The sequence below is a fragment of the Ascaphus truei genome, chromosome 2 (genome assembly GCF_040206685.1).
Source record: "Ascaphus truei isolate aAscTru1 chromosome 2, aAscTru1.hap1, whole genome shotgun sequence".
NCBI classification, from domain to species: domain Eukaryota; kingdom Metazoa; phylum Chordata; class Amphibia; order Anura; family Ascaphidae; genus Ascaphus; species Ascaphus truei.
The window spans coordinates 443224459-443296547 of record NC_134484.1 but is presented as its reverse complement, the minus strand read 5'-3'; the positions used below and the strand labels follow the sequence as shown (position 1 = coordinate 443296547).

The 72089-nt window shown below is 44.1% G+C and overlaps 1 protein-coding gene across 3 annotated transcripts; it reads right to left on the bottom strand.

Annotated features, from left to right (window-relative positions):
* Positions 1–16290: 16290 nt before the first annotated feature.
* PAXIP1 (PAX interacting protein 1) lies at positions 16291–62478 on the bottom strand. 3 transcript variants are annotated; one of them, XM_075587869.1, is made up of 21 exons: positions 62081–62475; positions 58991–59125; positions 56735–56778; positions 56427–56490; positions 54951–55064; positions 52073–52714; positions 49770–51360; positions 45375–45469; positions 42419–42514; positions 39946–40083; positions 39264–39385; positions 37857–38041; positions 37334–37377; positions 36017–36078; positions 25060–25162; positions 24064–24232; positions 23192–23292; positions 20177–20311; positions 19630–19705; positions 19473–19532; positions 16291–16741 (listed from the first exon to the last, which is right to left on the bottom strand). In XM_075587869.1, exons 1-21 carry the CDS (start codon positions 62162–62164, stop codon positions 16725–16727), a joined length of 4077 nt encoding a protein of 1358 aa, XP_075443984.1. In that variant the 5' UTR covers positions 62165–62475; the 3' UTR covers positions 16291–16724. The 3 variants fall into 3 exon arrangements, 2 of the variants coding, with proteins under 2 accessions (XP_075443984.1, XP_075443985.1); XM_075587870.1 differs by lacking the exon at positions 62081–62475 and adding an exon at positions 61656–61736; XR_012799337.1 differs by lacking the exons at positions 16291–16741; positions 19473–19532; positions 19630–19705 and adding an exon at positions 22280–22396 and having other exon boundaries at positions 20184–20311; positions 62081–62478.
* Positions 62479–72089: the final 9611 nt, after the last annotated feature.

The following is a 72089-nucleotide window of genomic DNA, read 5'->3' as shown; positions in this document are numbered from 1 at the left end:
ATTGTTTTTTTAAGCAAACCTTGTTTAGTAAACCTAACTGAGTTAAAAAAACAAACCATTTAGTTTCTCTTAATCTTTCAATAAATACTTGTATTTCATATACCTTGGCCTGCGACGTTTAGAATTTAAAAACGCGTTATTTTGTAACAAAACGGTGACATCTTATCATATCTATCACATGGCACAGAATAATCAATTACCAACGGCGTCACATTTTGACTAAGAAATGGGTGCTCATTTGCATGTCATTACCCAGAATCCATCTCTGCAGCTTAACTGCTATATAACTATGGGGTTAATAAAGCAGGTTTGTGTACCTGTGAAAGACCAACACATTCATGTGTATTTTTTTTTTTTAAATCTTTGCTGTACCTTGTACAGGAGAGTTTGTCACCATAGCCTAATTGTGTCTGGTGTACAACCACTACAATTTTTGGAAATGCAGAATCAGTGACAAGCTCAAAGTGACAGCTATCTGTAAGTGGGTGCACTGATTTCTCATCTTCCTTGATACAGGCTTCACTGTTTAAGCTGATAAGTGCAGCAGGCAAAAGCTCTATGGAATTCCCATAATGAAATTGATAGGAAACTAAAAATGGGATGCCCATAGGATGCTTATTTGAATCTCACCAGGATCCTTATCTGTAATTTACAGAATGACAGGACAATGGGATGAATAAAGCAAGCTTGTGGGCCTGTGAAAGTCAAAAAAAAAAAAAAAAAACACAGACGTGGGTATTTTATCTTTTTAAATCTTCAAAGAATCGCTTGAATATAACACAATGAAACAACAGCCATCAAAAGTACAGGTTTAAATGTCCAACCCAAAAACATTTAGATGTTAAATATACGAGTTGCATTTCTTGGGGTCAAATAGACCGGATTGATTTTTTTTTTTATACATTTACAAAAGCCTGATCTATTGTATGCCATTGTAAAACTTGTATGACCAAGCAGTAGATCTGTTATAGCCTTATAGCTTAATATCTGCTTTGTATATCTTAAGATCTATATGGATTTTTGACCATATAGTATTTGATGTACATTGATATTGCATGTTAACTTTTTGCATTAACCTCTGGTGTTAAACGCATTATTCATGTGTTTATCAGCCAATTATATCACTACATTGCAGCAACATCATACTAATGTTTGATTGATGGTATAACTGCTGCTGGTTTGACAGGTGGTGTAATAGTCTCTGATTCTATCATCATTATATTAGGTGGGATTCAGTAACTTCATGGGTGGTGCTTGTCACCCCCTAACGAGGTTTTTTGATTGTACCTATTCTATATGAATTTTATATAATATATATTTCAGGTCAGTGCCACTACTCACCCTATCCACAAGTCATAAACATTATTGTATTATTAATATTATGAACTATGTTACCCCACCATGTACAATTAAGTCTTTGGTACTATTTAAACTTCTCCTCCAATAATTCTAATCAGTGTCAAAACACCAGTAAAACCCTCCTTTGTTACCATACTCCTTGTGAAAGAGCAGTTGTTGCTTGAAACGTGTGCGAGGTCGTCTTTTTTGTTGGTGGATCAGTATCCGTTTTATGTAGTATAATAAAAGTTTTTTTTCTCACTTTTTTGCTGGTAAGTTTAAGTTATTGTCAGGGGCGGCTGGTCTTCTGATCATTCTATTTTTGTTACGCTCTACCGATCGGAGAGACACCATGGAGGGACGCTGAACAGCTAGTCAGGTGCACCGCGAAGCCAGGAGGCAAGGGGAACGGTAACTAATCGTGAGTATATGGTATACTCCATACACTGTGGGAACAGGGTATTCATTGCAGCCGCAGCAGATTTGCCGTGGATGATTGTCTCTCCACTGGCTTGACTGTCGGACCGCGCGGGTCTGCACCCGATCCCACCCCTATACTTACCTCCATATTAGGCATATTAAACCTCCGTTTATGCTCCTCTTATATTTCACATTATCATGGATTAGGCATTTTTGGCTGAAAGTATGTCCTTTAGAACATAGACGGACTTTCTGTTTTTTGCAACAAAATGCAGGTATTTCTACAGTCTTAGATTTAAAAAGTTGACTACAATCTAATGTATGTATAATTAGGATGTATAAAATATATATACATCTCAGAAGCCCACATTAGAATAATAAGGAAAGCAAGACCCTGTTTTACCAGAAAATATCTCAGACGTTCATATATATGTCTCACCACCAGGTTCTCTAAGCTTGATCCAGTTTTATTATCATCAGGTGAATCATCATACAACGTTTAAATAGTGCATATCACGATTCTGGACATGGGTATACAAATGAGCATGTTAACACCCCCACTGAATAGGGGGAGACGCTACTGATGCATGGTTAATGTTGCGTTGATGTTATTCACTTGAATAAAAGTTAACACATCGTCATTAACTATCTAGTAATGACTTCTTAACATATAGATGTGGCCTAATTGTGTTACTTTTTAGCTTCAATACATTTTTTTACATTGATTTTACAAAAGCTTCTGATGGCCTCTTAAAAAGGTGCCCTCTTAGGACTATTGTAAAACAATGGCACTTGACAATTCTTACTGGCAAGTACTGTATTTGAAAGGTGCACCCACACAATTTATCAATGTGATTGACTTGCTCATAAAGATTCCGTATCCCATAAAGTGAAAGTTTTACTTATTTGTTTCCTGTGAAAATGAACACATCTACTTTATACTGTTAAAGAAAATATTCTTACAGAAGAGACACAAACACTGGAGCAATTCTTCAGCTGGTTTTACTACATAGCAAGATGCATGCTATACCCAGAGGTATAGTCACACAACAAAAGAAAGGATATAGCAAGAGATATATTCAACAGCCTGCAACATACATCACACATCATGTTAGAATCGTGCTATCACCGTGAAGACATCGGATTGGATAGAGCAGTGCATGTACAGTATGATGCGTGCTGGTGTCTGATTGGACAGGGCGGAGTCTGTATCTTGTAATAGAGATAACATGGTGTGCAGAGATGTGTGTGTGTGTGTTTGCACCAGATTGGCTGTTGTATTGTATGTCTTTATTTATATAGCGCTTCACAGTAGAAATACACGTGGTAATCAAATAAATAACAGATAATATAAATAACAGATCATGGGAATAAGTGCTTCAGACATAAAAGTAACATTAAGGAAGAGGAGTCCCTGCTCCGAGGAGCTTACAGTCTAATTGGTGGGTAGGGAGAACGTACAGAGACAGTGGGAGGGAGTTCTGGTAAGTGCGTCTGCAGGGGGCCAAGCTTTATGTATCATGTGTTCAGTATTATCCACAGTGCTATTCATATGCTTGTTTAAGCAAGTGTGTCTTAAGGTGGGTCTTAAAGGTGGATAGAGTGGGTGCTAGTCGGGTATTGAAGGGAAGGGCATTCCAGAGGTGCGGGGCAGTCAGTGAAAAAGGTTTAAGGCGGGAGAGGGCTTTAGATACAAAGGGGGTAGAAAGAAGACATCCTTGAGCAGAACGCAAGAGTCGGGATGGTGTATAACGAGAAATTAGGGCTGAGATGTAAGGCGGGGCAGAAGAGTGTAAAGCTTTAAAAGTGAGGAGGAGAATCGAGTGTGAGATGCGGGATTTGATCGGAAGCCAGGAGAGGGATTTCAGGAGGCGAGACGCAGTGGCAGATCTAGGAAAGAGTAGAGTGATTCTGGCAGCAGCATTTAGGATAGATTGTAGGGGAGACAGGTGAGAGGCAGGAAGGCCGGACAGCAGGAGGTTACAGTAATAAAGACGGGAGAGAATGAGGGCCTGAGTCAGAGTTTTAGCAGTCGAGCAACAGGAACTGGCGTATCTTAGTGATATTGCGGAGGAAAAAGTGACAGGTTTTAGAAACGTTTTGAATGTGAGAGGAGAATGTGAGAGAGGAGTCCAGTGTGACCCCTAAGCAGCGTGCTTGGGCTACTGGGTGAATGATCGTACTTCCAACAGTTATGTGGAAGGAGGTAGTAGGGCCAGATTTGGGAGGAAGTATGAGGAGTTCTGTTTTTGCCATATTGAGTTTAAGGTGACGGAGGGACATCCAGGATGATATAGCAGAGAGACATTCAGAAACTTTGGTTTGTACAGAAGGTGTAAGGTCGGGGGTTGAAAAGTAAATTTGTGTGTCGTCAGCGTAGAGGTGATATTTAAACCCAAGAGATGTTATTAGGTCACCTAGAGAGAGTGTGTACAGAGAAAAGAGAAGAGGTCCCAGGACAGAGCTTTGGGGTACCCCCACAGAGAGATCAATAGAGGAGGAGGTGGTGTTAGCAGAAGAGACACTGAAAGAACGATGGGAGAGATAAGAGGAGATCCAGGATAGAGCTTTGTTCCGAATACCAAGAGTATGGAGAATGTGAAGGAGAAGAGGGTGGTCCACGGTGTCAAATGCTGCGGAGAGGTTGAGTAATATGAGCAGAGTGTAATGACCTCTGTCTTTGGCAGCATGGAGGTCATCAGTTATTTTAGTGAGGGCTGTTTCCGTGGAGTGAGCAGTGCGAAGCCAGATTGTAGAGGGTCTAGGAGAGAATAGGTGTTGAGAAAATGAAGCAAGCGAGAGAATACAAGACGTTCAAGGAGTTTAGAGGCAAAAGGCAGGAGGGAGACAGGTCGATAGTGTGACGGACAGGTAGGGTCAAACTTGCTGGTTTTGAGTAATGGTATAACTGTTGCATGTTTGAAGGAGGAAAAAGTACCAGAGTAGAGGGAGGAGTTAAAAATGTGTGTGAGCGTAGGGATTATAGTAGGACCAAGAGGTTTTAGGAGATGGGTGGGTATGGGGTCAAGAGGGCAAGTGGTAGAGGAAGAAGAGGAGATCAACAGTGATATATCCTCCTCTGAGACCGTGGAAAAAGAGTCAAGGAAGGCAGGAGGAGAGTTAGGAAGAGGTGTAGGATGGGAGGTTAAAACAGACGGGATGTTCTGACGTATGGATTCCACCTTTTCCTTAAAATAGTCAGCAAAGTCCTGAGCGGAGATGGAGGAAGAGGCAGCTGAGGGTAGTTTGAGTAGAGCATCAAAGACAGAGAACAGTCGGCGTGGGTTAGACTTGTGCGTGTTGATTAGTTAACAAAAGTAGGCTTGTTTAGCTTGCGAGAGGGCAGAGTTGAGACAGGATAGCATACATTTGTAGTGAAGAAAGTCTGCGAGAGTATGAGATATCCTCCAGAGGCGTTCAGAGGAACGAGTGGAGGAACACAGCATGCGCGTGTGGGAATTTAGCCAGGGTCTGGGGTTAGAAGGGTGAGGACGGCAAAGAGAAAGCGGGGCATGTAGATCAAGAGAGGATAAGGCAGAGTTGTAGTTCCTGACCAGGTTGTCAGGGTCTGTAGCAGAGCTGGGAGAGGAGAGGGAGGAGCGTAAAGTGGACTCAAAGTCAGGTAGGTGAATAGAGCGCGGGTTTCTGCAGAACCAGGGGGTAGATGGAGTTGGAGAAGGGGAGAAGCGAGAGAATGAGATGAGGTGGTGGTCAGAGAGAGGAAAGGGGGAAATGGAGAAATCAGAGAGAGAGAAGTTTTTGGTGAAAAAAACAAAGGTAGTGGCCGTCCTTGTGGGTGCTGGCTGCAGTCCACTGTTGAAGGCCAAAAGAAGAGGTTAGAGAAAGCTGGAAGCCCAAGGGAGAGAGGGATCATCAATGTGGCAATTGAAGTCCCCAAGGAGAAGAACAGGGGAGTCTGAGGAGAGAAAGAAAGAGAGCCAGGATTCAAAGTGAGAGAGAAAGGCAGAAGGGGAAGGAGTAGAGGAAGGTGGGCGATAGATGACTGCCACATGGACAAGGAGTGGAGAGAAGATCTGGACAGTGTGAGCCTCAAAGGAGGGAAAAGCAAGAGAGGGAGGAATAGGAAGGGCTCGGTAACAGCAGAGAGAGGAGAGCAGGAGCCCCACACCTCCACCCCTGCCATCAGGGCACGGAGTGTGGGAGAAAGATAGGCCACCATAAGAGAGGGCAGATTCCAGAGCAGAGTCAGACTGAGTGAGCCAGGTCTCAGTTATAGCAAATAGGAGCAGAGAGAGAGAGAGAAAGAAGTCATGCACAGAGAGGAACTTGTTAGAAAGGGAGCGTGCATTCCAAAGAGCACAGGAGAAAGGGAGAGAAGAGGGAGGGTGGCAGGGGATGGGTATGAAGTTGGAGGAGTTGAAACCAGTAGAGGTTGCATTTGGCAGCGAGGACGAGCGCATGTAGGAATAAGGCAGGGACCAGGATTGGGAGAGATATCCCCAGAAGCAAGGAGGCGAAGCATGGATAGAAAGAGAATGTGTGAGGATGATTTGTAGAGGTGTTATTTAGTGCAGGCAATATAGCTATGCAGTGTCAGGGGGCGCAGGTAAGAAAGGAGTTCATGTGAACTCAGAAGTGATGAAGAAAGGAGAGATGGAGATATATGAATAGAGTTAAAGACAATGAGCTATGTGAGTGTTGAGTGCAAAGATGGGTGGGCAACACATGTGGTGCTGTGTGAAAAGTACTGGGTGCAAAAAGAAAAAGTAACATCCAAAAAGAAAAAATTAAAAAGAAACAGCAAAACATATTTTGTACTTATCCTTAAAGGGACATTCACACAAAACCTTTCAGTTGCCCATTTTCTAATCCCTTATACCTAGGGATTAGAAAGTATTTGTCCTTGGTCTGTTAATACATCATCATATTTTCTGGATGTCTTGGTCGAGTGGAGATTCGTTGAAATCATGGTAGAAGGAATTGTCAGTGGACTCATGACATGGATGTAGGGTGGGGAGGTTCGCCGGGTTGAGGGTTTTTGTGGACATCATTACACAACATTTCATACAGCATTTGTTCAGTACTAGTATAGCCAAACAAAGAACAAACAGTCCAATCAGGATAGTCGCACCATAAGCAAGAGCGCTGGACGTTGAAGAAAAAAGTAGGAGTATACCTGTAATGTATATGCATAAACATTGAATACACATTCGTTAGTAGTTCTGTACATTCTGAATAGCAGAATGACCCCAAACATTTACAAAGACAATAGCTTACAATAATGCACATGTACAAGTAGGGATGTACAAGAAAAGATTCACAATAAGGGAAATACAGTGGTGGCTAGTGAAATTAGGTATTTAGGTGACACTATTAGGTACTGTACTGCATTAGGTACTGTATCATGCTCTAGGGCAAACAACGGTTTGTAAGATGGTGCACAGAATCAGAATCAAGTACACTACTGTATACACATTTTCCTGTAATGTTTTTCTTCATAGAGCATGTACTGTATGGATGAACAACATAGCGTAAACTAGTGCAAGGTAAGGCCAGGTCCCCGTTGGCTACTGCATCGCCCCCTGTGGCGGACGCTGCAGGGACAAGAGCCGCCCCACAATGGGGATGGGCCCGCCTCGCACGGGCGGGGGGGGATGGAACGCCGCACCGACAGAAACTCCTGCTCTCAAGAAAATTGAGATTAGGAGTTGCGATGGAGCGCTAGGCCACGCCCCATGGTGGTTCAGCCAAGGAGGGCGAACCTGCCGGGTGACGTCATGGCCGAGCCCCCGGCACTCCCCAGTTACGCCCCCCCCCGTCTTTCCCCCTGCAGCTCTCTGCAGACCAGGGAATTTGGCTGCACGCACCGCCTGCCTTGCAGGCACGTGTGCAGCAGCCTGATGATGTTGCTGCGAAATAGAACCAATGTACTTCGTGCAATATACAGTAAAAATATAAAACCGTGAATATGATCAAAAATAATTATAATATAAGTGCTCAAAAAAATGGATAGCACTCACATAAATTCCCTCTGATGTTGTTCATGAAAGAGGTCAGTGTGTAAACTTATGCGCTCTTCATAATGCACCACTCATCAAGAACACAAATAACATATACATAGTGTAAAATCATTTACTAAAGTGCAAAACAGATTGTCGGGGTGTGGTGGGAAAAACGAGTGCAGAGGTATAACCAGGGAGGCATAGATTTGGGGGAAATAAACATTGGCTTTTATTTAGTCCATATATTCCAAAACCATCGCAGATTTAAGGCAGCATACAGCATAAACAAAACAGCCTCTCTCTTTGTAAGGGCTTACTCATACTTACCAGTCCCTATCTGCAGTGTGGGATGATAGGCTTCTTATCAGCCTCTGACCCCAAAGTCCAAAGAGGTACCTGTAAGCAGGGGGCTCTTTACATCAGTCTCCGGGTCTGGGTTGGTGTCCGTGGGGTACATCCTCTGGTGGGTTCCAGTGACCCCTGTGTCCTGAAATAGAGGGTCTGGTTCCTTGGGATCTTGCTGGCAGCACAGTCCTTCTGTGCTCAAGACAACCCTGTGCCGTACATCTTTAAACCTGCTTGATGAGCCAGGTGGAGACTGGTTAATTGACTAGCTGCCATTAACCAACTCCTTGCTGGACTCATCAGCTACAGACAGGCTTTTGGTGTGCTGCCCTTTTAAACTGGGGAAAGGCTTGACAAGTCTAAGGCTGCGGCGATGCGCGCTCATGCTTGAGAGCAGTGACGTCACAAACTCTCTAAGCATGAGGGCTTTGCTGTAATTCTGCAATTTACGAGCGGGGGGGGGGGGAGGGGCATGTCATTGGCTGGATCGGGTGTGTGTGGCAATAAGTATATATCTTTAGAACTGGTCTGGGAATTAAAAATCTGTTTTTATCTTCTCTAGTAGGGAGTGCATTGATTGGTGCTGATTCGTTGCAGAAGGGTCATGTGACCCTTCTGAGTGCTTGGAAATCACTTTTCCATGTCTCCCCAACTCTAGCAGTGTGAGCTAAACCAGCTGATGGCTAGCACCACCTTCACAACCAGGGCTGGACTTTGACCATCTAATGTCCTATGCTATGTCAAATGTAATAAAATTAGAAATAGATTTTTCTGACTGAAGGGACCATTGAAAATATAAACATGACACTAAAATGAACTAAAGCATTATACTAGTGTAACAGGGTATGTCCAGCTGTACCGGTTTCTCTCCACGATGTGTATATGCTATGTAAGCCCTATGTATATAACAAGTGTCTCTTGTTATATACAATTGCCACGCTCAGTAGCTCTCTGGTTGACATAAATATATATTCACTTTGTGGTGGTTGTGGGAGTTTGAGCTTGCTGGGTATCTGTGTTAACCTATGTATATACACAATGTGTATATACTATGTAAGATCCAGGCATTAGCAGGTTAATCTATGGGCCATTGACCCCCCTTCTGCTTCCCCAGAAAGTGAAGGTCTGTGGTGACTCATGGCCTGTGAACAGACCCTTGTACATGGGTACAGTCCATGAGCCCACCCCTTCCAGAAGTTTCTAGGGGAGTAGCCAAAGTTAGTGGGAGTCTGCCTCTGCAACTCAGGGTGTGAGGAGGTGGATCGAAGGAGTTCCTCAGAGATCCTCAGGGAGTGAGAGAGGGAGTCTTCCTCTCCACCTTGGAGAGAGGATGTGTGCTTGCCCCCTGCTCCTCATGGAGTAAGGAGGGTGAGAGTGTCCCTCTCTGAGCCCTGGCTAGGGTGAAGGAGGATGAGCGAGGTGGGGCTGTGTCTTCCCCATGGCGGGGTAAGCTTGCTCATATTGGGCTGGCTAGCCTAATGACCACCTGGAGCAGAGCAATAGAGAAGAAAATGCCTAGAAGAAAAGCCTGGGCCGAGTGGAGTGTGATATGTTGCTAACAGAGCTCATGAAGAATGCCTGTAATAAAGTCCCTTTCAAGATACTTCTGCCTAAGGTGTCAGTTCCTGGGCTGGAGGGAAGTAGCTGTGTAGTGATGGGGGCTGACACCTACACTTCGTGGGATCCATCACTGCTGGAGGCGCTGACACCATTGTGAAGAACCCAGAGACCTGTTCGAGTCAGTCCTGTCATGTCTCATACCATCAAGCAGACTACTCAGACATCCTACAAAACAACAGGTAGAGCACCATACCAGCGAGGTAATGCACCCACTCCCATACACTGGTCCGTGAAGATTGGGGGGTGGGGAAGGGGGAACACGTGTTACACTAGCATTGTTATATACAAAGATGATAGTGTAAAGCTAAAATGAAGTGCTCATCACTCTTTAATATTAGAACATTTTCTTTCGTGGATTTGAGAGCAAAATCATTGATGATGTCTTCAAATGATAGGCCACAAAGTTGATCACTTTCTATGCACATAAAGCTTGGGCCATATTTGAATAAAAACATCCATATTTATAGAGAATCTTCTTTTTTTCCATTTCTTCTTTATCATCCAATTTTAATGCTTGAAATGCATTGTTTCAATTTTTGGCCCCCCGTCCCCCATATTGTAAGAGCCTAAACTGTAGCTTAGTTAGCTTATGCATAAATCCGGCACTGGTCTCGGCCTACTTAGCTCAGCTTCTCATAGAGTGCTCATAACTGATACAAGAATTTTACCCTCTTCTGGAATCGAGAACCATATCTAATAAGCAGCTATCTATCATGTGACATTCTGGCACGTGAAGAAACCTAACAGTCCATTTATTTCAATAGGCTGTAATGTATTCCAGCACCAAAGGTACCTTATGGCAGAACACTGCTTAGTAAATATTCTCTCCATTAATCCGGGTGCGTATTTTTAACAATCCGGCAACAGATTTCTGATTGCTCAGTCTTTGAAGAAAAAAAATCTGAAATGGCAGATTGGTCTTTTTGAGACCAATCCGCGGAGATCGTGGACCAAAGGAATTGGCTGATCTGAGGCGAATCTAAATCTGCAAAAAATGTTTTGCCCATCTCTACTATTGCATTTCCAATGACTTGCGGCTCTATGCAGATCCCTTTCATTCTGTGCTGGGGTCCAGCTGGCCAGTTGTGCTGGAAGTTGAACATGGCCAGAGGTCGGGCTCAACAACTGCATCTGGATGCTGGGCCCAAGCTCTCCCCTGCTGCAGTCTTTGCTGAAGCCCCAACCCTGCACAGTGGAAGTGAGGCCCAAGGTAACAGAACGGTAGGCATGCGTGCGCTGTGGGGGCCTGTGTCTGGAAGTGAGTGAGGTATTATGGCATATAAGGGGGGGTTATTCAGTGTGGTAGGAGGGGGGGGGTTAATGAGTGTAAGGCGGACAGGAGGGGGTTAATGAGTGTAAGGAGGGGTGGGGGGTTCATCAGTGATCAGGGTGATTAAGGAGTGTGGGGAGATAAATGAGGGGGGTAATTGAGTGTGAGAAGGGGGGAATTGGGAAAGTGGGATTGAGTGAGGAGGACGAGAAGTGAGGGTGTAAGAGAGGTGGGGGGAGAGAAATGCATGTGGGGGGGAGATGAATGCATGGGAGGGAGAGGATGAGCAAGCGAAGAGGTGTGTGAGAAAGGGGGAGTGTAAGAGAAAGAGGGGGGGGGGTCTCGCAAGGCTGCCAACGCATTGGGCAGCATGTCTTTCTCCATTAAAAAAAATCTGGAATTTTTGTAGAAAACAATGCAAATTTATGACAAAAATATCAAGACCACTAATTTTGCATCAACATTTCTCATACCAACTCAGTAATCTTGGAAATAAATAAACAATCTTTAAGTCCCCTAAGTACATTGATACTAATTATGTATAGGATTATATACGGTTTTTGCAAATACAGCACTTCATGTTAGTAAAACTGGGTAAGGCTCTTAATGCCTGAATTTTTAAGGGCTGAAAGCAAAAGGTGTTTGGCGTCGTTGGCAAGACAAACCTGCCCTCTAGCATAAAAATACCACCATTAAACTATATATATTTCTGAAAACACAAGGAATTGGGTACCCAACATATGAGTAACGCATTTCCACAAACAAGATTCTGGCCGTGAATTAATGTTGAAAACAGTGGTCTTCATATATTTTTTTTTATAAATTGACATTAATTTCAGATTTTGACATCCCTGACAAGACAAAATACCCCCAACAGCATAAGAAATAAGCCCGCAAAAGAATACATTTTCTGAACGTACTAACCCAGTGATCTGAATTATTTTACTTTATGAGCACTTGGAAGTGCTAATGAGAGAATACAACCGTCAAAGACGAATTTGTACCTGCACCAGCACTTTTGGGGACCTCCCGTCTGCAAAGTGAGGCTTATTCTGGTTCCCCATGAATTAATGAGGAACTTTATTTTATATCCAGCATGTATGCAAATCCGATCTGTAATGCTTAATTCATTTTGACTGTTGCTGCCTAACACATTTCTCTTCTGCATTATGAAACCTTTTCCCTGAACATTAAATTAAAATTAACTAGCTTAATCAATCTTTAAATTACTTCAATAAATGTAGTGCACAAACACAGTGAAAGAAATCACATCAGAATAGCAACAACAAAAAAAAAGTGCTGGCGAATAGTTAAAAATACAAATACATAACTTATGAGGAACTGGAGCTGCGCCTTCAAAAGGGATTCCCCAAAACTCCCACATAGAGTCCAATAGACGTCAGAGCGCAAACAGAATCCTAAAAATGTGATATGAAAAATAGTGCAATGCAGCAAAAGACAATGTGAAAGAAAGAGGAATGGGTGGATGTATCACACTCACAATCTTGCAGATACAATCAAGTATGTAGAATGATTGACAGGTGCAGGGAAGCGTTCTTCCCAACCAGATATACCTCCGTGATCCAGAATGGAATACCATTAAAAAGAACAAAAAACAAAAAACAAAATCGTGATACAATAAAAAAAAAACAAACAAACAAAAAAAAAACCAATGGGTAAAATAAAAGATATACACTCATGAAGCTGCGTTTGACAAGCGCACTTAGACAATAAACTGGGTTTGAAGTAAAAGACACTGTAGCTGCAGCGTTCTCCTCCCAGTCTCCTTGTTTCCAACTCACTCAGTGTAGCCGTAACGTCACTCCCGAGTTGCTACGGAACACCACGAATAGCGCAGAGGTACACAGCGATTCCCTCAGGTGCTAGAATAGGTGGAACGGGCCCAAAACAAGTCTGCAAGAATGAACACAAGTAGCCCTACGCATTTCACTCAGGCAAGCTTCAACAGGGGCAGTGGCTTGAACCAGTCCTCTTTAAATATTGTCCCCACATAATGACTTGACGACGCAGTCAGGAAAATCAGTTAATCTACACCAGGTGACAAAAGAGGGTAATCATGGACAAATGGAGTAGCACTGAGTACTTAACTTCAAAACAAAAACCACAACAGAAAGAGAACAGGCATTAGACAGAATATGGATACCCACAGATACAACATATGATCATTCAAATTGGTCTTCTTAAAAATCGAATCAACAAAGATAGTGTCATATGAAACATAAAAACCACATCAATATAACAAAAATAAATATTTCTTAAAATGCTAAGGTACACCATGTGTTTTTCTGCCAATTGTGATATTCCTAATGTATTCCAATATCCTAACCCTCAGTGGGCAGAATGTACCGCCCATATATTGAAGTCCACATGGGCAAAGTAGGTGCTTTTGCAGTTTATAAAACAGGTAATTTTATAACGTTTCTTTGGAACATGATGGAAACCGCTCAGTTTTTTAATGACCACATTTGCATGCTTTGCACCTTTCACATTTAAAGGACCCCTAGATTTCAAACTTAGCCAACTGGTTGCAATCTCCCTTTACTAGATTTTTTTAAAAAGACTTATCGCTAACTTAATATTAAAATTATTAGCTTTGGTAAAGACTACTTGTATTTTTTCTGGCAAGTAGTCACCCAGCGTTTTATCCAGTTTAAGGATATGCCAATGTTTGCAGATATTTTATATTTTCTGTGAATCCCTATTATATTTAATAATAAAATACAATTATCAGTCTATTTTCTCCACTCTGTTTTAATGTGGATGTTGTATCTGTGTTTGGAACATTTAGTCTGCCTCACTGATTTATACGGTCAGGCTAAAAAAATATTTTCAAGGACCATTGACTGTTCTTTGTAGTTTAATTTTATACGTAGAAACTGGCCATACGGAATGTTTGAGGTCCAATTTGGGTGATGGGAGCAAATAAAATTGTTGCTATCCACCTCTTTGAAAAATGTTTGGATATGCACCAAATTGTACTCCTCATATAAAACCAGATCTATATTAAAAAAAAAAAAAAAAATCAATTTCACACAAAAGTAAAATGAAAGTTCCAATCATTATTATTAAGGCAAGTGATAAAATCCAGTAGGCAGGTTTCTGCCCCTTCCAAATGAAATATATATATCGTTGCCAGAGGATCAGGTTCACATCAAAGGGGTGGTTGTTATACACATGATTCTCCCACATCCCCAGGAAGATGTAAATGTAACTGTAAGGGATCGGGGGGACACGCGCCTTACAGCGGGTCCCCGTCACCCTGGCTCCCACTCACTACGCTGCTCTCTCCTGCCCTTGACCTATGGTTTTCGGATCTTTACCTTCGGACCTCTGGCGCCCCGGACGCGGCAAGTATCTGGCTAACCCTTTCTCACCAGACCCGACAATGCATCTTACCACACTCCGGGTGCGCCCTCACTGCTGTGGGTGCATGTTATACCCTTACCCACCTCAGTACTGGGGACTGGTCAGGTCTGGGGGCAGTCAAGCGTTACAGTAACTAGGTGTGAACCTGGTCCCAATGGTTAATTTTAATGGTTGGCGGGGCGGGGTGGACCTGTTGTGGTTCTTCTTTGCACTTTCACATGTCTAAGAATCTATTTATCACGTCTGTGGAGTTGTTATATTGGACTTCTGGTTGAATTGGCTGCTACATTTACTGATACACACTGGTTTCAGTAGATTTTTTTTTAATACCCAGTCTGATATTTTGGATTACTTATTTGTTTATTTTCTGTCAATCATTCAACACGTGCAATTGTAGCTTCAAGATTTTGAGTGTGATACATCCACCCATTCCTCTTTCACATTTACAATGATTTACTTAATTGTAGTTATTAGAGACTCGGGGTCCCTTAGGTTTTCCGTGCACCATATTGCATAATTTTTTTTCATTCAGGTGTTGCTCATTTCCCATTTGTTTTACTATGCATTGTAGGGCTTGTTCAGCTTTGGGTTCCACCGAAACACCTAGAGCCCTAAACATCCTCCACATAGGAACAGAAGTAAACTGCGGTAACAGGATCAAGCCGGGGGGGCTCAAGAATTCAAAGCAGCTCAGATCTCCCAATGGCTTCGGAAAGCACACACACGCAACCAAAAGAAGTGATGAAACCAAAGGATGCCAAGGAAAAGAAACCGACCAACTTCAAAATAAGAACAGAGAGAGAAAGTATTGCTTCAATAATCTTAATGGGTTTAAAGAAAAAAAACAAAAACAGCCTAGGCCATAGATCATATTCCGTGGATAGCGCACTATGCACAATTCCTGGCTACTTAAGGGAACCTTTGGTATGACAGTCCATGTCCGACCCTAATAGAAGCCAAAAGAATTGCTCCAAAACCCTTTTACTCAGCTTGAGTGGCCATCATTTATACCAGTCAGAATTACTGTCGTACCCCCAGCTAGGATGAGTTATCCCGCATGCCTTTAGATGGTGACACGTGTTGAGGAGCGGTTGCAGAAGCGATCATTGGCAGACAGGCGGCGGCAAAGGTGAGAGAGGAGGAAGGGGGTGAGAGAGGAGGAGACAGGAGGGGGGGGGGGGGGTTGAGAGAAGAAAGGGGAGGTATGGAGGGGGGTGAGAGGAGGAGGGGGGATGAGAGGTGAGAAAAGAGGCAGGGTGCGTAAAAGAGGGGCTACTGTGTACCCTTGCACCGGCCCTGCACGGAGTATGTTAACTGGTGTTTAATACTTTCATTGTATATGATGGGACTAAATTAATACATTAACTTGACTTAACTAGTATATGGATTTTATAGCAATACTAAATACAGAACTATAGAAATAATGTGTACAATGCAAACTGTGTTGTTGCTCCAATTTATGATTGATCGAGATGAGGAGCAGTGGCACAACATCAGATCTCTTTAAGACACGGGATAGTAATCTAAATGTAAAATAGACCACGTGTATGTATTTGATATGTGGCATGGCAACAACTGAGTAAATCTGATGAAAATGTATTTAACTAAATGAACGAGCAAACGAGCGCTATAGATAGTGTGTTAAAAATTACTGTGCAATTTAGATGAAAGGTGATTTTAGTAAATAAACTTATTGGGCAGGAAATGAATGCAAGTTGTAGAAGAGTCATCCATTTACCATTGTAGTGAATGGTGAGGATGCCTTTGAACAAACAAGTATATAAATGAGGATTATTTAAAGCATATAGGTTCTAAATTAAAGATGGGTATCAAATCCTTCCATTTTTTTTAGCACCATCCTATACATTAATTTGCCCAAAAACAAATGTACTCATTTTTTTAAAGCAAAAAAATAAAAAATAAAGATGAAGATAAAACCAAAACACATGCATCCAAAGTACGTTTATTTTAAACGTTGGAATATATCAATATAAAAAAAGAACTTTGAAATTGGAAATACAAAATAATTAATGCAAAATGTTTATTTTACTACTTTCATAATTTAACAAACAGCCCTTTTTTACACAAAAAAATATTTTGTTAAAGTATTTTCATTATTTTACATAAAAAAAAAAAAACAGAAAACAAAATCATTCAACCTCATGAGGGCTCTTAAAACCATACCATACTATAATACAGAACATAATTTATGTTTCCTTTTAACAAAGCACACATCCAAAGATGCACATATTTTCTACTTCCCCGCTTACTGCTGCGGATCCAAGATTAGCAAGAACAGTATTTTGTATTTATCTTGACGTTGATTGACCACGCAATGTGCTCCAAAAGGTTGGAAAGCATGTAGTGTCTTTTATAACCCATCAGGTAAATTTATATGTGGGCTTGTTAAGGAAGCTAGAAACGTAGATTATGACGTGCAGAATAGCCCAAGCACATTGAAACCTTCCTAAAACACATGGCAGATATTGTATAATTACAACACTTTTGTATTAAAATATTATGGGTTGAAGTGAAGACCAAAACCCTTGCCATTATCTCTGTACAATTTCTCTCTGGGTTCTACAAATGCAGTTCGGGCCGTCGACGTGTGAAGAGAGAGCTGGGACAAGTGTCATGGGTCAGCCAGCACTGGAAGTTGGGCCCGGACAGCGGTCGGGCCCAACTTCTGTGTCCAGCTGCAGGGCCTCTGACTGCTGCCAGGCCCGAGCTCTCCCTAGCTGCTGCAGATTGTGTATTAAGAGGGTGTGTGGATATGTCCGTGTGGGAGGAGGAAGGGGGAGAGAGAAATTGTGCGTGTGTGGGGGAGGGGTGGGAAATTGTGCGTGTGGGACTGGGGGGGAAATTGTGCTTGAAGGGTGGAAAAATTGTGCTTGGGGGGGAGGGGGGCAAATTGTGCATGGTGGGGGAAGTGTACATGGTGGGGGAATTGTGCATGGTGGGGGAATTGTGCATGGTGGTGTAGAAGTGTAGAATTGTGTGTGGGGGGAGAAATTGCGTGGGAGGGGGGGAGAAATTGCGTGGGAGGGGGGGAGAAATTGCGTGGGAGGGGTGGAAGTGCGTGGGAGGGAAAAAAATTGCGCGTATTGGTGGGGGTAAATCGCGCGTGGTGGTGGGGGTAAATCGCGCGTGGTGGTGGGGGTAAATTGCGCGTGGTGGGGGGGGGGTAAATTGCGCGTGGTGGGGGGGGTAAATTGCGCGTGGTGGCGGTAAATTGCGCGTGGTGGTGGGGGTAAATTGCGCGTGGTGGTGGGGGTAAATTGCGCGTGGTGGTGGGGGTAAATTGCGCGTGGTGGTGGGGGTAAATTGCGCGTGGTGGTGGGGGTAAATTGCGCGTGGTGGTGGTGGTGGGGGGAAATTGCTCGTGGTGGTGGTGGGGGGAAATTGCTCGTGGTGGTGGTGGGGGGAAATTGCTCGTGGTGGTGGTGGGGGGAAATTGCTCGTGGTGGTGGTGGGGGGAAATTGCTCGTGGTGGTGGTGGGGGGAAATTGCTCGTGGTGGTGGTGGGGGGAAATTGCGCGTGGTGGTGGGGGGAAATTGCTCGTGGTGGTGGTGGGGGGAAATTGCTCGTGGTGGTGGTGGGGGGAAATTGCTCGTGGTGGTGGTGGTGGTGGGGGGGGGGGAAATTGCTTGTGGTGGTGGTGGTGGTGGTGGTGGGGGGAAATTGCTTGTGGTGGTGGTGGTGGGGGGGAAATTGCTCGTGGTGGTGGGGGGAAATTGCTTGTGGTGGTGGTGGTGGGGGGGGAAATTGCTCGTGGTGGTGGTGGTGGGGGGGAAATTGCTTGTGGTGGTGGTGGAGGTAAATTGCTCGTGGTGGTGGTGGGGGTAAATTGCTCGTGGTGGGGGGAAATTGCTTGTGGTGGTGGTGGGGGGGGGGGGAAATTGCTCGTGGTGGTGGTGGTGGGGGGAAATTGCTTGTGGTGGTGGTGGAGGTAAATTGCTCGTGGTGGTGGTGGGGGTAAATTGCTCGAGGTGGGGGGAAATTGCTTGTGGTGGTGGTGGGGGGGGGGGAAATTGATCGTGGTGGTGGTGGTGGGGGGAAATTGCTTGTGGTGGTGGTGGTGGGGGTAAATTGCTCGTGGTGGTGGTGGGGGTAAATTGCTCGTGGTGGTGGTGGGGGGGAAATTGCTCGTGGTGGTGGTGGTGGTAAATTGCTCGTGGTGGTGGTGGGGGGAAATTGCTTGTGGTGGTGGTGGGGGGGGGGGAAATTGATCGTGGTGGTGGTGGTGGGGGGAAATTGCTTGTGGTGGTGGTGGTGGGGGTAAATTGCTCGTGGTGGTGGTGGGGGTAAATTGCTCGTGGTGGTGGTGGGGGGGAAATTGCTCGTGGTGGTGGTGGTGGTAAATTGCTCGTGGTGGTGGTGGGGGGAAATTGCTTGTGGTGGTGGTGGGGGGAAATTGCGCATGGGAGGGGGAAATTGCGCGTGGGGGCGGGGGAATTGCGTGTGGCGGAGGGAAATTGCGTGTGTGTGAGTGAAGAGGGGGGCGTGAGAAAGTTGGGAGGGGGAAGAGTGAGTGAGGGGGGGGGGAAGTGAGCGAGAGACATGGGGGAGAGAGAAATATAGGGGGAGGGTTTGTGAAAGGGAGGGGGCGGGGGGATAGAGGGGGATGAAAACTAGTCCTGGGCCAAGGAAAAGCTGTCGGCGGCTCTGAATGCAGTTACCCCTCTTCAGCTTCCTGTGCAAGGATGGAATTCTACTACACCTGCTCGTTTTCTCACTTCACCACTTGCACAGTGGTAAAAATATTTATCCTTCTGAAGACTTAATAGTGAATTACGATACCAGTAGTTAATTCTCCAAAGATCTAAAAACAATTTATAGCATCAATTACACTTGGATTTAGCCAAATAGTCACAGAATAAATAACATATTGCTTATAGTATTTTACTTTAGGCCCAAGTAAAAAAAATATATATCGAATAGTTGGTATTTCCCCTATCCAACCCCAAGTCAATGTAGCAGTAAATGTACCACTGACAACATTTAGTCCATACTGAACTGGCATTATTTTATTCACAATACGTTTCAGATCAGGATTTTGAATGGATCTGAATTCAGTTGCTTTGTATATACACAAATAATTTTCAACTATTTTTACACAAAGGATATGATTCATAATCCAATGTTTGGGTAAGAACTCCGGTCAGAACAAATTCTGCATTATGGACATCTATAAAAAAAAGAAGAAAAAAAAAAAAAGAAAATAGATATTTATACAGTGAAGCTAATACAAATTGGACAACTCAACCACAAAAGCATATCCTTACCTATGCTACCGGCAAACAATTCTCGGCACAAATGAAGATCATTTTCACAGGATATCAAGATAATCTCTGCTAAACTCTATAAAAAAAACAAACACAAAAACAAAGAATTTTATTCTTCCGGATTGCAATATTTGCACCCCCCCCCTTTTTTTTTGACAATAAACAATCTTGTTAACAATAATGAATACTGTTCTTTAAATTGTCCTCAAAAATCATAAAATAAGAAGGGAATAGTCTGAGAAATTTGGGTAAAAAAGAAAGAAAAAGATTGTGACATGTTACATTAAAAAACAATTCTTACATTTGAAACCATGTGGGTGATAGATGTTTAAATGAAATTTCCGGTAGATGTACTTGCACGCTTTTAAAACAGCAGTCACTCACGATTAATATCCATCCATTGTTACTGGTTACAGCATAGGATTCCAGCAAGGTTTTTAATATGAAAAACAAGGCTGGCCCTGGAATTGTCGTACGAGGCTACATGAAAGCCGAACGTACACAAAACAAAATCACAGTTCAGGTCAACTATGATTTGTATACATACTTTGTTTTGCTTATGTTCCATGATTTTGCGAAAAGAAGGCTGCTTAGTTAATATTTTTCCGCCTGCACATTCCACAATAGATTTCATTGTTGAGAGACTGGGGCAGATTCCAGGAGTGACGTAGAAATATTTCCCCTAAAGAAGAGAATAAATATCATCTACACATTTTATTTATTTATTTAATAGGTAAAATCTCAATTTAAAGCTGCAATCTTTCTTGCTTGCTATAGAAAAGTCAAATGTTTGGCTTTTAATGTTGTTCTTTAACACTAGTCTTTAGTAAGGCAAACCACTTAAAATTCTGTGGCTGGCGATGATTTTAATAAAAACCTATACACTATAACCATACACTAGGTATAGTTCGCCATGTTAACCCCTAATGCCAGTGAAATAATAAAAAATAAAATATCTGGTGACATAAAAGCAAAAAAATTCAAGTTACAAAGAACGGAGACAGATTATCACAGCATAAACCATCACAATATGTTAAAATATGAATCAGTTATTTTAATCGCATTGTTGCTTTCATAATCTAAAACAAACCTTTTCACTAGTGCAAGGGTCGCCAACTTTAGTCCTCAAGGTCCACCAACAGGCCAGGTATTAGGGATATCCCTGCTTCAGCACAGGTGGCTCAATCAGTGGCTCTGTCAGCAGGGATATCCTTAAAACCCGACGGTGGCCCTTGATATCTGGAGTTGGCCACTCCTGCACTAATCAATCTCCTTCAACATATAACTTATACATACTTTCACTTGGGACGCTACGCTGACCCCAAGGATAACGGAATTCCCTCTTCACCCATATTCAGGGAATCTCAGAGGAAGTGGGTGCAGGGTGGGCCTTAATTCTATATGTTTACCAATGCTCGCTGTGGTGTTATTCTCCTTCAATTGTATTTTATATTTATAGATACAGAAACCCGTAGGCACACCAATAGACTATACAGCATATGTGGGCAAGTGCGCGCTTCATAATAAGAAAATCTAGTACATTACCCAATTTGATTGTAAGCTCTTTGGAGCAGGGACTCCTTTTCCTAAATGTTACTTTTATGTCTGAAGCCCTTCTTCCCATAATCTGTTTCTATTATTTTTTATTTATATTATGTCACTTGTGAAGCGCTATGTACATTAATGGCACTATATAAATACAATACCATACATACAATACCATACATACCCAAACGGTGGTCCAGTGTAAATAAAGAAACAGCACGTTGCAAAGTATGAATACAAAAAAGTATATTGAACAAAAATGAGAAACAACCAACCTTTGGGGGGACCAAAATGTTGATTGATTGTTATTTTTGCTTAATACATATTTTTGTATTCATTCTTTACAATGCGCTGTTTCTTTATTTACACTGGACCACGGTTTTGGTAATGTATTATATTTTATATTTATAATATAATTTGGGAGGGCATTTATATGGCACTTATGAAAAAGGTTCTCAGACCATTTATTTGATATACAGTACACGAGACCAAACGATGCACAACATTTCAGGGTACAAAAATTAATCCTTCTTAAGGTAGAGGCGGTATATATTTTTTTTGCCCTGAAATATTACGCGGCTTTTGGTCTTATGTATATTAAAAAATCTTTACGTAAAAGGTGCAATTATCTTTTTTTCTTCTCCTGAATGTCTCCAATTGTGACGTTCCAAAGGGGATCCCGCCACGAAGATTTCCCACACCAATGAAAATCAAGTTTATCATAAAATTACTCAACAACGTGAGTGCAGTGCAAGTATATTTTTTGCATGGGCATTTATACTATATGTGCAAACAAACTTTTTAACCATTTGTATTTGTAGAATACCATGTAGTAAGAAAGAAAGTTGAACCAATCCAACTGGCCATTGTGGACTTTGGTTAGATTTATTGAAAGCGGTTACAACTTATGAACCATACAAAGATTTTGGGCATGAACATCCTGACAATATTGTTCCCTGTACTGATGTAGCAATTTGTCTGCATGATTGCAACTCGTGACTCCATTTGTCTGCTTCATCTGTATATTAAAGCAGCAATACTACTTTCCACCTTTTCTCATTTGTATATGTAAAGCATTTGACAATGTATAATTCTATATCCTTACCTAAGATGGCAATCGTTTGGTGCTGCTGTCAAAATCCTGATTGTGTGTCTAACATAATGGCCGCCTTTCAGTTTCAATCAATTCTTCAGTCAGTGTAACTCAGCAGCTACAGTATATCTGGATATTATTAAGGTAACATTATCTATTGTTACAGTTTACACCTCCAACTGCTGGGAATATTGGCATTAAACTATCACAAACATGAAAGTGTTGCAAAGAATTTGCACTGCTGGGGAGGTGGGCTAAAACCTGCTATAGACATCAAAGGATTCTTTAAAACTCGTTAAAATGGCATTAAGAGTTGAATTAAAAAAAAAAAAAAAAACGGTCACTATTATCTAATACTATAGAATTGATTTATTTAAAAACCCCATAAGATTTCACATATATTGCTGCTTTACTGTTCTGTGTAATCTTGTATGACCCTTTTTTGCATTGTGGTTTTTTTTTTTTATATCAATCACTTTCTTCTGTGGGAGCTGATCAGCGGTCAGTCTAAGGAACAGACATAACCATTACTATAGCTCGAGTTTACTTCCAGACATCAAACTGTGAGCGTCTGCATGTGTTTCAACCTACGCACAACATCGGAGTATTATTCCCTTTGTACGCCAAATAAATGCACTGCAGCAAGCACTCTGCAGCATAAGATTAAGTAGGAGCCCGTGCCTGGGCTTTCATACTGTACACTGGTATAGAAATATCAGATTGTAACTAGCAATATAAAAGGAGGGCGGAAGGAGGCATTCTCAATCTCCTGAGTCACAAAATTCAGAGGTGCAAAACTCATCAGAACTTAGACAGAATACAATCATTACATGAAGTACACATATATTAAGAAATTGAAATCCAATTACATTGATTAGTATTGCATTGGCAGTATAATGTAGTGTGCAAGGCTTAAAACCATACCTTGAAGAGAGGAGACACATGTGCTCTTTTTAAGGACTCTTCTAAACTGAAGCAGAATAGCACTTCAGCCTCAGCATCTCGCAATATATAGTTCTGCTCCTCTAAAAAACAAAAACAAAATGGGGGAAAATAAGATTATTATTTTTTAGAATATAAAAGGTTACTAATTAATATTAAAGGTAGACCAGTAGCCTTTAAAAGACATGTTAAAATAAAGTGATTGAGATCACTACATCTATATTTATTTATAACATGTTTTACCAGGAAGTAATACATTTGAGTGTTACCTCTGGTTTTCAAGTATGTCCTGGGCATAGAGTTAAGAGAACAGGGTATACTGTACATTATATACAAGACATAGCATGCATAGTTAGAGATAATATATATTATAGGCGTGTGTAACAGTTACAGACCAGATTAAAATGTGAGACAGCCTTAGTTTTGAAAGAACTTAGACTGGTGGTGGCTGTGAGGGTGTATATATTTATATGTGTATATATTTATATGTATATATATTTATATGGGACCTAAAATGTCTGAAAGTCTGTGTGGCTTCAAGAACTGAATTATTCTAAAATGAGGCTACCGATAAGTTGATGCAGGACATGATTTATTATATACAGTACAACTACATCATGCGGCTATACAACTGTTTAAGCTAAACATGAATAATCAGAGTATATATACTGTATATCATACAGTTTACATTGAATATTCTTATTTCCATGTGAATGAATTTAAATGGGACCAATCTTAAGTTGATTGAAGACATGTAGGCAATTGGGGGCTAAAGCAACCGTCTTCAATTTATATCTCTACATTGATTACTTTCTATATTGTTGACTTCTATTAAATTGCCCTGTAACACTTACCAACAAACTTCTGGCATTTGAAACACTCATCTAGCCACTCTGGTGTCACGATGTGCTTTGCTACAGAAATCGCAGTCAAAAACTTTACTGTCCTGGTCACTTTGTTGGCAACTAGATGAGTGCATTTTTGTGCAGAATCGGCTACTTCTCCGCCAAGAATATAAAGTTTCTGGGGGTGGGGGAGGAGGGGAGGGGGAGGAGAGAGAAAATTCATCAGGGTTATCTAAAACATTGGGAACGGGTTAGAAAGACATAACGCATGTGACATATTCATGGTTACACTTATAATTTAATTAAAACACGGATATTCAAAGGGTGACTGCATACATTATTACCACATATTAATGACACAGATGTTCTTATTTTCCAAAGCTTTGTACACATGAACTAGTGGACACATGAATGCTAGTGAGAAAGCCTCGATATCTTAATGAACATGGAAAAGCTAAAATAGCTACATAAAAATAGTATATGTATACATTTTAAGTTATGGTGGGTGAAAAAGGCGACAAAAAACCTCCACAGTTCGCATTTAACCAATAAAGAATATCACTTGTGAGCACATTCACATGTCTTAGGCAGGTCTGCAACCCTGCCATTCAACCATCATCACCAAGCATACAGTGCTCCCACTTGCTCCCTTACAAATGCACTCACCCACACGCCCGGGACGAGTGGGGATGAAGGAGAACGAGAGGATGGGGGAGGGGGGAGAGAGAGGATGGGGGAGGGGGAGAGAGAGTATGGGGGAGGGGAGAGAGAGGATGGGGGAGGGGAGAGAGAGAGGATGGGGGAGGGGAGAGAGAGAGAGGATGGGGAGGGAGTGTGCGTATATATATGTATACACACACACACACACACACACACACACGTCTTAATCTACACCTAAACATTGATGCTTTTAGAAAACGTTTTTTCTTCAATAATAGTATCTGTGAGTCTCTGCATAGCTCCCACATTACAAATACACACACGCATACATAAAGGTACAGTTACCTTGATGTATTGCTGGACTTGTGTGGGATCAAATCCGGTAAACATTACATGAGGTGTCATGTCAGCAGACAGTTTTTTAGTTGGGGGCGGAAGGTCTTCAATTCTGAAAAGACATCACTGATACTGTTAAAATAAATGAATACTTTAACCCAGGGGTGGGCAACTACAGTCCTCATGTGCCACAAACAGGTCAGGTTTTCAGGATATTCCAGCTTTAGCTAGCTGTGCTGAAGCAGGGATATCCTGAAAAAAACCTGACCTATTGGTGGCCCTTGAGGACTTAAGTTGCCCACCCCTGCTTTAAACTGCAACTCCTGCCATGAAATAATATTTGACAAAGCACTGCAGTGAAGGGGTTAAGCTAGTGAATTGCTCACATACAAGCTGCAAGAAGAGGGTTTCACCAACACATACTTGTTTATCAACACTTCCCCAACATACCATGGACTCGCAATATAAAGAATCCATATCTATCTATCTTATCTATCTATCTCAATGTCTTCTATTGCGCATACACAGAGCGAACCAGGCTTCTGTTCACATACATAAAGCACCTTTTCCACCATTCCAACAGTTGATTTACAGTTTAATGGAAATGAGTCAAATCTGGGTGATTGCTGTGGGAAACAAACTATCCTCAGCTGTGGGAGAAGCACAAGGGGGGCAAAGAAGGAGCCACTGGATGCTTAACATCCATCAAAATATCATAGCATGTACAATACATACTGTTTCAATTTAAAGAAGAAATAGGCCTATTATGGAATTTGGTGTCTTTGCAATGAATACATCTTGGAAAACTGACAAGAGTCAATAGAAAAATAGATTTCACAAAGATTTCACCAAAATATATGGGAAGACTTCAAAATAAAATGTGTCCCGAAGGGTACAAAGCAAAAAAAGAAAAAAAAAAAGTGCAAACATTGTGGCCTGAAGTAGAATTGCCCCTTTAAATGAAGCATGTGTGATTATCAGATGCCATTTCATTCACATTTTTGTCTGCTACATATTGATATTATATATTATAAGTGAAGGCACATACTCTTGTAGCCTAAAAGGTGGAGGCATCAGAATGAAATACAATTAATAGCAGATTTGAAAAAAATGATCTGCAATTTTAAATTCTTTCAAACCACATTATTCTTTCTTTACACTGAAGTACATACTTTTCCCACTTCACTAACGGAAATCAAGTGATGTGTTTGCATAAACCTTTTAAAAGAGCGAGCGCAACAGATCAAAAGACATCATGAAAATACTGGCTCCTAAACGGCAGAAATAATTCTGGCCATGCAAAATAAATGGTGCAGGTTACTTCTTTTAAAGCCTCAAATCATCCTTTCCGTATTTATGTTTTTAATCAGATACTTCAGTTATTGTGCTTTATGAAGTTGGGCCTACATTAAAATACATCTTAAATTCAATGGAAAGAATCACAGCTTTCCTCCGGGAATGCTGCAGACTGGTCACATAGGTAATATAGAAGTGTCCCTCCTATAATGTGTTAGGGAGGGCAGCTCGGCCGCCGCACTGTGGATGGCAGATGAGAACAAACACCAACACATTTTTCGGAATCTTCGAGACTGGAGGCGGTTATACATACATACATACATACATACATACATACATACATGCATGACAAGAAATGGCCACACCCACTGGGTAAGAAACTCTCAGCAGAGAGGTGGGTGGTGCACAGAAGATTGGGGTAATAATAAAAGGGTAGATCAAAGTGATCAAAGTACCAGCACGACATAAGAGGTAATGAGGATTTATTGATCCATCAGGTAATCAAATCCTGACATTCTGGTCCCAAGGGGGACCTTCCTCAGGGGTGCATTTATAAAAGGATCCTGCGAGAGCCTGAAAAATCGAGTATTAAAGGAGTAGTGCCAACTCAATCCTTGAACCCTGGTGATGTCATGTGTAAGGTGGAGACCGAGTGGGGTCAACGGGACCTACTCCAACATTAAAAAACAGGGAGAGCAGGAGGGATCATGGGCGGGTTTAAGTTGAGGAATAACATTTCACTTTTGGAATTTAGAGTGCCTGTCCTGTGTCCATTTGTGCAGCTAGTAAGAGCGCGTCATACCATACCACTCGGTATACTGGACTCTAAGACGCTGACAGCTGCCTCTATAGAGCTCCCCGCCATATCCAGCCCTGCCCGGAACTAATGAACACAAGGATTGTTCCTGGAGGACGCTAACAGCGGCTGTGCTGCTCCCTGAGTTCCTGCTGGACGTAGGCTCAGAGGGGTTTGATTGGATGTCACCAAGAGGCGTGTGAGCAGAGGAGCAGAGTTCCAGCATTGGTGCATGAGTATTATCTCATAAACGCTCTTATTTCTTTGTTGTTTGTGAGTTTTATACTATTGGACTTTTTTTTGGGGATTATTAAATGTTATTTTAGACATATTGCACTAGGATCAGGTGCTTTCTTTTTTCGTTTTTGTACAGATTGCTGGGAATTTTGTTGGTTCCATACAGAAGGCTGCCAGTATCCTGCATAGTGTCACCATCCATCTTGGGATTTTTATCATTTGGACAATATTCTTTATGTTTTTTTTGGACTTATTCATTGTTTTATTTACTCAATAGCTATTCCATATAACCTATAGTTTATACCAAAAGTCTACAATTACCTATATACAATTTATATCCAGTTTTATATATATATATATATATATATATAGATATAGTGATTACATTGTTTATTCACATGGTCACAAATTACACATTATAAATATCTATTTATATACACTAGTAATACTTTATTTATGCACATTATTAGGACACATATTCTCTCTTTTATGGTTGTCACGTCATAATTTTATTATTAGCCCAAATGGTAGGGGCTTGAGTGATCATTTACCATATATTATATATTATACTGATATGTATATATGTATGTGTGTATGTGTGTATGTGTGTATGTGTGTGTGTGTGTGTGTGTGTGTATATATATAACCTTAACCCTGGCTGTGCTCAAAGCTGTGACCATGCAGCAAGCTTAAGCCTATAGGGAACCATGTTAAAAATGGGTTTTGAGGCAAAAAGTGACACTGTGTGCCATTTGCATGTCATTTCTCAGAATCCCTTGCTGCAGTGGAAGTGCTGTATGCTGGGTGATAATGGGGAAAGGTGGGGTTGCAGACCTGCCTAAGACATGCATATGAGCATACAGTTATATTTGCATATTTGCTTTCCTGTGGAGGGTTTTTGTCACTTTTGTTACTCACCATAACTTAACTCAGTATTATGGTATAGCCTATCCCATAGCCTCTTATGCATATCCAGTAAAAATCAACCCCACACTGATGCTTGGGCCAATATTTACTCGGCCGGGGGTTAAATCCACTCGCCCGGGGCGAGCAAATGTATAGGTTTGTCGAACACTGTATATATTATATTATATATATTTATTGTTAGTGGATTTAACCCCCGGGCGAGTAAATATTGGCCCAAGCAGCACATGTTTGGGGCGAGTAGTAGATTTTTTGGTGATTTGTCAACCACTGTGTGTATGTGTGTGTGTATATATATATATATATATATATATATATATATATATATATATATATATATATATATATATATATACAGTGCTCGACAAACCCGGTCGCCAACTCGCCAGCTGCAATCGGATATTGGCTCGTGGCCAGTAGCTTTTCTCCTGCTCTGCAAAAACAAAATCCCCTGCTCGAAAAATAAAAAAATCCCTCCGGCTGTGACGCGGCTTGGAGTTGCCAGGACTTCAAACCGCCCTTCCTTCTCTGCACGGGTAAGTAATGGGGGGGGGGGGTTGGGGGGTGCTACTCCTCCTCCTATATATCCTCCTGTATAATTGTGTCACCTCCTGCTTACAAGACCTGCACTGATCCGGTCATGGAGAGGATGTGGACAGTGCTTGAGGTGGGGGGGAATTTAATGCACTGTAATAAATATTTATATATACTGTACTGGTGTTTCTCCCCCCTTCCTCCGGTGCTCCCGCTGCCCGCGCGGCTCGGGTGTCTCTCCCCCCTCCCTCCGGTGCTCCCGCTGTCCGCGTGGGTCGGGTGCTTCACCCCCCCTCCCTCCGGTGCTCCCGCTTGCCCACGCGGCTCGGGGGTCACTCCCCCCTCCCTCCGGTGCTAGCGCGGCTTGTGCGGCTCTCCCCCCCTCCCTCCGCTGCCCGCGCGGCTTGTGTGTCACTCACCCCCTTCCCTCCGGTGCCCGCGCGGCTTGTGTGTCACTCCCCCCCTTCCCTCCGGTGCCCGCGCGGCTTGTGTGTCACTCCCCCCCCTCCCTCTGGTGCTCCCGCTTGCCCACGCGGCTCGGGGGTCACTCCCCCCCTCCCTCCGCTGCCCGCGCGGCTTGTGTGTCACTCCCCCCTCCCTCCGGTGCCCTCGCGGCTTGGGTGTCTCCCCCCCCCTCCCTCCGGTGCCCGCGCGGCTTGTGTGTCACTCCCCCCCTTCCCTCCGGTGCCCGCGCAGCTCGGGTGTCTCTCACCCCTCCCTCCGGTGCCTGCGCGGCTCGTGTGTCTCTCCCCCCTCCCTCCGGTGCTCCTGCTGCCCACGCAGGGCGGGAAGTAGTAGCGGGGTGTTTCTCTGTCCCATTGTGTGTGTGTGTATGGGAGAGAGAGAGAGAGGGGTATGGGAGAGAGAGAGAGAGAGAGAGAGGGGTATGGGGGAGAGAGAGAGAGAGAGGGGTATGATGGAGAGAGAGAGAGAGAGAGAAGAGAGAGAGAGAGAGAGAGAGAGAGAGAGAGAGAGAGAGAGAGTGTGTGTGTGTGTGTGTGTGTGTGTGTGTATGAGAGAGAGAATGTGTAGGACACCAGAGGTACCCCCCCCACCCAGTCAGTCACCCCCCCCACCCAGTCAGTCACCCCCCCACCCAGTCAGTCACCCCCCCACCCAGTCAGTCACCCCCCCCACCCAGTCAGTCACCCCCCCCACCCAGTCAGTCATAGTCAGTAATCCCCACCCAGTCAGACACCCCATCACCCCACCCCCCCATTCACCCCACCCAGTCACCCCACACCCCCAATCACCCCACCCAGTCACCCCACACCCCCAATCACCCCACCCAGTCACCCCACACCCCCAATCACCCCACCCAGTCACCCCACACCCCCATCACCCCACTCAGTCACCCCACCCAGTCACCCCATCCCCCCACAGTCACCCTCTCTCTGTCTCTCACCCTCTCTCTCGCCCTCCCTCTGTCTCTCTCGCCCTCCCTCCGTCTCTCTCGCCCTCCCTCCGTCTCTCTCGCCCTCCCCCCGTCTCTCGCCCTCCCTCCGTCTCTCTCGCCCTCTCTCTCCATCTCACCCTTTCTCTCCGTCTCTCTCACCCTCTCTCTCCGTCTCACAATCTGGATCTGGATATCTTATTTACCCTGTATATCTTAACTGCCCTATACTACACCGAAATAACCTATACTGCTTTCTTCCAGATCTGACTCAAGCTTCACACGGGAGACATCGGAACCCCCCCTAACCCAGAAGACAGGTAGGGAACACATCCACTCCAATGTATAACATTGCGGGAATGAGGGTACCTGGACATTGATGGACTGCGGATCAGGTAAGATTCCAGGCGGGATTGCTGCTTTAAATATTGTGAAGCGGGGACGTCCAGACACTGGTTAAGGGGTTCAGGAAACTAGTCATTCACACCTGGCTTTTATTTCTAGATCCGACACACACACACACACACACACACACACACACACACACACACACACACACACACACACACACACACACACACACACACACACACACACACACACACACACACTAATTGTAGTATAATGTAATACAATAAATAAACTTATGCCAAAAACGAATGTTCTTACTAGGAATTTATTCAATTTATTTCATTTATGTTTTTTTTTAAAATGCGGGGCTGGGGGCGGGATTAGAGGCGGGGTTGGGGGCGGGATTAGGGGCAGGACTAGAGGCGGGACTAGGTGGCGAGTAGATTTTTTGGTTCGGCGAGTAGATTTGTGGGTGATTTGTCAAGCACTGTATATATGTATATATGTATATATGTATATATGTATATATGTATATATATATTTTTTATTGGACTAACAATTTATGTCATAGGACAAGCTTTCGAGAGTTCTCCTCTCTTCTTCAGGTCAAGCAATACTGATTTACACAGGAATCAATGCTAAAACAGTGTAGAGAAAAAAAAACAAAAAAAAAAACAAAAAAAAAAACCAGATATTTACTGTAGATAAGGTCGGGTGTTAAGTGTTTGAAGCCAAGGGACAGTGTCAAAGAAAGGTGGGGAAGGGATGCTGGGGGGGGGGGGGGGGGAGAGAAAGTGTGGATAAGAATAGAGGCAAGCAGGATAATTACACAACTCCAGCTTCCATCCCACTCACACCAAACAAGGTATCATACACAGCCAGGCTATAAGATACCACCGCATATGCTCTGACACTGAAGACAGAAACAGGCATCTCACAACCCTGACCGAATCGTTCAGACAGAAGGGATACAAACCAAAGACTATTGCCAAAACTATTACATCTGCACTAAAAGCCCCACGAGAACACCTGCTACAATACAGAAAGAAAGAACCTACCACACGCATACCACTAGTGACCACATACAACCCTACCCTGGAGGGAATACGAAAAATAATCAAAGATCTGCAACCCATGCTGACAGAGGATGCGACATTAAAAGAAATCTTTCCCAAACCTCCCATTCTTGCATTCCGGCAACCACCAAACCTCAAACAGAAATTAGTCAGCAGAAAACTTCACAACGATTTTAAAGACATGAATAACGGCACAAAACCGTGCAGCAACACACGCTGCAAACTCTGCAAACATATTTGCCAGGATCCCACAGCCAGTCACAACCATAGAACATTCAATGTTAAAGGATCATACAGCTGCACATCCACGAATACAGTGTATATGATTCAATGCAACAAATGTGACCAAGGTTGCTACATTGGGGAAACCAGCCAAAAATTACAAGGAAGAATGAATATGCACAGACACTCTATACTCCATCACGAAGAAGGAAGATACTGCTCACCTGTGGGACATCACTTCTCACAACCAGATCATTCCATAAATGATTTAAAAATCAAAATCCTCAATGGAATGTTTAAAAGCACCCAAGAACGGAAAACATTTGAACTCAGAATGATAAGACTCTTTGACACCAAAACCAAGGGACTTAATGTGGACATGGGTTTTCTCACACCCTACCAAAATTGTCTGTAATTATCCTGCTTGCCTCTATTCTTATCCACACTTTCTCTCCCCCCCCCCAGCATCCCTTCCCCACCTTTCTTTGACACTGTCCCTTGGCTTCAAACACTTAACACCCGACCTTATCTACAGTAAATATCTGTTTTTTTTTTTTTTTTCTCTACACTGTTTTAGCATTGATTCCTGTGTAAATCAGTATTGCTTGACCTGAAGAAGAGAGGAGAACTCTCGAAAGCTTGTCCTATGACATAAATTGTTAGTCCAATAAAAAAGGTATCACCTAATACTGAAGAACTCATTTATTCTGCACTATCGCAACTGGACTAACACGGCTACTTTCTTAAACCGGTCGTGAAGGGAAGAATCACCCGCCGAACACCGTGGAGGTGTTCTTTCTGACATCAGCGGCTCCCCAAGTCGACCGGTAAGGTACTCCTCAGAACTGATTACACATTGGCCTCATCTGCTCACTGACTTACAGCGTCCAGCTGACGGCCGCGCTATCAGCGCATTCTACTGATCAGCATATTATCTGGGCTTACTGTCGTGTGAGTGTGACTTTTCCAATACCCACCGGAATTTATTCTACATTTGCTTGGATTGGAGTCTATATTTCCATCATTCACTTGTTTAAGGAGGATGTGCATGGCACAGTTATTTGCAGGACTTTACACAGACTGATCCTACCTCAGGTTAACCCCTCCATTGCTGCAGCTAGTTCCGTCATTTTATGCTATATTGCTCATATGTTTTAATGAGGATCATTATTCACTTTTGATCTGTTCTATCAATGTGTACTATTAAATTGTATTATATACATATTTTTTTACATTTTAGTAGTGTGCGCTCACATTTTTCTTGTGTAATATATATATATATATATATATATATATATATAAATAATAATAAAATATATTTATATAATAAAAATTATATATATATATATATATATATATATATATATATATATATTTATAGATATACATACATTACAAGAAATGGCCACACCCACTGGGTAAGAAACTCTCAGCAGAGAGGTGGGTGGTGCACAGAAGATTGGGGTAATAATAAAAGGGTAGATCAAAGTGATCAAAGTACCAGCACGACATAAGAGGTCATGAGGATTTATTGATCCATCAGGTAATCAAATCCTGACATTCTGGTCCCAATAGCTCAAAGAAGGAAGGGGGGCTTCCTTGCAGCCTCCCTTGTCAAGCAGATGGGGTGCCATGACCGGGGGTGGGGGGGCGCAACCTCCCTTCCTGGTGATTGGACGCTGATGAGGCGGTGGGTGGGGAGGGGCCAAGAGGGGTAAAATTTGTAGCCAGGAGCGAGTGCGGTCACTTTGCTCCTGGCCACAACGGTTTACCACCCACCCACCCCTTAGGATTAGAAAGGTTAGCACATTATATTATATTACGTATGTGGGTAGCTCTGTTGGCAGATACTATACATTTAATATGCATTAACCTTGACCCCGGCCCCTCGCACTTACGAAAAGACCCTCCTCTGTAAGTTGTATTGTATTGTATGTCTTTATTTATATAGCGCCATTAATGTATATAGCGCTTCACAGTAGTAATACATGTGGTAATCGAATAAATAACAGATAATATAAATAACAGATCATGGGAATAAGTGCTTTAGACATAAACATAACATTAAGGAAGAGGAGTCCCTGCCCCGAGGAGCTTACAATCTAATTGGTAGGTAGGGAGAACGTACAGAGACAGGAGGAGGGAGTTCTGGTAAGTGCGTCTGCAGGGGGCCAAGCTTTATGTATCATGTGTTCAGAATGTTCACAGTGCTATTCGTATGCTTCTTTAAGCAAGTGTGTCTTAAGGTGAGTCTTAAAGGTGGATAGAGAGGGTGCTAGTCGGGTACTGAGGGGAAGGGCATTCCAGAGGTGTGGGGCAGTCAAGTCAGTGAAAAAGGTTTAAGGCGGGAGAGAGCTTTAGATAAAAAGGGGGTAGAAAGAAGACATCCTTGAGCAGAACCCAAGAGTCGGGATGGTGCATAGCGACAAATTAGGGCTGAGATGTAAGGAGGGGCAGAAGAGTGTAAAGCTTTAAAAGTGAGGAGAAGAATGGAGTGTGAGATGCGGGATTTGATTGGAAGCCAGGAGAGGGATTTCAGGAGGGGAGATGCTGAGACAGATTTAAGAAAGAGTAGAGTGATTCTGGCAGCAGCATTTAGGATAGATTGTAGGGGAGACAGGTGAGAGGCAGGAAGGTCGGACAGCAGGAGGTTACAGTAATCAAGACGGGAGAGAATGAGGGCCTGAGTCAGAGTTTTAGCAGTCGAGCAACAGAGGAAAGGGCGTATCTTTGTTATATTGAGGAGGAAAAAGCGACAAGTTTTAGAAATGTTTTGAATGTGAGGGGCGAATGTGAGAGAAGAGTCGAGTGTGACCTCTAGGCAGCGTGCTTGGGCTACTGGGTGAATAATCGTAGTTCCAACCGTAATGTGGAAGGAGGTAGTAGGGCCAGGTTTGGGAGGAAGTATGAGGAACTCTGTTTTAGCCATGTTGAGTTTAAGGCGACGGAGGGCCATCCAGGATGATATAGCAGAGAGACATTCAGAAACTTTGGTCTGTATAGCAGGTGTAAGGTCGGGTGTTGAAAAGTATATTTGTGTGTCGTCAGCATAGAGGTGATATTTAAACCCAAAAGATGTTATTAGGTCACCTAGAGAGAGTGTGTACAGAGAAAAGAGAAGAGGTCCCAGGACAGAGCCCTGGGGTACCCCCACAGAGAGACCAATAGAGGAGGAGGTGTTAGCAGAAGAGACACTGAAAGTACGATGGGAGAGGTAGGATGAGATCCAGGATAGAGCTTTGTTCCGAATACCAAGAGTATGGAGAATGTGAAGGAGAAAAGGGTGATCCACAGTATCAAATGCTGCAGAGAGGTCGAGTAATATGAGCAGAGTGTAATGACCTCTGTCTTAGGCAGCATGGAGGTCGTCAGTTATTTTAGTGAGGGCTGTTTCCGTGGAGTGAGCAGTGCGGAAGCCAGATTGTAGAGGGTCTAGGAGAGAATAGGTGTTGAGAAAATGGAGCAAGCGAGAGAATACAAGACGTTCAAGGAGTTTAGAGGCAAAAGGCAGGAGGGAGACAGGTCGATAGTTAGAAAGACAGGTAGGGTCAAGCTTGCTGTTTTTGAGTAATGGTATAACTGTTGCATGTTTGAAGGAGGATGGAAAGGTTCCAGAGCAGAGGGAGGAGTTAAAAATGTGTGTGAGCGTAGGGATTATAGTAGGAGAAAGAGGTTTTAGGAGATGGGAGGGAATGGGGTCAAGAGGGCAAGTGGTAGAGGGAGAAGAGGCGATCAACAGCGACACATCCTCCTCTGAGTAGTTCTCCCTACTTACCACTTAGACAGTCAGATCTTCACGGCAAGGACTCCTTTTCCTAGTGTTACTTTTATGGCTGAAGAACTTATTCCCATTATGTTATTTTATTATGCCACATGTATTACCGCTATGAAGCGCAATGTACATGGATGGCGTTATATAAAGATACACATACTTACATAAAATAGGGAGTTCTGGAGCATATTTAAAAAGCATTGATGCAACACTCTGCAAACAGGGCACTTGACAATTTATATTACCTTGATGGAAAAGTTTAAAAGCAATACAAGTTCAGCTAAGAATATTAGGCAATTACATTTTTTTTAAATCAAATGTTACATATTCCAATTATTTAAGTTGGTAAAAGGTTTCTTTCTTACCTTGCTCGTTTTGGCTGAACAGTGGGCTCATTTTGCTTTGATTTTAGAGGTATTCGAATACCCTGTGAAAACATTTGCATCAACATACACTCTATATGTACACAGACTGAGAAAAGCACTAAATTACCATAAATTAAGGATTCTTTAACTATATTTAGAGGGAAAAAGAAAGCTTATTTTCATTTAGACACTTTTTTACTTTGTACATCAGCTCGTACATACATACATACATACATACGGTATTCTTGGCTATTCTGCTTTTCAAGATTTAAATTCAGCTTTATGGGATGGAGTAAATTGTAGTTCAAATGAGCTTTCATTTGTTCATTTGTTTTATTTGTTAGTTCAAAATACCTTTAAATAAAAAATATATTACCCCCTAGGTGAGAAGCTGGTGGGGTTTCCGGAGCTGCACCACATTCATTTCAGCTCCGGCGACTGCCTGCTTCCCGAGATACTAACCTTTACAGGGGCTGCCTGTATCACATATCTGTTTAAAAGTCACGTGGGCCAACGGTAAGCTACATGGTATGACATAAAGCTTCCTATTGGCCCGTGGGATGCAGGGCCTTTAAACAGACATTTACCAGGCCCAGCCGGGGGCAGCTACTGGCAGCTCTTTTAGAGGCACGTATCTGAGGAAGCAGGGGGTCCTAGAGTCGAAATTAACGGGGTTCAGCTTTGTAGGCACCCTGTTTCCCACCCATTAAAAAAAACAAGTGGTACCAGCACTTTAAGAAGGTGATATTCAAATAAGTATAGTGCTGTCTAAACCCCAAAGCAACAAGCAATGTATTGCAAAGATGAAAGTGGAATCCAAATTCCTAACCAGGGCTTCACTACCAGGTTGATTGCATATGTCTTTATTTGCGGAGATAACTATATCTTTGTAAAAGAATGTCAATTCTATATATAGTATTCAAATAACCCCACATTTAACCCACCATTTCCAGCTTCAAGACCCCCCACGTATTCCCACGATACTTACTGGTGATGTTACCGGCGGTATTACTTCCTGGTTTAACGGGAGAATTAAACTGCTGTTCAGAAGAAAGTCGCAGCCAGTTTTGTTACGGCTTTCTGCTGGCCCCGTTTAGTGGCCATTTATTTTCCCTGGAGGAAGATCTCCTCCCAGTAACTTCACCGGTAAATATCTCTGGAACGAGGAGTCCCAGAGATCCCCCCCCCCCCCCCCACCCCTTTTTTTTATAAAGGGGGAAAAAATGTAAATAAAAAAAAAACGCACGGGGGAATTCCTGCTTTAAAAAAGTTGTGTTGCTGTTGCATTGTGTTGTAAGAGGAGTAAAGTCAACATACCATTAGGAGTTCTGATGATACCTTTAATGGCATTCTCCAAGCATCTGTAAACAAAAAAATATATACAGCTGCAACAAAATAAAAAACGAAGATGGACTGAACTTTTTTTTGACTGCACGGTTTAGGACCCTCCGTTCGAATGCCATAAAAAAACAAAAAAAAAACCCAATAGCTAAATTAGGCTGGATTGTCGCTTTAAGAGAAAATGGAGCTCTCAAAATGCCATTCCTGGGGTCTGAATTTTGAAACATTTGGATCCGTTATTTGCAGATATTATATTTCATCACAGATATTGGTGAGATTTGTTTTTAGTCGCTAGAAACTAAACATGCAACATGAGCATCGTGGGTTTCTTGGAATCCAGGGAAATGCAAGACATGAGCTGTAAACTCAAAGACTTGAGATGATAAATTCAAACAATGTTCTGACACAAAGTATTTTTACTAGCTGGCCTTCTTACACATGAACCAAAAGATTAGAAATTTTAAATAAAAAATAAAACCGTCAAAAAAAACATTCCTACCTAGGAGGTTTACAACCAGATGTGGTGATGGAGCAAGTGGGTCCTGGAGATTAAATACTGTATACCGACTGTGCTGAATCTGACGCAATGCTTCAAAGTTTCCAAGAAGAATGTCGCAAAGCCATTGTGCGTTGACACAAGGTATCCTCCATTCTTTGGCCTTTTCATACTTCAAGCCACTTGGCCTTTTTTGAAGACAGAAATCAATTTACTAAATTGTCACCAGTATTCAGAATAAGTAGAGAGAAAGTGGTTAATCTAAGTGGGAATGAGAATACTATTGGAGACATTGATTAAAAAAAACACTAACCAACACTTGATCTCTCGCCAAAAAAAAAAACCTGCTTTTATTTTATTTGGTTTATAGGGTGACAAAGCCTCCCTTCACTCTAAGTTACTATTGCTTGTGTATAGCTGGACAAAAAACACAAGCGGGGGTTCTCCCCTTTTTTTCTGTTTCAAATAAAAAAACAAGGTAGAAAAAAATAAATATGTTCTTTTCTGCCATTTAAATTTCCCAGAAAGTCTAATAAAATTCCCCCTTAATTGGGTGTTGGCAGACCAGAAAGGGCACCATTCTTTACTGAGGCCTTGAAATCTGCCAGACTGGCGGCGCGTGCAGGCGAGTTCCCCGGTCTGCAGTGTGCTGCAGGGGAAAAGCGACGGGGGCGTGGCCATGACGTCACCCTGCATGTTCGCCCTCATTGGCTGAACCGCTAGGGGGTGTGGCCTAGCGCTCTATCGCTACTAATAATCACAATTTTCCTGTCTGCCTAAAAAACTCGCCGCGCAGCCCGGTGGCCAGCCCTTGCTAGGGGCAGCTCTTGTCCCCGCAGCTGCCAGCGAGGACCAAGCCTAATGTGGATAACTGTTTGATTAGAGCAGGGGTGGCTAACTCCAGTCCTCAAGGGCTACCAACAGGTCAGGTTTTCAGGATATCCCTGCTTCAGCACAGATGGCTCAATAGGACTGGCGCTGGCTACCCTGGATTAGAGCCTTCCTAGGCTCAATAATTAAAGGCATCTGCAAGTCATCCACTGACATTACAAACGGAAGTTCCCCAGATTCACTGGAATGTTAGACACAGAACTATATTAAAGAATCAGAGGTTTAATGCCCCCTGATCTAGCAGTGCAGAGAATACTATAAACACACTTGGCTATGTTTAATAAGCGGTGCAAAGTCACAGGGCACTTTACACTCTATTGTTTAATAAATATGGGCTGTGTATTACTCTCAAATTACCTGTCTGTATCCATCTAAGACTAGCGACATGCTACTCCCTTCCGGGAGAAAAAGTAATATGGCTGTGTCAGTCACCACAATGATATTATCAAGGTTACTTCTTCGAACTCTGGATAATGACTACAGAAAAGTGAGAGACAAAAAAAAACCCCCATCACTTACTCTTTACAGATGAGAACGGTGTTGCTGCGGCACAGATATCCAGTGTACTTGGAGCCTGCCAGATAGGCCATTAGCTTTAGGTCATCTCTGTCACTGTCAACGAATCCAGTCACTGAAATGATCTTGAAGAACAAACACATTTGTTTTAAATATGATCTTGTCAAGAAACCTATAATGAACTGACTTAACATATATTTCCACAGGGAACTGCTGGAGATATAGCGATTTCCATACAGTACTTCTATTTACAATGTCAAGGAAATAGGTGTTCAAAAATGATGTTAAAAAAGCAAAACTTTCATTTTGAGAAATGAGACATGAAAATTCTGCTGTATGGAGCGCAAAATCGTGACAAAAGAGGACAGGTGAGAAAGAGGGGGACTTTCGTCATAACCCTTGCTCAATATTATTGCAGAGACAACCATCAGTATGGTTGTATGCAGGAGAATTGTAAGTTTACACAAAGGTGGACCTGCAACACTGCAGAACAATGCAGAGCTCGCAGCTCTGGGAAAGAAGGGTCACACTTTGCTTTCATAGAGGTCATTTCAGCAGATCCCCGAGACGTTTAACTTGCACATTACTTCATGCAGGGCTTGCCAACATTTGTAGCCAAGGGTTACTTCTATGTTTCCCAAGACATGAGAAGAGCAAAAATAGAAACAGACAGGAGTCTCCTTACGTGTTGAGAACAAGGTTTCCCTCCTGGTGGAAATGCCACAGGAAAATGAAGAGCTCGATGGGGAGGCACCATTTTCTTCTTTTTCAAGACTGTATTAAGCCAGTGAGCGGTGATACAGCGTCTCCGCTCCTTCATAGCCTATCAATTATAGTAGCATTAATACCAGCTTCTTGTAATCAACAGCTGAATACAACAACATTATCATTATTTTTAGTAACTAGTACAGCTTTGTGTTTCCACAATACAATCGACAGATCATAGCAATTAGAGTTACTCAGTGTTTTAGCACAAACCCTTATTAAAAAACAAATAAAACTCTGCTACAGACAAAGACGGCAAGCTTCAATACAAATTCAAAAACGACATATGTATTTTATCTCCCTGGGTTTTGAAAACATATATCTGTGTAGGTTATTTCATATCTGCAGGACATGTTTAGGATCAACATGCTCTCAGATGACACTCGCTACTAACAAACATGAAAAGTCACAATGAAAGTAGGAAACTCCCCCGTATTTTTTTTTGTTGCTCTTGAGAAAACGTGATTGGACGGGTTTATGTCAGATGTCATTCAGAGAATATACAATCTTAATGCCCTATTTATGAAAATAACTTTTTATGAGTATAACCACTGCATTAATTATGCAGTTCCCCTTCCAGGTTTAATTTTATTCTTGAAAGCATTCTCCGCCGTAATGTAAAGTAGTGTGTCTAGTTTTTTCCCTGCTCATTGATTTTTAAACGGCACGTTTTATTCCTGAAAAAAAAATTAGACAAAAGCGGAAGCTCACATGGCGGCTAAGTCCCACTCTCACAGGGCGGCTAAGTCCCACTCTCACAGGGCGGCTAAGTCCCACTCTCACAGGGCGGCTAAGTCCCACTCTCACAGGGCGGCTAAGTCCCACTCTCACAGGGCGGCTAAGTCCCACTCTCACAGGGCGGCTAAGTCCCACTCTCACAGGGCGGCTAAGTCCCACTCTCACAGGGCGGCTAAGTCCCACTCTCACAGGGCGGCTAAGTCCCACTCTCACAGGGCGGCTAAGTCCCACTCTCACAGGGCGGCTAAGTCCCACTCTCACAGGGCGGCTAAGTCCCACTCTCACAGGGCTGCTAAGTCCCACTCTCACAGGGCGGCTAAGTCCCACTCTCACAGGGCGGCTAAGTCCCACTCTCACAGGGCGGCTAAGTCCCACTCTCACAGGGCGGCTAAGTCCCACTCTCACAGGGCGGCTAAGTCCCACTCTCACAGGGCGGCTAAGTCCCACTCTCACAGGGCGGCTAAGTCCCACTCTCACAGGGCGGCTAAGTCCCACTCTCACAGGGCGGCTAAGTCCCACTCTCACAGGGCTGCTAAGTCCCACTCTCACAGGGCTGCTAAGTCCCACTCTCACAGGGCTGCTAAGTCCCACTCTCACAGGGCTGCTAAGTCCCACTCTCACATGGCTGCTAAGTCCCACTCTCACATGGCTGCTAAGTCCCACTCTCACATGGCTGCTAAGTCCCTCTCTCACGTTGTCACAGTCCCACTCTCACATGGCTGCTAAGCTCCACTCTCACTTTGTCACGTGACTGCACTTTAAAGAACCTTAGTTGACAGGCTCAGGATACATCCATTTCTTTGATAAACCTCTTCGAAGTGAAAGTTCACATTCTGCCTTAAGGGTCATCTTATTGAACTCATTATGTAACGCTGGTGATTTTAAAAGTGTAGTTCTCATAAATCTGATTGGTTGAGGACACTGACGTGGTCAGTGCAATTGTGGGAAGCCACATGTAGCACATAGCTTCCTTAATTCCCAGGGGATGCAGCACTAAAGAAACCCTTTTATACATATAAAAATATACAACATAAAATACATTACAAAAGAAAAAAAAGTCGTTTCATAATAACTTTGCTATTCTTGCAGTGATCCAGCCATAACATTACTTTCACATCTATGTTGTAAGAAAAAGGAAATGACATACTTTAAGGTTTTCAGTATTAGAGCACTGGATCCTGCTGAACTTGCACAGCAAAAAGCAATGCAGGATTTTGGTTAACACCACATAACAATAAGGGGTGTTAAAACGGAGCTCTCCAGGGCAGTCTAAAGGATACCATTGTAACCTCAAAAGCTAGATATTAAGAAAATCCTGATTTGTAACACACATAAAAGAGCAGGACATTGAGGAGCCAAGATACCAATATTATATGAATAAAACGCATATAGGTTTCGGGGGGGCTCAGGCGGGAGGGGCGGGACAGTGAGGGGGGGAGGGGAGTGGAGAGTTGCTGCTTTAAAGCATTCCAGGTAGTGCTGCGTTTAATTATAGGAAATAAGCACAGTATAACCATTAGTCATTTAACAATCAAACAACAATATTCTTAAGGCTACTCTGCTGGGTGCTACTCAAAATGCAAGGGTTCAAGTCAATTAATTTTAGACTGCAACTGCTTTTGAAAAAAGTGTCCATATTTAGAAAACCTACTTACCTGGGCATACATGCTACTGACTTGGCTTTCACACAGAAGGTGAGTACACCTGCTTGTAAGTGTAGGGTCCACAGTACCACCATGTGTTTGGATTATCTTGAAGAAATAATAGACAGCGATTTAAATTTCCAGTCTCAATTAGTAGCATTTCCACAAAGATGACACAGTGAGGAAGACATTATCTAGTAGTATAAATACAGAGCCCAGCCCCAACATTTTGCAGAATAAATAGGTGCCACTGTAGTTCCTCTACTTGTGCTGAGCGGAGAGAGGTGGAAGGGGGAGGTAGCTGAGGGAGGTGCGGGGGAGAGACAGAGAGAGAGGCGGGGGGAGACAGAGTGGAGAGGTGGGGGGGACAGAGTGGAGAGGTGGGGGGGACAGAGTGGAGAGGTGGGGGGGACAGAGTGGAGAGGCGGGGGAGAGAGGAGGGAAGGGGGAGAGAGAGAGGAGGTAAGGAGAGAGAGAGGAGGTAAGCAGAGAGAGAGAGGGAGAGGGAGGGAGGGAAGGGGTGGGGGAGAGAGAGGAGGGAAGGGGTGGGTGAGAGAGAGAGAGAGAGTGAGGAGGGAAGGGGGGTAGGGAGAAAGGAGGGAAGGGGGAGGGAGAAAGGAGGGAAGGGGGGTAGGGAGAAAGGAGGGAAGGGGGAGGGAGAAAGGAGGGAAGGGGGAGGGAGAAAGGAGGGAAAGGGGAGGGAGAAAGGAGGGAAGGGGGGAGGGAGAAAGGAGGGAAGGGGGGAGGGAGAAAGGAGGGAAGGGGGGGAGGGAGAAAGGAGGGAAGGGGGAGGGAGAAAGGAGGGAAGGGGGGAGGGAGAAAGGAGGGAAGGGGGGGAGGGAGAAAGGAGGGAAGGGGGAGGGAAGGAGAAAGGAGGGAAAGGAGGGAGTGAGAAAGGAGGGAAGGGAGGGAGTGAGAAAGGAGGGAAGGGAGGGAGTGAGAAAGGAGGGAAGGGAGGGAGTGAGAAAGGAGGGAAGGGGGAGGGAGAAAGGAGGGAGAAAGGAGGGAAGGGGGGGAGGGAGAAAGGAGGGAAGGGGGGGAGGGAGAAAGGAGGGAAGGGGGAGGGAGAAAGGAGGGAAGGGGGGAGGGAGAAAGGAGGGAAGGGGGGGGGAGAAAGGAGGGAAGGGGGGAGGGAGAAAGGAGGGAAGGGGGGGAGGGAGAAAGGAGGGAAGGGGGAGGGAAGGAGAAAGGAGGGAAAGGAGGGAAGGGAGGGAGTGAGAAAGGAGGGAAGGGAGGGAGTGAGAAAGGAGGGAAGGGAGGGAGTGAGAAAGGAGGGAAGGGAGGGAGTGAGAAAGGAGGGAAGGGGGAGGGAGAAAGGAGGGAGAAAGGAGGGAAGGGAGAAAGGAGGGAAGGGGGAGGGAGAAAGGAGGGAAGGGGGGAAGGGGAGGGGGGGAGGGAAGAGGGGAGGGGGAGGGAAGGGGGAGGGGGAGGGAAGGGTTTAGCATTATTTAATTCTATTGTAGCATTTCACTTCTTCAGGACATTGATAATCAGACAACTACATGTTTTTTAAAATAGTCATTTAGAATCCTAAAAATCCACAAAAATTAACAATGTACACATTTGCAGTAACTGTTAAGCATACCTGGGCCCACCAAGTATAGTTAAGGGCAATGTCATGCTAAAGCTTTGTCAGGGCAAGTCCATGGCAGCATGTCAGAAAAGCACACTCAACAAATATTATCATCAAGCTTCTGCAATACTTTTACGTTTTAAACAGCATCGCAAATCAAATATAGGTATCGTAATCTCAATCTTATTGCAGAAATTTATCATGCTTAGTTCCTTTAGTGTACGCCAGGGGTGGGCCACTCCAGTTCTTCCAGGGCCACCAACATGTCAGGTTTTCAGGATCCCTGCTTCAGCACAGGTGGCTCACCTGTGCTGAAGCAGGGATATCCCTAATACCTGGCTTGTGGGTGGCCCTTAAAGCTGCAGTTCAGTCTGGTTTTTTTTTACATTTATTTTTTTACTTCAATAGTTTTATGTGTGCAATCTCTAATTAGCTAAAGAACAGTATAGCTGCAGGTCAATTCGTTCTCCATGTATTGATAGGTCGAAATTTGGTGACATATTAAAAGCTGGGATTTGTTTATAATCTGCTTGACTGGCAGTGGAAGCTCATGAATATTCATGAGCATTCCTACACTGACGAGTGCTAGAGGGAGGGCAGGGCTGACAGAGGGGTGTGCCAGGGCTTGTGACAGGACATGAAGGGGCAGTGCCTTAGCAAATGGCTGTTAAAATAGAATACAAGAAAATTGGTCTTTCAAAGTTGTTTTTTTAAAAACAGAAATTGCTAAAAGTATTTTTTCTTACTACAGAACTGATTTATTAAAAAAAACACACATGCAGGATATTGACTGAACTGCAGCTTTAAGGACTGGAGTTGCCCACCCTTGGTATACATATACATTGACAGTACTTGAAAACGCCAATCGTCTGTGACAAGTGGTGCTGGAAGGACAGCAGCTGCAGAAGAACCGGGTCAAAGATGTAAATCAATGCCCTGCTCCCTGACGTCCCACCCTACAATGCCTTGACCAATGCAAGGCATAGTGGGTGCGACTTTGGGAAGAAGAGTGGTGATTGACAGTTCTGCCTCTGACACTTCTTCTGCAGCTGCGGTATTTCCAGTTTGGCGCTCCAGCATGGGTGACTGCAAGGGATTGATGGAGGCAAGACACATTTTCTAGCCCTGTACATTGTTTTAAAATGTGGTTTCCAAATTGCAAAAAGGATGTCAAATGGGCCTGTAATGCAAACTTTTACATCCCGCTTTCAGAACCAGAGGTAAAATGATTTCCTCTCAGTCTGCGACTGCAGAAGCAGTCTTGAAAGTTCATGCACCTCAATGTACTTCACTTTCCTGTTAAAATTAACAACCGATTCTTACGAACAGAAAAAATAAATTGCGTTAGATTCATAAGCAATACACATGAAGGAACAAGAGTTTGCATACGCTTACCCGTTTCCAGGTTGCTAGTAGCTGTTTATCAGACATTTGTTCCGGGTAGTCCGCAATTGCAAACACACAGCCCAACAAAAAATAGCCTTCTGGAACTATAATACAGACCAAAAGTTGCTTGTTGAAAAAACACATAATATTGCAGATTTCAAATATTCTAGAGTATTTAAAGACGCAATCTGTTCCCCTATCCCTCACTGCAAGTTCAAGACGTATAATAATAAATAAATAAGTACAAATCAAAACTTTTTTGGGAAGAAATAGCTGCCAGAAAGCCAAGGCTAACGGAACACACGTAACTAATGCACAAAGTGGAATCCTCTACCCACGTCTGCTTTTCAACGACAACCATTTTGGTTTCCAAAAGGGGTAAAATGTATTACTTTTAATTATTTCTCGGGACTATTATATTTCCCCCAGTAGAGAACGTGTGTGTGAGTGTGTAGATTGTCACATTAAGGCCACGTCCATGCTTGCGAGCGCGAGCAAGCTGCGTGATGAATCACAGTAGGCCAGGCCTGCACAACATGCGGCCCGCGATGACTCCGGTCGGGCGCCAGTTAATTAATTAAATAAATTTAAAAAAAAAAAGTTAAAAAAAAAAAGTTTAAAAAAATGGCGGCGACTCATCCCCCAAACCCCCCCTCCTCCTCCCTCCCTCTCCGCCCCCGGGTTTTGCAGTGCGCGGGGGCAGCAGCAGCATGAGGAGGATGCGGCAGCCGTGAGTATTTTTTTTTTCAATAGCAGGATGCCGGGGGGCGGGTTGGAGGTCAGAGCATGCCGGGGGCGGGGCTTAGTACCGGGGAGAGAGGATGTGCTGATCTAAAAGAGGTGTGTGTGTGTAAAAAGGGCTGGTGGGGGGTGGGTGTGAAAAACGGGCTGGTGGGGGGTGGGTGTGAAAAACGGGCTGGTGGGGGGTGGGCTGGTGCAGAGGTGGGGGGTGTGGGCTGGTGCAGAGGTGGGGGGGTGGGCTGGTGCAGAGGTGGGGGGGTGGGCTGGTGCAGAGGTGGGGGGGTGGGCTGGTGCAGAGGTGGGGGGGTGGGCTGGTGCAGAGGTGGGGGGGTGGGCTGGTGCAGAGGTGGGGGGGTGGGCTGGTGCAGAGGTGGGGGGGTGGGTTGGTGCAGAGGGGGGGGGGGTGGGCTGGTGCAGAGGGGGGGGTGGGCTGGTGCAGAGGGGGGGTGCTGACATGTGAGGGGGGGATGGGCTGCTGACATGTGAGGGGGGGGTGGGCTGCTGACATGTGAGGGGGGGGTGGGCTGCTGACATGTGAGGGGGAGGTGGGCTGCTGACATGTGAGGGGGGGGTGGGCTGCTGACATGTGAGGTGCAGGGGGGGAGAGTGATGTGAGTTGCAGGGGGAGGGTATGATGTGAGTTGCAGGGGGGGAGAGTGTCATATTGAGGGGAGGGGGAAAGAGTGTCATATTGAGAGGGGGAGAGTGTCATATAGAGAGGAGGGGGAGAGAGTGTCATATTGAGGGGAGGGGGAAAGAGTGTCATATTGAGAGGAGGGGGAGAGTGTCATATTGAGAGGAGGGGGAGAGAGTGTCATATTGAGGGGAGGGGGAGAGAGTGTCAGTTAGGGGAGGGGGAGAGCGTGTCATTTAGGGGAGGGGGAGAGTGTCATTGAGGGGAGGGAGAGAGAGAGTGTCATATTGAGGGGAGGGAGAGAGAGTGACATATTGAGGGGAGGGGGAGAGAGTGTCATATTGAGGGGAGGGGAAGAGAGTGTCATATTGAGGGGAGGGGGAGAGTGTGTTATATTGAGGGGAGGGGGAGAGATTCATAATGAGAGGAGGGGGAGAGGGTGTCATTTAGGGGAGGGGGAGAGAGTGTTATATTGAGGGAAGAGAGACATGGGGGGATGCTGACTTGTGGGGGGGGGCTGCTGACATGGAATGGGCTGGGGGGATGTGGAGGGGGTATTGTGTGTTTGATGTGGAGGGGGGTATTGTGTGGGTGAGGGGGAGAGATGGGGGTATGAGAGATAGATGGGGAGTATCGTAAAGATTGATAGTGAGGGGTTCTGGGGGAGATATGAGGATGATGATGATGAGAGGTGCTGGAGGAGATGATGATGATGATGATGATGATTTAACCTGTGCGGCCCAAATTTTTTTTCCTTGGAGCAGTCGGCCCTTCTCACTTTACGAGTTGGGCAGGCCTGCAGTAGGGTAATGTGATCGTGTATAGTGCGCGCGCGTGACGTGAGCGTTGGCCGGAGAGCTGCTTGCGGAAACAAACTTTTTTGTCTTTGCCGCGTGATGGCCGGGTCACGTGAGCGGTTTGCATAATGAGGGCGAACCAGCTCCGTGACGTCATGGCCACACCCCCTGAAACGCTCCCGACGCGCCTCCCTACAGCAGGGGTGTGCAAAATGTATGCGCTGCGCCCCCCTCCTGCCTGCCAGCCCCTGTGCTCGCGCCCTCCATCCCCTTACCTAAGATCCAGCATCAAATGACGCGCGGGACGTCATTTGCCGTATGTTGCTATGACGCCGTGTGGCCGAAGACAAGGTAGGAGACACTGCAGAGGCCTCACGCGATCCCCTGGCATTTAATTTAAATGCCATAGAAAAAAACGCTGGGCCTCTGCAACTGCCGCCCCTTACACCTACAGGACAAGAATCCTACATGCGAGCGTGATGTCATGGCTCTCAGTTGCGCACGCGCACAAGCAGCATGGACGCTGCCTTACTCTGCAAAATTGGAGGCATTAACTTCTCACTTAGCTCACATTTATCCTCTCAAATGCTTTGACACAGGTCAACGCTGAGAGGTACTAACTGGATGACTATGAAACGCTGTACTTTGCGCCAAAATTTAAGGAAATCACACATACTAAAATGGTGCCAGACAGAACACCTTGGTTTCTCTTCATTGGAGCCTGTGTAATATTGCAGGTGGGTATTGGGAATTGGGCCCAGTTACAATACAGTGCTATAGGAAGGCTTGGACAGGAATAAACTGACCTTAATGCTTTCATTAACTGTATGCTTATATTTTTTTCAGGTCGGTTTAATTCAAAAGCATCCGGGAATTGTAAATTTCCCCCATTACTTAAAGTAATTATGGTGCCACCATTAGCAAACAAAACAACCAAAAAGAAAAAGTCTAGATCAGTAATCTACCTGCGTATAAACAGCAGTGTAGGAACAGTCTTATTACAAAATAAGGAAGTAATAGGTGAAAACGGAGCACAGCCAACAATATGGTAAAAAATGACATATCCAGGGCAAACAAAAATATTGATTTATTTGCAAGCTCTTGGAAGAAACGCACCTACCCACCAGCTTGATAAAGTGCATCTGCACAAAACGCGTAGGTGCATTCCATCTGCCATTCTTCCAAGAGCTTGCAAATACATCAATATTTTGGAGTTTACCCTGGATCTCTCATTTTTTACCATATTGTTGGCCGTTCACCGTTTCACCTATTACTTCCTGAATTTCCTATCTCATGGGCTGCACGCCCCGGATGTGCTGGACCAAGCTCACAGGTAATGGGCAATAGCCCTTCATGATTATTACCCTGTTACAGCAATTATCAAATAACCTCTATGCCTATTTGGGAATATATTATGTGCCACATCATGTGGTTGTCAGGTGGACACCACTAGGCGCTTATCCCTCTCTGGATTGCATTATATAGGACTTTTGTCTGGACACATTATGTTATCCGGATATTGATGGACTTAAATATTCATATTTTTGATATTTTGGATAGAGTCTACATGTGATTGTGAGCACCATCCCTCACCTAAATTTATTACAAAACAACTGTATAAAGATTTGTGACAAAGCATTTAATTACTATGGAGATATTACACAGTTTAAAAATGGTATAATATACTTATATTTGTGGGTTTTATTTTAAAGTGCTAGTCAGCAACCTTTAGGCCATGATTATACAAGCTCCGACGGGCCGGCAGCGCGATTGGGTGACATCACCGCTTCGATCCGGCAAAGCGGCATGTTGAACTGAAGTCAGGAGGCAGCCAGAGGAGAAAGGGACCCGTGGCCGTGAGCGGTTCGACCTCATTGTCTGAACCGCTCACGTGATGCGCCGTCGCGTGAAAAAAACAAATTTCCAAGTCTGTTCTGCAGTCTGGGGTCGCGCGATGTATGTTTACTTTCATAGAATTACCGCCATTTGTTTTTGAGCATTGCGCGGCCGGCCGATTTTGGTATAATCATGGCCTTTAACTATTGAACAGATCACTGCCATTTAGTTATTTTAGTTCTAAGCAGGACTACCCCTTAAAAAATGTTGTAACAGTTAATCACCAATATAAATTGCATTACTATGTAGTAAGATATCAATCCGTTCTTTTCTACAAGAAAAAAAATTATAATCTGTTAAATAAGTAGAACCACGAAACTTTAGCATTCAACTTACGCTCCAATGACGGATCATGACCATGAAGCTGATGTGGTTGTGGTGGCTGCTGATTAGGTACTTGATGTGGCAGCTGCTGGGACATCTGTCCGAGGTGCTGCTGTGTCTGATTTTGCATTTGTCGCTGCTGCAAACGTTGAAGATGCTGCTGTTGAATCTGCAGGTTCTGCTGTTGAAGCTGCTGTAGGTTCTGCTTCTGCTGCTGAGCCTGTTGCTGTTGAAGCATCTGCTGCTGCTGAACCTGTTGCTGTTGAAGCATCTGCTGCTGAAGCGTCTGCGGCTGCTGAAGCGTCTGCTGCTGAATTTGCTGCTGCTGGAGCGACTGCTGCTGAATTTGCTGCTGCTGGAGCGACTGCTGCTGAATTTGCTGCTGCTGCTGCTGCTGGAGCGACTGCTGCTGAATTTGCTGCTGCTGTAGCGATTGCTGCTGAATTTGCTGCTGCTGGAGCGACTGCTGCTGAATTTGCTGCTGCTGGAGCGACTGCTGCTGCTGCTGAAGCGACTGCTGCTGAATCTGCTGCTGCTGCTGAATTTGCTGCTGCTGGAGCGTCTGCTGCTGAATTTGCTGCTGCTGGAGCGTCTGCTGCTGAATTTGCTGCTGCTGGAGCGATTGCTGCTGAATTTGCTGCTGCTGGAGCGACTGCTGCTGAATTTGCTGCTGCTGGAGCGACTGAATTTGCTGCTGCTGTGTCTGCGGCTGAATTTGCTGCTGCTGAAGCGTCTGCTGCTGCTGAATTTGCTTCTGCTGAATTTGCTTTTGCTGAAGCTGCTGAATTTGCTGCTGCTGAAGCTGCTGTTGAAGCGCCTGCTGCTGCTGAAGAGTCTGTGGCTGAATTTGTTGTTGCTGCTGCTGCTGAAGAGTCTGTGGCTGAATTTGTTGTTGCTGCTGTTTAAGAGTCTGTTGCTGAATTTGCTGCTTCTGTTGAAGAGTCAGGTGCTGAATCTGCTGAATATTCTGTTGCTGCTGCTGTATCTGCTGCAGACTCTGCTGAAGACTCTGTTGCTGCTGAATGGCTGGCTGAAGCGTCTGTTGCTGCTGAATAGCCGGCTGAAGCGTCTGTTGCTGCTGAATGGCCGGCTGAAGTGTTTGCTGCTGCTGAATGGCCGGCTGCTGCTGCTGAAGAATTTGCTGAAGATTCTGCTGCTTAAAGGTCTGCTGCAAAGTCTGTTGCTGCTGCAACTGGTGCAGTTGCTGCTGTAGCACATGTTGCTGCTGTAAGTGCTGAAGTGGCTGCTGCTGTTGCTGCTGCTGCGGACGATGCAATTGCTGCTGAGGAAACTGTAGTTGTGAGAAGTGGTGTTGCTGGTTCACCTGTTGTGAAAACTGATGTTGTGGAAAAGCTTGTTGGGTAACTTGCTGCTGCTGCTGTTTCTGCAGTTGTATAAGTTGTTGTGGCTGAAGCTGTACCAAAGGATGATGTTGCTGCTGCTGCTGCTGCTGCTGCGTCTGATGGTTCTGTTGTAACAGTTGCTGTGTTTCTTGTGTTAAAGGTTTCACTTGACCAAACAGCAGGTTGTTTGGATGCCCTTGTTGGGGATGATTAACTTGTTGTTCTAAACTTTTGGTAGAGGCTGAAAGGGTTTGTAAGATCTAAAATATACAGATTAAAAAATAAAGTGATAGCAATAATGTTAAAAAATGAACATTTCTTTTCTCAATTGATTGTTTTCTGCAGTTCTCTTCCATTAGCTTTTCAAAAGGGTTACATCACAAAACCAATAGAAGGGCCAGAAGATTACGTTAATGTTAAAAATATCTAACATTACAAGACCTTAAAAAATGTTTAAAAAGCAAATAACATTACTATTTAATATATTTTTTTTAACATATGGATCACGTTATTATTACTTTGTTAAAAGTAGAGTTTTAATATGAACAATTGCACTAAGCTGCTAGAAACCTCTGTAGGCTGTTATGGTTCAAAAGACTACATACAGAAATGTCTGAATATCCTTATACAAAGGAAAGTTCTGAATTAGTGGAATGTGTGATTACGACAATGTGTGTACAACGTGTGCATCAACTACTATACTTGATATTTTATATTAACTGAAGGTCTTCTGCCATTAGATACCTTCCGGTGCTTGAAGACACCATACAGCCCCGTCACTTGAAAGTCTGTAACGGCTCTTCCAGCGCAGGAAGGTGTCTTATGGGAAAATACTATTTCCTAAATATGACTCACTATCCCTCCATATCACGTGCACATAATAAATCAGAAAGGGTTTGTTAAATTCTACTATGAATAAATACAGCAAACCCTAAAAAAAAAATGTAGGAACGTAAATTATATAAAACTTACATGTGCGACATTGGATGGTCGATTAATTTGCTGAATATCAGCACTATTTGTAATGTTTCTCAGTGTCCTCACTGCTGGGCTCCAAGAAGCCATCATATCTGGTCTTTCAGAGCCTGGAGCTCCGGGGGTTGAAGTCAGTACATTACTTCGGGCTTCAGGAGGTAAAATATTTCCTGGCACGGGCGGAACATTAGCACACAAATTAATCAGTCCAGAATCCTTGCCCTGGGGAAGTCTTCGTTTTGCAGTCGCCGACTGTGGGACTTCTGCAGGTGTCCAGTTCAAGTTCCTATCCTGTTTTTCAGGAGATGAGTCAGAGGAATCATCAAACATTAGTTCACTTTTTATTTTGTGTGAACTGCTGCGTTTTGGTGAAAAGTCCTGGTCAGCCAAAGGCGATCCTTCCCGAGATGTAATTGGACTTGATTTAGATGAATATCTATCCTCATCGCCACTGGCATTTTGCGACTCTTGATCTTCATTTTCCACATACTCTTCCTCCTCTGACTCTTCGTCATAAATTATAAGACGTGGATGATAAGGTGCTTCGTCTTTTTTTGTCTTCTCAGATATTGAATCCAGGACCCAGTCTGGCGTTACTATTTTTATGCTCTCTCGTTGGAAAGCATATTCATATTTATTCTAAAAAGCAAAACAGCAGAAAAATATTATCTTACACTTCAACTTCCAGAAAATGTTAAAAGACATACCATAATAATAAAAAAAAAACACTTTTTACACAGTTTGTCATAGATTTGAAAGTGTTAATAAAGCCTAGAATCTCAAAGCAGTCTTTGTTTTCCACTTTTCATGTAGAATGGCATTTTATTGCCTAGAATATGGGGAAACAAACTGTACAAATTACCAAGACACACCCTGCACTTGCAATGATGCACAACAAGAGCAAATCTATGTCTATAGCTGCAATCAATAATCTTTCTATAATAACAGAGGTAACTGTGCAAATTGCCTGACCATACAGTTAGCTTAAAACAACTCCCATTATGGGTTGTTGAATCTACAACTGAGGAATTTGGGGGAAATATAGATTACTTGTACTTCATTTTTCTTATCCATCAATTGAAGCATACAAAACATCTAGGCTACAGAAGAACCAAGAAGCATTAAGATAAGCTACCCTTTCTCGGAAGCGTACATTAATACTAAGGAATATACAAATTGAGCTAATCTACCTCAGGTCTACATAGCGATGGGCCGGATAGATATCCCCTAAATGTAATTCAATGAAACCGATACAATCTTAATTGGTTAGCTTTCAAATGTTTTAATAGTTTGTGAAAAGGTCATTTATCTTAATCCAACACACACACAATTGGCAACTAGCATTAAATACCACTCTGGTCCCTGAAAGAGAAACACCTTTAAATGAACTAAACTCCCCTGTTCTGAAACTGCACTCCATCTGCATTTCTATGTTGTAAGTGCATTTTTTAAAACTAATTTTACCATTTTCATAGGCTTGGATTTTATTACATTTTCCTTACTCTGTAGCAATTTTTTGCTGTTGTCATAAATCACAAAGACATTTGCTTTAAAGCTCTAAAAATACATTTTGACGCTAGATTATATTTCAAAGCATAGTTCATACATTTATCAAGAGATCATTTGAAATAATCCAAGAAACGGAGGTTTAATCTACTAAACTAGTGAAGCTGGATCATTCCGGTCACATTTGTAAAGAAATATGCATAACTTATTTCTTTAATTAAATTCCTACTTGGGTACATGGGTTGTAGCCCCATTGGCTATATCTGGCCCACCTATCACTGCTATAGTAAACATCTGCTGCCACATGCATTGAAATGTATTGTTTTAGCTTCCGGTTGAAAGATTTTTTTCTTCTTCTAAGAATCCAGAAAATTATTTCAATAATGATTGTTCATTTGTTTCCCCCTTTATTTTTTTCCTTTTTAAATAAGGCTGTTAAGGGAGAGAGAAAAAAAAAATCACATGCTTGGTAACTTGGCCTGAACGTCACCTCATAAAATTCACTGGTAAGAGGGACGTCTGTACACAGCAAACAACTTAGTTGCTCTTATTAACATTTGTTCTTCTAAATGTTAATTTACCTGATCTGCTTGTATATATTTATTATCAGGGAAGAGGAGCCATAAAGGATTGAAAGAGTAGCCTCAAACGTAAGATTCTAGGCTCATGTTTGTTTGACCCCCGATAACGACAGATTCATACAGTTGATGTGCCAGACAACCATAATAATACTTTTACAAATATATATATATATATCAAAAGGTTCCTTTGTTTGCTTGACACAACTTTAAGTTTGCACATCAGTACCTCCAATCTCAAGAATTTGAGATTAATTTTTCAACAGCAAAATGTATCCGTTAGAATGGAACACATTTGTCATATATAGCTCATTTACACTGCATACATTACAAAATTAAAAATGCACTGTATGTTTCCCAAGGTAGAGCTCAAAGATGTTTTATATTTGTGTAGGCAAATAGAGTTGACATTTAATAAACAAATTAATTTTGAAGTTCTTATATACAGTATATATTGCTGCCCATCACTGAACGTTTAGAAATCCAGGACTGGGTAACAATGTATCAATGTGAGGTTTGTTATCCTTATTAAAGTTACATCATCTGTCCTGTTACATGAATGCAACAAATCACAAAATGTTTTGGATACAAAGGAAGGCGGCTGAGGTAAAGGAATAAATCATACTAAATGTCAGGATTATGAAGTGAATAATGACTATCACGGTTAACATGTAAAATCCCATTTCACAAAAATACAAACTTGAAAACATTAACAAAAAAATGCGACCCCAAAAAAATGCATGTGCTACAAAAACACAACAGAAAATGTATGGCACCCAATTGACCCTTACCCCCTTTGGTTCCGGCACAATCAAATGCGTACACCTTTTATTGAGACTTAGCTGACAGTCGCCACCATGAAAAGTAACTAATGCCCACAGAGAGTTGCGGTCCTCAGGTGAAACCTAAACATAGAAACAAAACAAGCAATTGGTATTTTTTTTTCTGTTTGTTTAACATAAACCGAGAAATTTAGGGTTCCACTTCAATAATATTTCGGAGCTGGAACGCCCCCATTCCTTCTCCCGCCCATCCCTTACTTGCAAATCCTGCTTCATGGAAGTCAGGGGGACCCCCCTGACGTAGAGGTCATGCCTCCAGGTGCTCTATGAACTGAAATATATCAACTTCTGCTCAAAACCATTTTGCCAATTTTTGTTTTAACCACACACAAAATGAATACGTCCCCCACTATTATCTAATTCTATACATGTAAAATCAACAAACTGACACAAAAAAAGAAATAAAGACTGCAGAATCTTGCACTACCCAATCTGTATTAATGGTCCAAACTGAATGCATCAAGTGCAGCAAACCAACATGCACACTTTGTTATTCGGATCACTTATTTAGTAAAACAATAGGTGAAGTGTGTATAAAACAAAATCAACTCTAATCATCGACTTTCTTTGGAAAGGAAAAAGGAATCTTTGTGCACATTTTTACTCAAGCTATTTATGAATCCTGGATTAATTTGTATACTTAGTATGTTGCAGCATTAGTGTATAACAGGGCAGTTCCACATAGTGAGCAAACAAAAAATTACTTTTATTTACTTTTCAATGCAATCAGCTTCATTAAAGATTCAATCACATTCAAGTAAAATGTTCTCTTATTTCCATTGTGTAAACATAAGTATGTTTTAATTTATTTCGGATGCATTTGACCCTACTCATATCTGGTAATTATTGCCCTTTCCTAATATTTATTTCAAGTAATGGTGCCATCATTAGCCAAATAACAAAAAGTCTGGATCACCAGTTTACATGCGTCTATATCAGCTTACCAATAGTGATCACAAATTGTTTAAAAATGGGAAAATCACTTTGAAGCATGTAATTACTATGGATAAAGCACAAATCTTAATTGTATTGTATGTCTTTATTTATATAGCGCCATTTATGTACATAGCGCTTCACAGTAGTAATCAAATAAATAAGAGATAATATAAATAACAGATCATGGGAATAAGTGCTTTAGACATAAAAGTAACATTAAGGAAGAGGAGTCCCTAATTAAAAAATACTTGGATGAGTTTGTCTGAAGGGGCTTCGACCCCGAAATGTTACTATTTGTATACCTGCTCATGATCTGATTTGAAAAAAGAAGCAGTCCGTGTCCCCCTATTTATTTCTATGTAATTGTATATTGGGAGCCAGGCCGTGAACACCGAGCCAGGGGTGGATCTGAGCACCAGGATTCTTCACAATTAGTATCTTTTAAGCACTGAAGTGCAACTATAACATAACGATAAAATAGATACATACCTGTGAGAGGCAAGCAGTCACTCCAAAATATATCTGGCAAGATTCTGGAGAAAAGCCATTCTCGCTGGGAAATTATGTTAAGGACTGACCATGTTATTAAACACACACATTTGTCACCATACAGAAACCACTCCACAAATGCCAGTTTGTCCACTTCTTGTATGTGCTCCCACTCCTGTTTCTCTCTTTTCTCTTTCCAATTATATTGCTCAAAGGCGTGGCCACCAGGGGTTGGGGGGAATATTGGTGCAGCCGTGGGGGGGGAGCAGCCTGACGCATTTAAGAACATCAATTCAAGAAAAGGATACGGAAGACGAGCCCCACAACGAACGGATAATATCACCCAGGAAGGCTGTAAAACAAAAATATATAATTATTTCTATCTACCAGTGAATGCAGAATAAACACCTGTTCACTATCTAACATGATGCAAAGAAACAGACTTTTCAGCAATGTTATTACCAGGACACAAATATTCCAAACTTTAGCAGCCAGACAGAATTTTCGAGAGCAAGAAGATTCATTCTCCCGTTTTTAATTGTAATATCTGTAAACACTACTGTATGACATTTCTGTTAACTGTTTTGTGTCAGAGAAGTCTGAATCACACAGCAATGTTACTATTTGGTCACCTTTGTTTCAGTGAAAAAAAAACGATTTTGAATTTAATTGATAGATGTAAACAAAATAAACAATATCTTCACTTGTAAAAGAAATGTATCAGCAATAGTCATTCAACTGTCATTCCGACCTATGCCAACAGCAAGGGGGGAAATATCCCGAGTTCCTGGCCTCCCGGGCATCTAAAATGCAACGCCTCGTCAATCCCTGCGGTGACCACCAACAGCGCGGCCCTCTATGTTTTACTGCGCGAGCATTGGTCACACCAACAGCGGGACATGGGAGGAGCCAGCGGGAGCAGGAGAAGCAAGAGGGTGCTCATTCAATCCCCCCTTCACCTTTTCCTGTCAGTGAAATCAATAGGGGTTGGCCTGAAGTGGGGGAAGGGAGGAGTCTGTATCAGTGTGTCTACAACTGTCACTGTATGGGTGTACCTACCACTCTATGAAAAAGAGCCACCGACTGGGGGGAGGGAACAGCAGAGACAGCTCCCTGGTGCTCAACAAAACATTTGGCTCGTACAAATTCTGTCTGGCGCCTAACTATTTTTTTACCACCCCATGCTAATAAAAGGGAATATAATGCTAAAATCCAGTCTCAATATGTGAGCCAACCAAATTGTGCGGGCGTCAGAGTATCCGCCGGAGCTGAACAGTGCTAATTTTTCGCTCTGTGGCGCTCCACCGGTCCTTGACATACTTTTCGTGTCTTCCTCCTGGTTTTGGGAAAACAAATCTTACAGGTCCCACGAACCAATATAAAGCTGCAACGTCATTAGGCGGTTGACATTGCAGCTTCCTATTGGATGACTGTTTAAATATCCAACACCAATAACTGAACTGGTAAGTATCTTGGTACCTTGCAGGTCGGCAGAGATAAATATATCATGGTTAAAGCTATGGATGAGCACCATGGGTTTGACGCAAGTGAAAAAAAAAAACAATATTGAAATAAAAATACACTACACTATCTACTTAACACAAAATCACTGGAGGATATCAGGATGTGAGTAGGCTGAAAATAAATCTTACAAAAAATCTCATAAAAATCTAATCCAACTCACAAGAGACTTTGTGTGTTTTAAGATCAGTTTTGTGGTGGTGTGGTTAGATTTCTATTAATGAATGTAAAATTCCCCAAGATAAATGTAACTTTAATAATTGTTTGTTATTGTAAAACAAAAATGTTTTGACATATGACAGTTATAAAGTCGGTGGGGAGGTTCTGCTATGAGGACACAGACACATGACAAATATCTTTACTTTTAACTAAAATAATACATCTCTCGGGATTGACAATAGCAAAACTGACTGACAAAGCTTGTTTGGTCCACTATAAACCTATGGCAAACTTAAACACTCAATTATAGCATTTTAAAGTTAAAAATGAAATGTTACTTGGCTAAGACAAACAAATAAGATTTTAGAAAAATTCTGAACAGTCGTTCTTAACAAGTCGCAGCTAATTTTACCGGCAGTTTTGCAAATCCAATAATGAAAATAAAAAATTGAGTGAGTTTGCATTATAAAAATGAAACAAAAAGTGATGTAAGCTTTGTAACGAACGCTATTACAAAAAAGAAAAAAATATTTGCATTAATATTCACAATACGAAGCACACCAAATTTGCACAACCCCACTTTTATGGAAAATAGCAACTTGAAAAGTGACTAAAAACCTACACACACTTTGGTAAGAACAGGCACCCCAGGTATTCAGAAAAATAATAAAAAAGGTTTGATTAAAACAGATAATGCCCCCCGGCGGGGAAGAGAAATTTTAGGAGCCAAAGTTGAGTGAGGAATAGAGACCAGAACAGCTGAACGCAGCCCTCAACAAAAAACTTTGGCTCCTACAAAGTCTACCTGGCTTCTAACTCTTAACATTTTGTCCACTTCTGACGTAAACACATCACATAGTGAGAAACACATTTCTATCACCTACTTTTACTATAGGGAGATCAAAGACCTCACGAGCTTCTCCAACCTCAGGATTGTCCCCATCCTCTGCAATAATGTGCGTAGCCAGCGCATTGTATGAAACCTCTTTAGCTTTGCCAGCTTTTAGCATCTGAATAACCTAAGGAAAAAAAACACACGTTCGGATTAGTACATTTTCTGATTCAAAAGAAGATAATAAAAGCAAAAATTAAGTGGCAAGTTACGTTTTTATTTATAATCAGAAAGCTGGACACCGAGGGAACATAATTCAGATTTGGAAATGCAGCGTTGATGATTTATGCAAAATGCCCTCAATTTACTGTGTCAAGTGGCAGCCAACATCTTTCCCCAATTTGCTCAAATTAGTCAAGGCACGGGATCAATTTTTTGTTCCATGTCTGCCATTTTCAATTTGGGGAATATCAATAGGAAGAGTTATCTTGTGTACCTGTTAAACCAGCAATGGTGCAATTTGCTTCAAAACAAGGAGCAAATAATTGCACCTGCATCAATTTAGGTCTTGAAGAGTTGAGATTTGTGTCATGTAAACATGGCACACTAATTTGATGCAAAGAGATGGAACAAGTTACACAAGCGCTATGTACATTAATGGCGCTATATAAAGACATACAATACAATATAGACGCAAAATTTGATGTATCTCATAATATTGCGATGACCATCTCCTCCCCTAATGCCTCCAATATAACCACTCCCCAAAACACTGAAGCATGTGGAGCAAAGCACTTTGATACATTGGCACTGTGTTAAAATGATGCAATTTGCACGTTTTCAGCAATGCTCCAGTGTGCGACACCTGGTGTATTTCCCTGCGGTCACCGGCAATGTTGCTCCCCAGAATACTTTCCTACAAATTCTAAGTATTTTATAGTTTTGTGTGCGTGTGATGTGGGGGAGTGATATGGGTGCTGTATCTTTGCCTCCCTCCTCCCATAGCACAGGCAGTAGGGATTATGCAGCCAAGGATAGGAGCTTCTCTGCCCATTGGGGTCATCTGTTTAATACAAGCAGACTGATTGTTCCTGATCCTCTTCATATACTGGTAACTAGTGACTAGCACGAGAGGAGCGGGACAGTATTTATTAGCACACTTTTATCAAGCACCTGAGGGAGTGGAGGAAATATATAAACCGCAGCCGCAACGTCCCTGCTCCCTCAGCACTGGGGAGAGTAGAGGGGGCTGCAAGAGGCCATTGGAGTCCTCAGATTAAACATCCCTGGGCCAATTATTGCCCACCAGTTGAATAATTAAAAAAATGATAAATAGTATATATATATATATCCTGCAAACAGAAGATAAATGTAGACCTGAGTGCTGTATCGATGCTTTAAAAGGCAAAAGTGTAATTTGTACATGGGTTAAATTAAGTCAGTTAGTACTTAGTCTCTGGCAACAATTTAGGGATGAACTTGAGAGCAAATTTAGTCAGACTTTGCATTTTTGTTATTGAGGTTGATTTCATTTTTTTTTTTTTTTTACTGGTATTGGTTATATTATGAGTCCATCTTCTGGTGCACGTTAGTGTTTTGTGAAATGATGCTTTGCAACTAAACGTAAATAGCAGCAGCCGAGTAATTTTCTTCTTATCGAAACTTCACCTAATTAAACTACGGAGATCCCTCCAGCCGCACTTAATGTGCAAAAGGAACAGGGCCTCACTCTGTAGTTGCACAGACTGTAGTCCATATTTACTGGTATAGCACTGCTTAGTAAATATAGGCATACCCCGGTTTAAGGACACTCGCGAGTAAGAACATATTTTCAATAGCACCATACCCCTGTGTCCGTACGCTCGCTTCGCGAGTACGGACACTTATTCTGCCCTGCAGACCACCGTAGTGGTGACGCGCTGATTCCCCTCTTCCAATAGGCAAACGGCAGCTCGTGCATGCGCCTGTGAGCACGTCCTGAACAGCAACACCGCCTCCCTACTTGTACCGAATCATTGATAAGTGAAGAAAAAATGTAGTGCTTCACTTTAAATACATTTTCGCTTTACATACATTGCGTACATTACATACTGGACCTATTGCGTACGTTAATGCGGGGTATGCCTGTATTGTACTGGATCACTAAGCTATGCACAAGCTATTCACCCTAAAGCTTTGTGCCTTTACATTTTGGTCACATTGCGCAAGCCAGATAATAATAAAGGGCAATATCACAAGCAAAATAAACAATGCCCGGGTAACGCTTGATACTTTGATTGGGAACCTGGAGATTATGAGACCTACAGTATTTCATACAACTACAGACCTACTGTAAATCAGGTGTTTTCCAATGGATCTAAGTTGAAAGTGAGGAATGTAACCACACTACATATGGCTACAACACAACCCAGAAAGGTCACACCACTGATTATTTAGCACGATTTCATGTTACACACTTTCATTCCTGTTTGCACAAAAGGACATAACATTAAGTTGTGGGTAGCTCATGTTCACAACCAGGGGGAACCACAACATGTAAACCATATGTAGCAGAAAATAACGTTTATAAAATCAAGTATATGGCAACGTCGACGTGTTTGCAGAGACCGGATATAAACATGACCTCCACTTCACCCACTGCCTGGGCTGGTAACGTAGGAACCTGAAGTTACAACGTCAAAAGATGTACAACAAGCAGCCCCAGGGACCTGGCTCACTATATAGCAGGAAGTGCCAGGCCTGCGTCCACCTCACCGGGCCCTTCCCGCGCCCAGCAGCCAATGCCAGGACTCACACACACCGGGCGCGGGAACCACAGTCCCAGCCGCACGGAGGTCAGGGCACTGAGGCATGTAACAGGCCTGGCTGCGACACCGACAGGCTGCCCGGCCCACTTCCCAACACACAGCCCGGCGGGTCCTTCCCGCGAGCAGAGCGCCGCACACGCTGGGATCCGGTGGCTGTTTACACTACAGCGAGGACAACACTGCGGGGTCCGCGCGAGCTGCCAGCCATCCCCTCTCCCCCTTTTTTTTTGCTGGCGCAAGAGGTTGCACGCGCCAGCCCAACACAACCCTACTGAAGTTTGCACGCGCCCAGCGTCCTTCTAACCGCCCCCCCCCTTGCTGGTCTCCTCCTTTACCTGGGGATCCAGGTCACCCACGGGGTAAAATTTCACATCTTTGAACATCTCTTCGGGAACTTTCATGTCCCCCTCCTCCGTCATGGTGGCGGCCCCCCGCCCCGGGTGTAGGTTTTGGCGCCTCTGGGTTACGAATAATGATGATGGTGATTATTGCTGTCAAACATTTACTTCGTCCCCCCCTCACTCTGTGCCGCTCTCAAGCGGGCGGGAATCAATGAAGGGGGTGGGAGGGGAGTCGCGCGGGTCCAAATCAACAGGGCCGCCAAGATGCGGCGAGTGCGGCACATACCACTGAACACCTAAAGAGAGGGGGGTGGCAATTTACTAGTTTTCCCGAAGTTTATAATGTATTACTGTGTGGGCACCACGCTGCCCATATAACTACCGCTCACTGTAGCAAGTTGGCAGAGGCTATCCGTGGCCACGCGAGGTGCTGTGACGGAACTAGTAAGAAGGGAAATGTTCCCCCCCCCCTCGTGTGGACATGGAACATTCGGTAGAAGTGGGAGGGGCGCTGTGGTCACGTCCTTATAAATACACAGGAGAGCGCTATGCGCGCGGCACATTGAGGATGTGAGTGGTGACCGAGAATGTTGTGCGCGAGGCATATGGACCCATACTGTATGTCATGGTGATGTTTCTTCGTTTTCTAGCTGATTGGGGGGGGGGGATGTTTTGGTCGTTGATTATTTAATTTTAAGAGAATCCGGATGGTTATAAGGAAATCAACACTATTGTAGTCCAGAATATACTTCACTGGTTACTCTTTAATGGCAGGTGCTGTTTTATTTTTATCTCTAAGCAATAAAAATGTGGGTAGCTTTATGGTTTTGTAGGGAAAAAAAACGTTTCATTTGCTAATAAAGGTGCATTTACCCTGCACAATCTTTGTGTTAGAGCGCCATCCAGTATTAACACTTGTGACAGTAGGAATAAGTGATTGAGACAAAGGAGAGAGACCCTGCACAGAGCAGTTTACAATCTAAGTGGTAAGTAGGGAAAACAGACTGTAGAAGGGGCATTATGGTACAGAAAGTGTGTCTGAAGGGGTCATGGTAAATGCATGAGATGTATAGTGTCAGCCAATGGAGCTACCCAAATACTTCGTTAAGGATGTGGGTTTTAAGGGTGGATAGAGCGGGTGCTAGTGGGATACTGAGGGGAAGGGCATTTCAGATGTGTGGGTCAGTGAGAGGTTTTAGGGCGGTTATATTGTGCGTGCACGTGATGCATGCTTTGTGTACGCTGTGAGTGACTGATGGAAGGTAGTGTGTGTATAGATTGAGTTAAAAATGTATTAAATAAGAAAAATATGTGTTTTATAAATAAAAAAACATTTTTTATTGTGCAGCTTTGACATACACACATACAAACACACATTACAGCGGCGCGAAATCATTATTTTCCCCATCTTCTCCCTTGTGGGCCGGCTCCACCCTTACTGCCGTGTGTGCGTGCGGCGCCATTATAGAAAGGCTGACTAACCGCGGCCATTTATAAGGGCCATGCACGGCCACTATATAACAGCCCATAGATACAAGAAGGGCACACAGAAGACATCCTTGAGCAGAATGTAAGCGGTGAGATGGTGTGTAGCGAGACATTAGGGCTGACGTAAGGAAGTGTAGAAGTGTATATATAGCCTTTGGCCGTGGATACAGCAGCTACGCGTGTGCCCCAGAGGTAATCTGAGAGGGGGAGGAGTGCCTGTGATGTAATGTGAGTGTAGGAGGATCCAATGCGCACTCACATCCAGATGATATAAAAATAAGAGAGAAAACACAATAGTGTAATTCTGTAAGTATTCAATATAGATAAAGGTGGTAATGCACTCACATTTAGTAAGGTAAAACAGGCATCTCAGTTAATCAGTTTAACCAAACTGTAGTAGGGAAACGTCAGGAGTCAGGATACTTCTTATATGGTCTCTGAAGGCAGGATATTTCCAATTTCTCACAGGCAGCAGGATATTATGCGTATATAGAGAAATAGACACGCATAGTGTAATACTGTATATATACATTCTATAACCATATAGTGTATCGACTCACATTGTGTGTATAGGTAATATGCCTTTAGGTTGTTAAAGTAACCAACTTTTGATGTCTGGAATCACAGGGAAAATCCCAGGCAAAAAAAGAGGAAAAGGATGCAGGAAAAGGTAGAACAACCTTTATATAAATAAAAAAGCACTTACAGAGCTGAAAACGTAAACAGAACCCAAGGTAGTCCAAAACATGTAACCCCACTCTCAGTAAAACCTAGTGCTGGCCATGCACCCGGGAATACCACACTGAGGGGGTAGAGAGCTTTAGACAGCTCCTCAAAGTCTAGATTTTCAGCAGCTGGTTCTAAAAGGTTGATTCCCCCCCTCCCCCCACTCGCAGGCGGGAGGGTTGTGCGGCTCACTGCAGGTGGGTTAGTGACAGGGTGCAGCGGCACCCTGTGGGTATCTCTGCGGCGGCTGACTTTGGGTGTGGTGTGTATTGTATGTCTTTTATACAGCGCCATTAATGTACAGAGTGCTTCGGGGGGGTGGCTGCGGCAGCGGACTTACTGTGGGGCGGGGTGTCCGCTGCGGTGGCGGGCGGGAGCAGGGTCGTCAACAGAAAGCATGGGGCCCAGGACAAATGAAAGGAGCAGGGCACCCCCCTCACCCCCCCCCCCCCCAACCCATAGCGCACTTACCAGGGTAAAATATTTTTTAGCACACAACTTGAACGTAACTGTTTTCTTATTGTCATACAGAAAAAAAGATTACAATGCAACCTGTTTCTTTTTATATTTTCCACAAAAGACAGGTGACTGAGTGGGTGCGCGGGTGGGTGACTGAGTGGGTGCGCGGGTGGGTGACTGAGTGACTGGAAGGCAAGAGTGGGGGGGGGTTGAAAGGCAAGAGTGGGGGGGGTGAAAGGCAGGAGCGGAGGGGGGGTGAAAGGCAGGAGCGGAGGGGGGGTGAAAGGCAGGAGCGGAGGGGGGGTGAAAGGCAGGAGCGGAGGGGGGGTGAAAGGCAGGTGCGGAGGGGGGATGAAAGGCAGGTGCGGAGGGGGGGTGAAAGGCAGGTGCGGAGGGGGGGTGAAAGGCAGGTGCGGAGGGGGGGTGAAAGGCAGGTGCGGAGGGGGTGAAAGGCAGGTGCGGAGGGGGGGTGAAAGGCAGGTGCGGAGGGGGGGTGAAAGGCAGGTGCGGAGGGGGTGAAAGGCAGGTGCGGAGGGGGTGAAAGGCAGGAGCGGGGGGGGTGAAGGCAGGAGCGGGGGGGTGAAGGCAGGAGCAGGGGGGGTGAAGGCAGAGCAGGCGTGCGTGCTAGAAAGAAAAAAAATAGGAGGCGCAGAGATACGGGGAAAAAGGCAAACAAGGTGACGTCACTTCCTCAGGCACTCCACAACCAGCAACAGCGATGTAATAAACCACCGGACAGCAGGATAATAAAACAAAAGGAAGCACAGACCCCTGGCTCCTCCTACGCGTTTCACCACTCACGTGGCTTCATCAGTGCGTGCTAGAGGCGGCAGCGGGCGAGAGGCGACAGCCTGGAGTGTGCGGCATGCGGGAGAGGTGAGCTGCAGGGAGAGAGGCGACGGCCGCAAGTGTATGCGGCGTGCGGGCGGGAGAGAGGCGGCAGGGAGAGAGGCGACGGTCGGGCGTGATAGCGGGCGGAGATGCGACTGCTTGGAGTGGTGGTGTGAGGGACTGGTGATGCGGGGGGCCGGTGGCGGTGTATGTGAGGCGGCGGTGAGGGGCTGATGGTGTGGTTCGAGGGGGGGTGGTAATGTGGGTGTGAGGGACTGATCCGGCGGGGGTGTGGATGGAGGTTGCGGCCCGGGTGTAGGGTGTGGCTTGTGGGTTTCAGCGGCAGATGCGGGCCGGGTGTGAGGTGCGGCTGGGGGGGCTGCAGGGGCGCTCGGTGAGGAGGAGAATCTGCGGCTGCACTGCGCTCGGGCACTCGGTGTAGCCGTGGAGGGTGGGACACACGGTGGGCGAGGTACCCTGGCCAATGAGAGCCGTGGGGGGATGGAACATGGGGCGGGGTGAGCCAATGGGAGGCGGCCGGCCCACGGACCGACTGACCAATCAGATTGCCCCTAGATACGGACATACAATGGTTTAAAAAATATATAGATATAGATAGATTACACAATAAAAGAAAGGGGGGAAGTGAGGAGAGACAGGCAGATTAAGGCAGCGCTTATAGTGCCGGCGACATCGCGGCAAAACAAATGCATTGCCGCCGTCACATGCACTTATAGTAGAAGCGCCGTGGTAGAGCGATGGCTTGGTCGCGATCGATGGAAGTCAATTTGATTTTTCCAGCGTGCCGTCGCTGGCGACCACTATAAGGGAGAAAGGAGAAAGTAAAGGGATTTTAGCAGCAGCGTTTAAGAGGGATAGGGGACAACAAAAGACGGGTGCCCAATACTACATCCAATTGACAAAACATATATGGTAATATCATATATATAAAGTACAAATATTTACAGTTGTGTGATAAAGAAAGTACAACCTCTTTGAATTCTATGGTTTTACATATCAGGACATAATAACAATTATCTGTTCCTTAGCAAGTCTTAAAATTAGGTAAATACAACCTCAGATGAACAACAACACATGACATAGTACACTGTGTCATGATTTATTTAACAAAAATAAAGCTAAAATGGAGAAGCTATGTGTGAAAAACTAAGTACACCCTTACTGCTTCCATAGGAATTAAGATGCTAAGTAGCAGGCAGGTGCTGCAAATCAAATGCCCTTGATTATTTGATAATCAGCAAGTGCGACCAACTCTATAAAAGCCGAAGTTTTAGCTGTTTGCTGGTCTGGAGCATTCAGGTATGTGTTAACACAATGCCAAGGAGGAAAGACATCAGCAATGATCTTAGAGAAGCAGTTGTTGCTGCCCATCAATCTGGGAAGGGTTATAAGGCCATTTCCAAACAATTTAAAGTCCATCATTCTACGGCGAGAAAGATTATTCAAAAGTGGAAAACATTCAAGACAGTTGCTAATCTTCCCAGGAGTGGATGTCCCAGCAAATTCACCCCAAGGTCAGACCGTGCAATGCTCAGAGAAATTGCAAAAAAAAAAAAACAAGAGTTACATCTCAGACTCTACAGGCCTCAGCATGTTAAATGTTAAAGTTCATGAAAGTACAATTAGAAAAAGACTGAACAAGTATGGTTTGTTTGGTAGGGTTGCCAGGAGAAAGCCTCTTCTCTTTAAAAAGAACATGGCAGCACGGCTTAGGTTTGCAAAGTTGCATCTGAACAAACTACAAGACTTCTGGAACAATGTCCTTTGGACAGACGAGACCAAAGTGAAGATGTTTGGCCATAATGCACAGCGCCACGTTTGGCGAAAACCAAACACAGCATATCAGCACAAAGACCTTATACCAACTGTCAAGCACTGTGGTGGAGGGGTGATGATTTGGGCTTGTTTTGCAGCCACAGGACCTGGGAACCTTGCAGTCATTGAGTCGACCATGAACTCATTTGTATACCAAAGTATTCTAGAGTGAGATGTGCGGCCATCTGTCCGACAGCTAAAGCTTGGCCGAAATTGGGTCATGCAACAGGGCAATGATCCCAAGCACACAAGCAAATCTACAACATAATGGCTGAAAAAGAAAAGAATGAAGGTGTAGCAGTGGCCCTGTCAAAGTCCAGACCTCAACACGATTGGCACTGTTTGCTCATTTGCATGTCATTTCCCAGAATCCCTTGCTGCAGTGGAAGTGCTGGGTGATAATGGTGAAAGGCGGGTTTGCAAACCTGCCTAAGACATGCAGATGAGCATACAGTTGTATTTGCATATATATAACTGAAAATGTATGTTTGCTGTGCCTCTGGGCAATCTGATTGGTCAGTTGGTCTGTCACTCAGCCTCTGGCCAATCTGATTGGTCCGTGGCCCCGCACGCCTTATTGGCCTGCGGGGTTCTATGACATCACATACCCAACTGCCACACTCTTAAAACAAGAAGAAAAATGCTCACAATGCGCACCGGAGATTAAAATATTGTAAATTATTTATTAATAAAACAAGAAATAACCGAGGGGATCCAACCCCACCTCACCTTGTTTTAGGAGCTCATTGGGGAGACACGTGCTGCAAGGGGATTATTGTTTCCAGCAAAAGATACACCTGCAGCACGAGCGCTGAATTTCCTACATTATCTGCACACTCTTAAAACATTCACTGAGCTTTGGGACGCATCACAGCAGCATTATCCCGCCTCCTCTCACAAACTAACCCCAGCGCAGATTCCTCCCCTGCGGACTACACATCACCCCTCCGCTGCTCCTCCATCAACTCCCGACAGGAGCCATCAACTCCCGACACAAGCAGAACCTTAGGTACCGAGCGCTGCCGCCTGTCCCCCACCCCCAACACGACCCCCCCTCACCTCCGCCATCACCCCCGCCAAGCGCAGCCAACTGTCGCCAACCGGGACGTGCCAGCGGGGGGGGGATCAGGGCAGTGGCGGTCTCGGCGCGGACACGACCCCCCCTCACCCTCCGCTGCTCCACCATCACCTCCCGCCACGCGCAGTCAACTGTCACTGACTGTCCCCTGGGGCGGCCAGTGAGGGGACACTGGCACCGCCTTTCCTCTTCCCAACCCCCCTCCTCTCCCCACCGGCACTCACCTCCAAACTTGCTCCTCTTACTCCTGTGTCTCTGTGCGTGTGTCTCACTGTGTGTCTCACTGTGTGTGTGTGTCTGTGTGTGTGTGTGTGTGTGTGTGTCAGACAGTCTGTGTGGTGGGGGCCAGGGGGACATGCAGGGGGGGGCACTAATGTGAGGTGCAAGGGAGGGTAAAGTGATGTCACGTGCAAGGGGGGAGACTCATGTGAGGCGCAGGGGGGGGAATCATGTGAGGTGCAAGGGGGGGGAGTGATGTGAGGTGCAGGGGTGGGGAGTCAGGTGCCGTGCAAGGGGGGGAGAGTTAGGTGAAGTGCAAGGCGGGAGACAGTAATGTGGGGGCCGGAGGGACATGCAGGGGGGGCACTAAAGTGAGGTGCAAGGGAGGGTACAGTGATGTCACGTGCAAGGGGGAGACTCGTGAGGTGCAAGGGGGGGATTGTGTGTGTGTGTGCGCGCATGGCAGTCAGTCTGTGTGGTGGGGGCTGGGGGGACATGCAGGGGGGGGGCACTAATGTGAGGTGCAAGGGAGGGTACAGTGAAGTCACGTGCAAGGGGGGGGGAATCATGTCAGGTGCAGGGGGGGGAGAGTGATGTGACGTGCAAGGGGGGGGGAGAGTTAGGTGACGTGCAAGGCAGGGGACAGTGCTAGCTGCTGTGCCTAACAAAACAATTGAAAGCACTAAAGACCAGGGGATCCTGCCCAACTCTCCCACTCCCAGTGGAAGGCTCAGTGCCGAAACGCGTAGGAGTGGGAGATTTGGGCCGGATCACAGACTGGACAAGCTCTGGTGAAATCAAAAATGTCTTTGTACATAGATTGCTATCCCTATGGGAGAAGCGCAGGCGTTCACTTTCTGTTTTGCACATTTGTACATTTTAGGCCACCAAAAGGTTCGTTTAATAAGATCCACTGTCCTCTTGAAGCCTGGATGACCAGCAGATCTGGAGGAATGCCCCCACTCTAAGATCTTGTGGCGAAAACGTGGGGCGGCGTACAGACGTCCTTCTGGTACCTTAAATCTCCTAGGGATATGAGCCTGGGCTTTATTAATCTCATCCAGGATATCAAACGTATTGGCAGAAATAATAGATTTTGCTGGAAGGATGATTTCGGAAGATTCGTTAGATCCTTCCTCCATAGAAAATTGGCGAGAAAGGGCATCTGCCTTGATATTCTTGGTAAACGGAATAAAGGAAATCGTGTAATTGAAACGAGAGAAAAAGAGTGCCCAACGTGCTTGATGGGATCCCAGACAACGAGCCCCCTCAATGTACAATAAGTTTTTATGATTGGTGAGAATAGCTACTGGCTCTTTGGTACCCTCGAGGAGATGTCTCCATTCTTGCAAGGCTAATTTGATAGCCAAAAGTTCACGGTTCCCGACATCATAATTTCTCTCGGCCGAAGAGAATTTCCTAGAAAAGAATCCACACGGATAGAGTTTTTCTTGAGGAGAAGATCTTTGTGAGAGTACTGCCCCAGCTCCCACATCAGAAGCGTCAACCTCCAGGGTGAAAGGAAGGGATGTATCCGGATGCCGGAGGATGGGGACGGAGACGAAAGCCCTTTTGAGGAACTCGAAGGCTTTGATGGCTTCAGAGGACCATGCTGTCGGATCAGCCCCTTTTTTGGTAAGAACAGTAATGGGTAGTGCGATAGTGGAGAAATTACGGATGAATTTTCGATAGTAATTAGAAAAGCCCAGGAAATGCTGAATGGCTTTTAGGGAATTCTGCAACGGCCAATCCAGAACTGCCTTCAATTTCTCAGGATCCATGGTGAAACCTTTATCGGAGATTATATAGCCAAGGAAGGCTGTGGATGATTGGTGGAAGAGACATTTCTCCATTTTCGCGTAGAGGCTATTAGCCCGAAGCCGAGAGAGAACTACCTTGGTGTAACGAATGTGCTCTTCCAGGTTCTTGGAGAAAATGAGGATATCATCTAAGTATACTATGAAGAAGATACCCAAAATGTCCCGGAAGATATCATTCATAAATTCTTGGAAGACGGCGTGGGCATTGCAGAGACCAAACGGCATCACTAGATATTTTATATTGACCCGAACGCGTGTTAAATGCAGTTGTCCATTCGTCACCGTCTCGTATTCAGATTAAATTGTAAGCTCCTCTCAGGTCGAGTTTGGAAAATATAGAGGCTCCTTGTAGCCGGTCAAAGAGCTCTGAAATTAGAGGAAGAGGGTAGTGGTTTTTAACTGTAATCTTGTTAAGCCCACAAAAGTCGATACAGGGTCTTAAAGAGCCATCCTTCTTTTTCACGAAGAAGAAACCTGCCCCGGCAGGGGAGGTAGAATTCCGAATAAACCCTTTCTTAAGATTCTCCTGGATGTAGGTCGCCATAGCCTCGGTCTCGGGCACAGATAGGGGATACGACTTCGACTTGGGGAGTATGGTTCCAGGAATTAATTCGATGGGGCAGTCGTACGAGTGATGCGGTGGTAAGACTTCAGCCTGAGTCTTGTTAAAGACATCCAAAAAGTCATGGTATACCTCCGGCAGGGTAGAGAGAGAAGGTGAAGTGGTGTCGAGACCAGCGAGCACGGTAACGGGAGGAGTGATCGTCTTCTTCACGGTAGGAGCCCACTGGATCGGTAGTTCATCTGTCCAATCAACAAGCAAGTTGTGAAGCTGCAGCCACGGCAATCTCAAAATGACCTGGACAGTAGGAGAGTGGAACACATCAAAGATGATGACTTCAGTATGACCATCCGCGGTGGTCAGGGTGAGGGGAATAGATTCCCAAATAATGAAGGCTGGTTGAAGCGGTCGACCGTCGATAGCCTCAAGGCCGATGGGTGACTTCTTCTTGACTAACGGGATTTGGTTATTGCAGGCATAGTCGTGATCCAGAAAGTTACCACCAGACCCGGAGTCGATGAAGGCTTCAACCTCTACCCTAACATTGGGACCCTGAAGAGTTATGGGTAGAAGGATTCTCTTAGGTAGTTCTTTGGGGGAAGAGGGGCAAGGAGAAATGGTACCCAGTAGAAGCCCCTCGACCTTTACTGGGCGTTCTCGTTTCCCGGTTTCAGGCGACCGTGACGTAGTTGGTGTTCCGGGGAGCCGCAGTAGTAGCAGAGACGCTCATCTCGGCGGCGTGTTCTCTCAGCGGTCCGAAGCTGTTCGCTACCGATTTGCATCGGTTCGGGAGCGTCCAGCGCAGGAAGAGCCAAGGGAGGAGACCTGGGAGAAGCAAGCAAGGGCGGTTATAAACGGGGACGCTTGCGCTCGTGATGTCGCTCTTGAATGCGCTGGTCCATCCGGATACTGAGGGCAATAAGATCCTCTAGAGATGAGGGACGAACATGAACTGCGGGATCATCCTTGAGAGATTCGGACAAA

Excerpts from the sequence above, each read along its gene's own strand:
- PAXIP1 (XM_075587869.1), bottom strand. The coding sequence starts at position 62,164 with ATGACGGAGGAGGGGGACATGAAAGTTCCCGAAGAGATGTTCAAAGAT. Across the intron at positions 52,715-54,950 it reads TTGTGCCGGAACCAAAGGGG|AATAAATATGAATATGCTTT; the intron begins GTAAGGGTCAAT and ends TTTGCTTTTTAG. Across the intron at positions 39,386-39,945 it reads GGAAACCTTGTTCTCAACAC|ATCATTTCAGTGACTGGATT; the intron begins GTAAGGAGACTC and ends TTGTTCTTCAAG.